Raw genomic sequence first — 72089 nt, forward strand, 5'->3', positions numbered from 1 at the left:
TAACTATATCCAGTTTATAAATCAAAGCCAATTAAAGTGACACTCTTATTCAAAATCAATACATACACATGTATAACAAACATAAATTTTGAGTGATCAACCTTAAACTACTTACTAAATAAAGCATTTATGGAAAATATTGATTAATGATAACATGATTGTAACTTTGTATTTAATAGCAGAAAGCGCAAAATTATTAAATGATTGGTGAATGCTTAAATATTTACTGTGGTCTACTATAGTTTTTTTAAGGTAGAAATACCGTATTTTATGCTAATTTCTTTCAAATTCAACTCGGTATCCCTCATGAGAACCATTGTAGATATTTATTCATCCTTTTTTGGAATATTAAAACAATATTATTTATTGTGGTTGATAGTACTTGGGAGTAAAAGGGCATCTTTAATAATTATAAGTTTAGAAGATGAACTTTAAATACTTTAAGATATGCAAGTTTTGGGAATCCAACCCACAAATAAGCTAGTTCTCGGACAGCTCTTTTTGCCACAAGGTTAATTAATGTTGACTTGTGACCCCACATAATTTTGATATAACTTGAAAGGTATTTGCTGATTTCGAAAACATAAAATACATGACCAAAAGTACATCCTACTTCAATGTTAAGTTAAAATTATAATAAATATTTGCTATCTTTAGAGACCTACCCATCTTGTTTGGATTAGTATTTTAGGAAATGTTTTTACTTTGTCTTTTTCTGCACATCCCAACCCTTTTCATATGAAACCAAAATAAAATGGGATCACCAGGCGTCCAAACTGCACATCCTTGTGGGCCGTATTCATAAAATAGAAGGGTACTACTCAATGCAACATGAGTAAAGTTTAACCAATTATTTTGGCAAATTACCAACAATGGCTTATATAAATTTGTTTGTTAAACAACTGTTCTTTTTTGCCTGTAAGTTAGTGTTAACAATTTTAGAACAATAAATTACACCACAAAAATAAATCAACAAAATAGCATATTTTTTTGAAAGTACTCACAAAAATGAAACTTTATACATCTGTTTACATAATTCTTGAATGTTATAGAGTTACATTTCGGCAAAGTGAAAACCATTGAGGTTAATTGGATGTGCCACATGAAAATTTATATGAGCTCACATTAAAAAAACACATGATTAATATAAATCTATTTATTCACAATCACAGGTTGACAGTACTAAATGCATGAGCACAATAAAATACAAATGAGGTATGCAATCAATATTAAAACTTTTTTTTCAATACAATTCCTTATTACATTGCATGCTTTGCCTCGTTTGTTGATATCAGCATGTAGTTTAACTATTCAGTTTCAATTGGATTCTATTCTTTAGTCATGATTGGGACAGTTTAGTTTCTTTTTCATCATTTGAACTAGTATGACATTAATGAAGCTTATTTACAAATGTAGAAAATCAACATGAAATGAAACGTTTCCCTAGACGCTATTCCCTTCGCTTCTTTCTGTCATAGTCTCTGCTTGATCTAGAATCTTCAGCTCCCCTTTTCTGACCAGTCTTAGCCTCTTTCAAGAATTTATCAAGACCGAAGGGATCCTCCTCCTCGTACCGCTCAAACTGAACTGGGCCTTCACGACGGCGACTAGAATCTGCCCCTGTGAACCCCTTGTCTGGAACAAATCTGAAAACAGAGAACAGAAAAAACATAAACATTGATATAATACAATGTGATGACAACAGGAGAGTATCCCCTCCAAATGTGATGACAACAGGAGAGTATCCCCTCCAAATGTGATGACAACAGGAGAGTATCCCCTCCAAATGTGATGACAACAGGAGAGTATCCCCTCCAAATGTTACAGCTTAAGGAATGAAAATGATGAATAAATGAACTAAATAAAGACAACATTGCAGCAAAAGCCATGAAAGTGGAATGAGGAAAACCTCTGACCTGTTAGTTTTAATGAGTTCATCAAGGTCATCTCCATACACATCCCTGTCCTTGTTACGTGTAGGTCTGTAAATGTGGCTGGCCGCATCCTTGTCCGCTCTCCACGCCTTGTCATAGACATTGTATGCCTCGTCATCTCCAAAACCGCTGTCCATACCCTGGAAACATTACATAAATCTTGTGTTAAAATGCTGTTCTAATGTAACATTTCATAAATCTAGTACACCAGAGCAGTGATTCTATGTGAACAACTGATTTTTTTTATCATTATCCAACCTCTGATGAATGAGAATGACATTTCATATGTGTACGTATAATTAAAAATCAGGGTAAGTCGAGATTTCCCTTCACCAATCATTTCAAAACTTCATGAGACTAGAAAGTTTTTATGACACAATAAGAATTTTTTCTGCTACATATTAATGTAATATCAACAATAATGAAAGCACTGGTAGTGCTTAAAAGCTTGAGCGACGAATCCTTCTATTGGTTACTCACTTGCCAGCAAAACTCACTCATTCACCATTCACTCACTCACTCTTTCACTCACTCAATTGCTCACCATTACGCTAATTTCACTGCTAGAGCAATTCAGAAGGGAAAAAATCGCATTGAAATAATTATGTACCGTATTGTATATCTGAGTTCCCTCCCCTGTCTGTAGTGCCTAATTTTTAGAATTATTTGCAATCTTATTTCATTGAGATCAATCCCAGACCTGCCAGGAGTTTTGCAGTTTATAGGAGTTTTCCCTTTCACATCCGTCTTTGATTAGTTTGTTATATGTAAATTTACGCAAAATATTACGCACTCTTACTTTTAACTAAACATAAATTGTTCATGTAAGTCAAATATTATTCCCGGTATATTTCACAAACTGATTTCCATTGAAATCTGGAACATTCTAGTATGATTTTCAACTCCACATGAACTCAGTTGAATTTTTGTGATCTATTACAAAAGTCTTGAGCTAGCACTCAAGCCTAATAAGCCTTAAACCACTCCTTGAAATTGCAGGACAAAAATCAGTCTTTGCTGTTAGGCTTAAGATGAACAGGCCCGATCTACTAGTACTTAGTTTTTTTTTAAATTATTGTCTTTTTTCTGTCAAAAAGGGGCTCAGCTCAACACTTATTAAAGCCACAAGAAATATTGGGCTTGCTACACAAGTGCATATTGACAATGGAAATATAAGACCACAGGTTTTTATAGAGATAAACAGATTTCGAGTAATGGACCCAGTTAAACAATTTGAATAATAACAAAGCCGACAGCACCAAGGCTTATCACATACCCATACTTTCCTTCTTTGAAAAACAGACAAGCTAATCCTCAATTGATGTCAGAGCAATATTTAGCAATGAAGGGCTTGTTGTCATGTACTTATTTAAAGCACTGTTAAAAACCATATCAATATTAAGTTTCCATGCAACCCATTACACTTATATAAACTTGTACACAATTTAATCAAAACATAGTAAGTTTCTGCAAATTCTAGGTGCCCTGTGCTCACCTTGGACTGGTTGAAGAGCCTCTGGTCAAACTGGTCCTGCTGTCCACCTCCCGTGTTGGGCAGACCCAGGGCGATCTTCTCACTCACATCTCTCTCACGATCCTTCATCAACCGAGTCCTAGAATCAAAGGAACACCAGATGCTCTATTGATTCCATAAGCTAAGAACTGATACATGTCATTTCCTAGTTTCTACCTTATTATATAACATTATAGTTTGTGATTAGCAAAATCATGTGACTCAACCAGGGCAGAAACAACCACACACATACATGTAACTGAACAATACTCTTGCTATAAATGTAATACATTGGACAATTTGCCCGAGTATTCAGATCCTTATTAAATGTTTTATGCGACCAGTGCCACAGGTCTCCTTTTAATTTAGCACCTTTCATCTTTCAGGGATGTGATTGACCTGGCAACTGGAGGGCTGAAACCATTTCGGCCATGGGTTCTTGGGGCACTTTTTGGGTCAAAAGCACACTGCCGTAGAAGAAAACCAGCTTTTTAGAAGCTCTTTTGAGGGTTCTTCTGACTTTAAATTTGAAGCAAACTGGGATATCAACTCTAACAATCAAAAGCACACTAGTATTATTTTTAATCAGATAAAAAAAAAAAATCAATTTTTTTTTTTTTGGGGGGGGGGGGGGGGGGGGGGGGGGGGGGGTCCCTGGGGCCATTAGTTCCGCGGAATTCAGCGAATCCGCGGACAAATCACATCCCTGTCTTTATAAAGTATTATTGAAGTGTAAACATTCAGATATGTCAAAGTAGCTTTAGCATGCCATAATGCGGACAGTTTTACAGATCACACAATGGACTTCTCTATAATGCATGTTGCCCACCTCTTGTCTGGAGCAGCTCGTGCCAGATTCCTGTCCCGCTGTCGCTCCTTGTGTCTCTCCCGCCGAATGTCATCACGATCTCCAACTTCCTCATCCTTGTCTGAAATACACAACCTAACATACACACATCATGGTTTACAATCATTTTATTATCCCAATGATAAGAATAGCTCAATGTTTGTTGCCAATTTTTTTTATTTGTGTTGCAGACATTTTTAACAAACCATACCTTAACTAAATTAAACTTATATCCTGTCACTTCCTATGCACTAAACATTCTGGGATAAAGTGTTTAGAACATTTCTTACCAAATTTAATATTTTTTTTCCATTTTTCAATTTAGTGTTCAAAGCTGATATCTTATTTCATAAAGTGCCATTTTTCAAAATAATAATATTTCCTGAGATGCTATTATTTTCTAGACATCTAAACACGATGTGCCTCTACCCACCATCTCCGCGGCGTATGCCAGCCCTCTCCTCACGAGCCTTGGCGGCCAGCTGGCGGAGGTGTTCCTCCTTGCGTTCCTTCTCTTTCTGCGCCATCTTTTGTTCTGTCTGGGCACGCATCTCCACCGCATCACGAGCCTACAGGATACAAGAACACACCTACACAGACACATATTATAATGGTAAGTGGCTAGTTCTTTTGTTACTTTTTTCCATTAATGGTAGAACTTATAGTAATGCAATGACGCTAAATAACACATTTCATATTATGGGACTTATTCTATTCTAAACCTCTTCATGACATGTATTTTTTTAAATATTATTATTCATAAATATCTTACATTTTATTACATTAAAAATGTGACTTATGGGGCTTTAAATGGCCAGATTGCTTTATTGTCTGTCAATCCCTTTTGCCGCAATCTTTAAACATCTTTTGAAGGAAAATAATGTATTTCAGACATTCATAAATAATAAAGAGGCCTACTTTTCTATCAGCAATGTAGAGCGACTCAGCGAGTTTTGCAAAGTTTTCATTGATGTGTACACCCTGAAGTCCACGTCCATCAGCTGCAAGACGCTTGTCGAGGGGGATTGTGTAACCCTTAGGGTTCTTCCAGTTGGAGATGCAGGGTGGAATCTTCCACTCTTGTTGCTCCTTGACTGTCACCTGGACACACATAGAGAAGTTCATGTAATAACATACGCACAGGACAATATGACCACATGATTAATAATTGGCAATATAATGTACTCATTTAAAAGTCTTATCTAACATCATGATAACAACAGTAACAACTATGAAATCTTTGATCTATGCATTTTATGAACAATGCTCAACTATGCCTATTGCCATAAAAAACAAGGAATATCGATAATTAATATGAAGCATTAGCTTAATACCACGTAAGCATTACCTTTCTGTTTGGGGAGTGCATGACAGGAGCTGGGGGTGATGGAGGGCCTCTAGGGATCTTCTTGTTCACCCTGGAATGGCACATGCAATATTATATCAGCATTGATTACTTGTGTTTCACTTCTCAAAAGTGTATTATTTTCCGATTCACAACTGGGCTACAAGGAATCTGTATCTATATTACTAGAGTATCTAGTGTTGTACTGCACTTCAGTTATTAAAATAAGTAATCAGTGTAATTTAAAAAATCTATTGTCACCTTTGTGCAAGAACTGCTTCTATTTCTATATGCAGTTATTGAGTTATAACTAGAGATGGCAACGAGTAGTAAAATTAATACTCGAATACTCGGACGATCGTTCGATCGAGTGCTCGGGTACTTGATTACTCGGAAAAATTGAATATGTGTTCGCGAAGACAAGATTGTGTATACATGTATCGTTAATGACGTATATTGTGCGTTGGTCGTATTATTGGTCATTTTCACCTTTAAAGTAAACTTTCATCACATATTTTAACAAAAAATGATATAAAAAGAAAACAAATATTGTTTCAGGCTTTTATTTTTTCTTATTCGTTTCCTTTTTATACAAGTATGCATTGCAGAAATGAACAACAATCAGAATTACAATGAACGAAAATTAATAGCATGCATAAAAATAGTGAACGAAATTCAATACGAAGTTCAGTTGTTTACTCTTCAAAATTATTTTTTTAAATGATAGTTTTTCGTATTGTGTAATTGTTGTTTACCTCATTAATATTCATAATTCTTGATTTAAAATATCAACCAATCAATTGTAATAATCACCCCAAAAATAGTTAAAATACGCCCATTAAGAATTAAATTCTCATAACGGTCGATACCCTTTCGCTCGTTAGCGTCCATTGTTTGGTGAAAGGTCTCTAATTGGTATACAATAGAAATGTGTAGGTGAAAGTACCGCTATCAAAACTTCGCTAATTGACATCAGTGCTAATTTGAAATAGGGGTCCTTCGTTGACAGATTGCAACTTTTACAACAACTGTCAACTAATTGATTGAGGTCAATTGTGTACACAGCGGGGATTAGAGAGACCGTAAATTGTCCTCTTGTCAACTAACCAGATCTGATATTTTGTCTGTAAATTGTGTATTTGGTGTTTTTTATACATTTTTTTTCCCCGAGTACTCGAGTAGTGATTTGGTACTTGAGTACTCGGACGTTCGATCAAGTACTTGAGTACTCTGTACTCGTTGCCATCCCTAGTTATAACTATTGTACTAGGGAGACTCTTTACAACCATGCAATGACAATATTAAAAGACTGCCGGTGGTACTCAGAAATCCTAATATAAGTAGATGTATTTCAATCCTACTTGAATTTTGGCGGCTCCATGGGATCCTTCTGTGCCTCCACCATGCGAATGATTCTCTGTTTAGCTCCGGAGCTGTACGCAACACCCTGCTGTGAGGGGGTGTACCTGAAATAGAAAAATAGGCCTTGCTGACACAATATACATATATTCAGAAAAAGATGTATTTATAACACATTCCTAAAACATACATACTAATTTCCAATTTGCCTCTTCATAAATTAACAAAAATGCTACGTAGCAAGTTAACTGCTTTTCCAAAGTTTAAAAAAAAATAGAATAAACAACAGATCAAAATTTCAGCAGGTATAATAGAACATAAAACCAAAACCAATTTGTTTTAAGACAGCCTGATACTTATTTGTGACAACCAGTCTAACTCGTGGCCAGTTTACCTGATGTACTGTGCAGGAGCCTGTTTTTCAGCAGCCCTGACCGGCATGGCTGCAGCAATCTTGCCTGACACCAGCTTCTCGAGGACCAAGCGAGTTTTCTCTGTGTTCTCCTGTATTAATTCATCATCTGGCCGCTCGAAACTTGGATCATCCTCATCTATCTGTTTTGGGACCAAGTCTTGGAACTTGGAGTGTACAACCTGCAAAGAAAGATCTTAATCTCATGAAACAATTTTATGTCCATAGTGTCGGCTTTTCAGTATGTTTGACAGAACATTTTATTTCTAACAGATGCAATACTAAACAAAGGAGATGTTTACTGTAACAGTAAAAACATACGTAACTATTGAAAATAAAGAGAACTTTTTGTCTTTGGTACATGACAGGCATGTATTTTAGAAACAGACATGATCATAATTCCCTTGTAAATTAACTGAGCCCAAATACCTTGTCTTTGGCATGTCCATGTCTGGCTATTGCATCATACTTGATCCTGCCTTGTGCATCTAACTGTACAGCTAAGGCATTTGAGGTGGACTTTTTCTGGCCCATTCCAAGTGGGTACTGGGCCACTGCTATTTCTGGGAATGCACCACCATCACTGAAGTCCTGTAACAAATAAACACACAATCTGAGTTCAAGATGAAGATAACTGATGTGTTCCTGTCTGATGTGTTCATGCCTGATGTGTTAATATCTGGTGAGTCCATGTCTGATGGTTTCATATATAGTGTCTATGTCTGATGTCCATATCTAAGGTGTGTACATGTCTGATGTGTTCATGTTTGATGTGTTCATATGTGTCCATGTTGTGTGTGTATGTCTGGTGTGTCCATGTCTGGTGTGTCCATGTCCTATGTGTCCGTCTGTGTGTGTCCATGTCGTGTGTGTCCTTGCCTGGTGTGTCCATGTCCTTTGTGTCCATCCGTGTGTGTCTATGTTGTATGTGTCCATGTCTGGTGTGTCCATGTACTGTGTGTCCGTCCGTGTGTGTCCATGTTGTGTGTGTCCATGTCTGGTGTGTCCTTGTCTGGTGTGTCCATGTCAGGTGTGTCCATTTCTGGTGTGTTCATGCCTGATGCGTCCATGTCGCACACACAAAGGGTATATATTGGGTACTTATTCCTTCATTACTTATAGAAGATCAAATTTGTTGGGTAGCCCTTGTTGGGTAGGGTTAGTAGGGCTTTAGTGGGTATATTTTTATAATGGGAGGAATGGTAAAGTACCTAACAAAGGTCGATATGTAGGAACGTCCATGTGTGTCCATGTTGCGTGTGTGTCCATGTCTGGTGTGTCCTTGTCTGGTGTGTCCACATCTGATGTCTGGTGTGTCCATGTCTGTTGTGTCCATGGCTGGTGTGTCCAGGTCGTGTGTGTCCATGTCATGTGTGTCCATGTTGTGTGTGTGTCCATGTCTGGTGAGTTCATGTCTGGTGTGTCCATGTCTGGTGAGTTCATGTCCTGTGTGTCCATGTCCTGTGTGTCCATGTCTGGTCTGTCCATGCCTGAATCATCCATGACGTGTGTGTCCATGTCTTGTGTGTCCATGTTATGTGTGTCCATGTCGTGTGTGTCTATGTTGTGCGTGTCCATGCTTGGTGTGTCCATGTCTGGTGTGTCCATGTCTGGTGTCCATGTCTAGTGTGTCCATGTCTGATGTGTCCATGTTTGATACTGCAATGCATGGTCTGTTTCAATTACCCCCATCTTATAGTAAACACAATACAAAATAAGGAGTTGCTAATATTCATTAGTCTGCAAAATATAGCATTGCTTTTTAACAAAGTCTAAAGAATCAAGGATACTCCACTTACTTTTTCCATTGCAGCCTCAACCCCATAATTATATGATACAGCATCTGAACAAACTGTAACACATTGGTATATATCAGAAATGAAGAATAAGAAATACCTCTTGTGAGCGTGGTATCCAGCCTTTTCTGTGGCCATATGGTGGAGCAGCTCTGTTACTAATAACTGGTGCCAGCTAAAGAAAAAACAAACACATATATAATAACCTTTATAAAAAATTAATAGTATTATACATGTGTTCACATTAATCATAACTTCTAATGTTAGTACATAATACTAAAATTATTCATCATGAAAATTGTATCCTATTATTTATAGATAGGGCCAGACTAAAAAATATTCTTTGTTTCAACTCCCACCACCAAGGTAGAAATAGAGTGGGTTGGTCGATTGATAAATAGGTTTGTTTAAACTTTATATTTTTCTGCTAAAAATATGGATAAAATGCTATTGATATAAAAACCTTTCTTCCAAGCTTTGTTGTTCAAAGTACAAAATACATTCTCACACTTTTAGCAATTTAAGTATATGGGTCATGACAATTTTTCCTCCCAGTCATGGAGGCCCACAGGGGAAATATTAATTTTAATATCTGATTTTAGGCCTTTGGCTTGTAAAGCTGTGCTTTTAAAACCTGCATACCTGCATCTGAGATCTGATCTGACGTTCCTCGTCATCTCTGTCAAATATCCTTGTGGTAGGTGCTGGCAAAATGCTGAAATATGTAAAGAGAAATGCTAACATTTGATTATCAATAGACATAATAATTACAAAAAAAAAAGTTAAATATTAAACCTAAAGGTTTCACAAAAGTGATGACTTCCCCCGCATGCTGCCTTGACACAGCATGTTATGGCTTGACTCAGGCAAATATTGAAATAAAAATCATAACATATGCAGGGTTTGCTCCGTTGCAACAGTTGATTGGCATCAGAAGGCGTGTCAGGAGTATAACAATGTTAATATCATCAAATCAGGATCGACAACAGCCAAAAGATGTTGTTTTAGTGACCTTCATCCTTATAATTGCTTATGATTGCGAAGTCAACAATAATTGTCAATTTATATAAAACATAAATTGTGTGTATTATAATTTTATTTATTGTCCTAAAGTCTGTTTGGCTTTTTGCTTACCAATTATTAAATTGTTATTTAGAAACAAGGGTGAAAAAAGATGATACCTATCATTCTACTCATTTTGAATAAAGATAAATAAATCTGAAAACACTCATTTACAAACCCTTATTATTTAGCCTACCTGCCTTTACAACGATGAGCTGTTGCAGCTTTATGTCAAAGTTACGAGACAAGTTAGCAGGATGGACGATTATGCTTGACTCCTAATAAGCCCCTTCTTCACTTTATGAAGTGGGAATGTCATAACTTAATTCATAGCTTTAAAAATTGTCCTCGAAAGGTCTTTTTCTGAATATTATAAGAGCTTTTTGACCATCAATAATTTTGCTAACCAATCAATCAGTAGTTTGTTGATTATTATTTAAATCAACTTAAATGTTTAAGTTTTTCCTCAAATAAAAGTATGTAAGTGGTGATTAAAATTTCTTTAAATGGGTCCATTCTTGAGTGAGGGAGTTATATGTTAAAATTTGTTTATACAGTATATATTTTACAACAATTGTGAAGAAGGTTATGATAACTTGAACTAAGTCACTCTCATTGGTACGATGTTGCGCGAGAGTGTGGTCTTGTGTTGTGGAAACTGGATTGCCTGGAGAAAACCCACTTGAACGGCTTGGTGACCACAAATCAAACACATGCGCCAAGGCCGGGAATCAAACCCGGGTCGACTTGGTGAAAGCGAGTGTGCTAACCACTGCGCTAATTGGACAACCAACATTAAGGAATGGAAAGTTAAATAACAGGTGGAATATCTAGCCCAAATAATTGTACGTTGACAGATTTTTTTTTAGATTTTTGATATGGCAAATCCTTCATGTACAAATTGTTCAGTATCAAAAGTGGGTAGTTGTTCCGATCAGGATTCCGGGTTAAAGCATATAGCGTCTATAAAATATCATTAAAACAAGAAATATTACCAGATAATGTTATTTTATATTAGTTCCGTACACAAAAATTAAATATCCAACTTATAATAATGAGTTTGACAGCTTTTCTTCATTTCATTCTGTCAAAACATAACGATATATACATGAAGGGCACCTGCAAGGCTTTAAGGCACAGTTTTAAATCGCTCAGAACATTTCTGCCATGGCCGAGTTGTTACAATTGTATAACGAGGTCTATCTCGAAGCTTTGTCGGAGGAGGCCGAGTTATTACGATTGTATCGAGTTGTTCCCCTTCACATAATTGTTGTCTGTGTCAGTCAACTTTCGTTTTATTGGAAAGGTAAACAACTTGTTTGAATGCATTAAATGCTTGTTTAGTGCAAAATAACATTTCACTTACATGGTAAAATATGAATATAACTCTTTATGATCAATTTCAACCATAAAATACTTCACTTAAAACAATATCAATATTTTTAAAACACCCCCGTTTTTTGCACATTCCCGTTTAGACTTTAGAGATTGGAAGAATCCCGTATAACACGTCTATTATTTTAGACTAGTGGAATATCAAGCCTCTTGCACACTTCCTTTCAACTAACTAGAGCTTAATGATAAAAGTTGGCAATAATGGTATCAATGTGCCGATAATACTTAGAAAAAAAAATGTCGCAATTATGAAATTTTTATATGTTTGGGTATGACTCAGTGGTGTCCTTCGATATATATAACACTGACAACAGACCCAGAGGCAGAGGTTAGGAGTTTGAATCCTGCTGCTTACTTAAACATTATGTGTATTCATTTCACATCTCTTTTACTTATGTTATTCTGATTGCAAAACACAGGATTGTGCAATCGGTGTTCTATATCTTCTTAGATTAGAAATAGGGTGAAAAATCGAGAGAAACCCTTGTGCTCAGATTCAATCAGAAGTGTGATTTCTGTATAGAATAATTAAAAACTGAATGATGGCAAATCAACACTATCCTGGACCGTGATTTGAGAAAATAGCAAACGCCAGTACACTTCGATAGCAGATGCCAGTTATTTACTGTTTACACGTGAAACTAAAATTATTTGTTGTTGGTACAAAGAAATAGAAAAAAAACACCCGTCAATATATCGTTTACGAATAAAATCTAATGGAAAGAAAAATAAAAAGTTGTTTGGTTTGCATTTTATACACATCTAGTTATAAGCAATATCAACTTAGAAAAGGAATACGATTTAAAACTAGTTTGTTTCATACTCTGATATTTTCAGCGCCATCTTGGATCGTACCAACTGGGTTGTAATCTCTAAATCGTAATATTTTTTTATTATTTTTGTAGCAAGGATTTTGCCAAGAATATCCCACGGAAATTCGTATTTGATATTATAATGAATACAAAATGCAACAATAATGCCTTTTTTCAATAAATATAAAATGTATTGCATTGGAGATTAATTTTCACAGAAGTCCTTCAAACGAACCCAAAGCATATATACAGCGATGTGAGGAAGGTATACTTCAGATTGCAGGTAAAAGCAAAATATCACATGAATACATTTCACTTCTCTATAACATGCTTTAAGTTATGATTCATTCCATCGCTCACAACATAGTTATAAAGTTTAAAGATTGTTTTTGTTACATTCGTAATCATTTATTTCGTACCATATAATACATTACATAAGAAAAGCACTTCTCAGCAAATTGTACAAGTTGTACTACAACTGACCTTTAACAGTTGTACTACAACTGACCTTTAACACAAACGGATAAAATTTGTATCGTTTGAACTGGTAAAATGAGTAAAATAAATCATTAATGTCATTTTTTTTAATTTTAAGTAGCTGTATATATTCAATGGCTACCAGACAAATCGGCCCCTTACCAAATCGGCCCCTAGCTCAAACGGTTACCTTTTCGGCCCCTTACCAAATCGTCCCCATCCCGTAGACGTTTCGGCCCCTGATTACCGAGACGTTTCGGCCCTTATTTTTATATTATTTTTTTATTTCTAATTAATTGTATAAGTAAAAAAACATGTAATTTCATTTTTTTTAAATTTTAATAGACAAAGCTATATACTTGCGTACAAAGGTATAGATAAAAATAGATTTAAAGAAAATATCTGTACACTTGAAAACATATTTTTATTTTATTTCTAAATTTAAGTAAAAAACATGTAATTTCATTTTTTTTATTTTAATAGACAAAGCTATATACATGCATACAAAGATATAGATAAAAATAGATTTAAAGAAAATATCTGTACACTTGAAAACATGTAAAGATTTATTCACGAGATATTTTTATAAGACGAAATAGAGTTGAAGAAGAAATGTTTTAACTTCATTTTTTTAAATAATCTTTAAATATTATTCATAACTTTGTTGCTAATATTATGTATAATGACATGTGCATTGTCTAACATCAGTCTTGACCTAACACCTATCGCCCGCCGTAGATGGCACCAACATTTTTCAGGAACTCCTCGCAGGTGACCTTATGCGAATCGTATGAGTCCCACTCATCCATGATCCTGGCGTTGATGTCTCTGTAACGCTCTCGACATAAGTTATAAATTTTATGAAATTCAGTTATTTATATTCAAATCAGGTAAGGATGAAAATAACTATTATTAATGTTATATTGAATACGTATGCAAAACCATACTGGCTTAAACGGTGTTTTTAGACAGACGGTCTTATGGCGAATTGTCACATTCCACAGAGGTATCAGGCGTTGGAATTGTGACACTTTGTGTTTACAAGCTTATAAATATGTCTACAAGGTTTGTTCCGATTTTCCCAACCGCTAATTCTCACACTTAAAGATTAATACCAATTATCTCTTCGCACCTCAAACAGAATTTTATTTCACTTTTTTATTACGGATATATTGTTTTACTCTTTTTAAAATGCATTTGAACCATCAAGTTGTATCTTGTTTGCAATTCATATCTATAAAACAAACATTATTTCCTAATTATGTATAGATGAAAACACTAATTGTCAAAATAATAATTAATGGTACCCACTTTTAGAAATGATTTAATATTTATACTTACGTTGTTTATATTACTCAAATCTTCTTTAATCAACTGTAAATAACATTAACAAATTAAAGACAATTATTCATTCACACGTTTTTGAATGTCTTTTTACACCCACAACACTAACAGTTTGCCTTGCAAAAAAGAACGCATGGTTCAAAGACAAATTTTCTTTGAAGTCTTTAATGATCAGTTAATAATTAACAGTTATAACAAATAAACTTTCTTCGATTTTCTAACATCTTATATTAAAAATCAGGGTTAATAGTTATTTAGATTTTAATTATATTTTTTATATCAGTCATATCAATGTTTTTCATGCATATTTGTCTATTTGTAAATTTAAAGATTTTATTTACAACTTATTTACAGATCTCATTTACATTTATAAGACGACCTACAATGTTTTTCTTTATACTCAAGATAAAAAATAAAATAAAATTAAGGGGCCGAAATGTCTTTGTTGAAAATCACTAAGGGGCCGAAACGTCTCGAGTCATTTTAATTAAGGGGACGAAATGGCAGGGCCGAAATGTCTTAGGGGCCGATTTGGTAGTAGGCCGATTTGGTAAGGGGCCGATTTGTCTTGCTCCCTATATATTTGAATAAATAATTTCTGTTTGCGATTGCATTAGACTTGTTCAGACACTTATACTTTATACAGATATATATATATATATATATATGCCTTTTTCAGGGATGTTTTCCAGACGTGTGAAACAGGTATTCAAGTATGGGAGTCTGGCAGCAGTGGGAGTTGGTACGGCCTACGCCATCAAAAACAATGATTGGGAGATGTCAACCATTGGGGTTGTACGCTTTGGACGTGCAGCAGGCACTGTATGAAAAACTTTTGCTGTGTAATTAATTGATTTTGGTGGTTCAATTTGAAAGTGAAAACAATTATGTTCCAGTGTCCATGGATGATAAGCCACTTTCTGATCAATCTTTATAATACAGTTGAACACCGCTATTCCAAACACCATTTATCTGAAATTATGGCTATTTCGAAATTATGTTTGGTCCCGATTTTTCTCCTTCTTTGTTTAACTAAATTTTTAATCTTTAATCCGAAATCGCTAGTCCGAAATAATCACTATTCTGAAGTAAAAATTTCGGTCTCGATTTGATATTTCACACCTATTTATCAATTCTTATTTCGAACTCGATCATGTCATAGTTTGTCACACCATACTTCGAATGCACTCAGGCATCGGCTTGAGGTCACAATAGAGCCCGCCTATGTAGCAAACATCAATGTCAGAAAATGAGCAATTTATTTGGGTCATGTAGTGTGTATATAATTGCTGGTTAACACAACCTAAATATCATTTGAAAATGTCTATCTCATCAGATTCGATTGCGGCATTGCTCACTTGACCCGTTACTGAACAAGCCGTGACTATGTTCCAAATGCATACATGTACTCTCATTTTGTTTTAAATATATTATTTTGTTTTAATAAAGAAGTATACTATTATAACGAATTATTTGTCATTTATTAAACAATAAATCAACAAATATTTTTGTATACGAAATATCACTCAAACTGAATGTATCGTATTGGTAACGTGTAACGACATTGCAATCTTCACAACTTTATATTTCACGTCATCAATAATTTGCGAATGCTGTCATTTTCTGAAAATTGTTAATCCTAAATATCGCTATTCCGAACTAATTTTTTGGGTCCCTACGATTTCAGATTAACGGTGTTAAACTGTAATTCAATTGTTGTTAAGTTAAGATTGTTCAGAGAACACTAGAAATTTATTAATATCCTTGATTTATAACTTTTTAAAATATTTTGATCCTGAATTTTTTTGAGGTTCAAAGTCTTCCGTATGTTATAAATATCTATTCCTTTGAAATAAGATTATGGTTTCTTTCAGGTTGCACGGGTAGTTGTTGATTATAAGTGGTCACTCAGGAATATAGACCCAAATAGTAAGGAATACCAGAATACAAAGTCTGAGGTGAGTGTAAAAATTTGTTATCAGTGTAATGATAATTTTGAGAAAATTAATTTGATACCGATAGTAATTTCATGACGATAATACATATTATTTATTTTGAATCAATGTAGGTACACACACGATCAGCAGTTCGCTTGCGAAACATGTGCTGTGCGAATGGAGGGGCATTCATCAAGGTTGGCCAACATCTGGCCACCCTGGACTACCTCCTGCCAGAGGAATACACACAGACCCTACAGGTCCTGCACAGCGATGCCCCTCAGTCCCCAATTGAAGACCTGCTCAGAGTTTTTGAGGAGGAAATTGGGAAAAAGGTGATAAATGAAGCGTATAGATTGATGACTGGTTACTCATCAGTCATGTAGAAGTTAAGTATTCACATGATATCAAATGAATATGTGTACAGTATATTCTATTTTTAAAGAGTAAACGTAACTGTTCTTTACTTCTCTAAACTTGGAGTATAATTTATAAAATAAGCATTGAAGAATATTGTATTGTCTTCTGGTATTTTGCTTAACATATATTCATTCAAACTTGTGAATAAAAATCCTTTTCATTGTTTTTTTCAAACTTTAAAAGCTTCATTAAATGTTAGATTTTTATCCATTTTAAGATGTGGGTCAATTACATTTTCATTCTACTTGAATATACTTACTATTCTCCCCAGGTTGAGGATATGTTTGAGTATTTTTCCCCTGAACCACTGGGCACAGCCTCCCTGGCTCAAGTACACAAGGCAGTCACCAAGGATGGTCGTGTGCTTGCAGTGAAAATACAGCATCCCAAAGTCAAGGCCCACTCCTATGTGGACATCAAAACCATGGAGGTAGGCGTCTTTTTATGTGTGACATTTCTTTATAATGTTTGCATTTTCTGGGCATGTACTACGTTATTGAAGTTATATTATCAACATAATTGCTAGTTTTGAGACTGAAAAGGTAAACTGCTGTCTGGTAGATGTGTGAACTGTTTAATCAAAACACTTATTGTTTATCAGTGTAACCATCTCATATACGTGTACGTGTGTTGTTTTTAGGTAAGGATTGAAAATGTAACAAGACACAATCTATATATAAATATGTCTTCATGTTCATGGCATGCAGTCTGCTGTTTTGACTACCACACATGTATATTCATGTCAGTTTCTGATCCACCGAGTGGCATGGGTTTTCCCGGACTTCCAATATGTGTGGCTTGCTGAGGAGACAAAGAAGAACCTCCCTAAGGAACTTGACTTCATGCGGGAAGGGGAGCATTGTGAACGTGTGGAAAAGATGTTTGCGAAATTCAGCTTTCTTAAGGTACATGGTATTTTTCTCGCTAAATCTTACAATAGTTGAAATTAGACAGGTTAATGCCTCTTGGCCACACAGCTAGGACTGGCATCAGTGGCATTCAAATTTCCTGATCAATTTCTGTTATGAATGTAAACATTGGTTCAAATTCATTCATCTTCAAATCCATTTTTGTTTTGGCATGACTATTGGTCTTTTTTGATAGATAAAATGATCTGCAAATATAAGAGTAACTGCTGCTGAAAAAAATATGATTTTTTTTATTCAGGTACCAAAAATCTACTGGGAGTTCTCCAGTGGGCGTGTTCTCACCATGGAGTATTGTGAAGGGGGCAAGGTCAACGATCTCGAGTACATGCAGAAACACAACATTGATGTCAACGAGGTATTGTACTAAATTAGTCTGGTATTTATAGAGGTAGGTTATCTATTTTGGTAAAATGTGTGTACTTACAGGTGATGATAATTTTCCAAATATGCAAAGGGCAAATTGACTTTACTAATAACTTGTAAAAAGTATTTTGTGATAATTTCTAAACTAGTTTTTGTTATCTATCAACTTGTTTTAGCTGCCTTAAAATGGTAGTGTATACCCTAAATTCTCTCCTTCTATTTATAATCATAAATATGATATAATGTGAAATCTTAAACACTTTGCACTAGGTATCTCGCGACCTGGGTAAGCTGTACAGTGAGATGATCTTTGTGAACGGTTATGTGCACTGTGACCCCCATCCTGGTAATGTCCTTGTTAACAAGACCAACCAAGGCACACAGATTGTACTTCTAGATCATGGCCTTTATCAGGTGATCAATCTCAACATTTTTGTTTACTTTGAAAGCCAATTAGCTGTGGCATTGAAGCAATCAAACATGAAACATTTTTAGAATTTTGAATTACATTTACAAGAATGAAAACTGGAAATAAGCTGAATTCTAAATATAACAAACATGAATGGCAGCAGGATTCTCCCACAGGACCTGGATTGCTAGATGAAGTCTTCACTGCTGGACCACTTATTTGTGAACTATTCATGATAATATCAGACTATGTTATCATTGCAGTGAAAGGTGTCAACATTCTGTATATGTTTACACTTTACAGGTTAAGTGAATACACTTTTGAACAAAATTATCTTTTTTGTTTACACTTTGCTGTCTGGCAAAAGGTTGTTAAGAAATGCTCAAGAGGTCCAATGCAACCAGTAATTGGTTTGCTATTTTATAGAAACAAATATAAGTAACCAAAGCTGTGAGTGTGGCTTGTCAGAAGGATAAGTTGTTGATTTCCCCAGGAAAGAATCTTTGACTAAATATCAATTTTGAAAAATGTCATACATATACATGAATATATACACATGTGTAAGTCTTCAACTAAACACATATATTGAGATGTAACCATAAATTTAAAAATTGTGTATAATTCTTTGGTTTACCAAACATCTTCAGGATTTTTTTTACAGTACAAAGTATCAGCATTCATTCATTGTAAAATTACAATGTACATGTATTACAGACACTGACGGATGATTTCCGGATCAACTATGGCAAACTGTGGATGTGTTTGATACAGGCAGACCTTCCCGGGATTGAGAAATACTCAGGTCGCCTGAACGTGGGCAAACTTTACCCCCTGTTTGCCTGCATGATCACAGCTCGATCCTGGGACTCAATTACCACAGGCATAGACAAACGGAAGGTCACAGAGGCTGAGGTTGGTTGCAGTGTGTATTAGCTCGACTAGTTGAAGAAAACTAAGATCAAAACTATTGACCCTAGTGTCTGTGTCACACTTTGGTTAAGATTTTGCATGCAAGCACCTTAAAGTCATTACCTCAGCAAATTCATCATGTTTTTAAACTTTAGATATGTGTTCCCAATTCCGGTTAAGGGTTTGCATGCAAGTACACAAGCGTTGAGACTTTATACAACTGTAATTAAACATCCAATAGACTTACAAACCCAAGTTAGACAACTCCTTTACATTTAATGCAAATTATGGCACTTTATTATTTGACTCTGATTTTCTGGTTAAGGTTTTGCATGTAACCTGGTTTTAGTCTATATCTCAGCAAATACATATTATGCATTGAAACTTTAAACATATGTTTCCAACTATCCAACCAACTGAACTCTATCTTGCACGGTCTTAAGCACACATGGGTTAATATCTCAGAAAATACATGATAAATTGCATTGAGACTATAAACAGCACTAATCAACCATCAAATATTTTAAAAAATAAGGTTAGATAACTATGTTTTGCATATAATGCAATTATTGCCATTATAGATTTTTAAAGGTTTTGCATGTAAGTGTGCACAATGTTTTTTTGTTTATTTTTTTTTAAAAGCTGATTTATTTTACCTGGTATCACATTTCAGCAGAGGAATGGGGCCAAAAAACACTCTGGCATGTAACCACATTTATGTCAATATCTCAGGAAACACTTAATGTATTGCAATGGAACTTAAGACAGATGTTTCCAACTATCAAACCTACTTAATTAATCAAATAAGATTTTTTCATATAATTTAAATTATGGATATATATATTTCTAAATTGTATTTCATTTTCTGGTTAAGGTTTTGCATGTAATCAAATTTAAGTATATGTTTACTAAACCAACTGCTACTGTACTTTATACAATAAAGTAAGCTGTCTCTTATCAGGCATAATTTTTCCCATTTATTAATTGACTTAAAATTCTGGTTAAGGTTTTGCATGTAAACACAGTCAACACAGTCAAAATCTAATCCTAATTCATTAATTCATAAATAAGTAAGATAAATGTTTTTATGCATATAATGCAGATTATGGCCATTATTATTTGACTTAAAAATTCCTGTCAAAATTTGCGTGTAATCTTATATGACAGTTATCCATACATATTTCACCAAAACTTTGCAATCCTTCATCTAAAAATCTGCTGAATAGTCGAGCATGCTATCTCTGTAACAGCTGTTCTTGATGATTGCAAATATTAACACATTTACTAAAGAATAAAAATGTACAAAATGTTTAACTAACATTATTTACAAGGTTTTCTTTCATGAATGCAACTTTGTAATAAATCACATAAGAAAGCCTATTTATAGAAATAAATCAGTGATACATAACTTCATTTCCGAAATTATGGTACATTTGCATAAGATTTGGCATGCTTGCCTGATAAAATACAATGCACTATCTTTAGGAATAATTTATTGGCATGTTATGAAAAGAAAAAATTGTTTCAGTCTAAATGTAACGTCACAAAAACATCACCTGGTCTTGCAAAATTATAATTAGAACATACATTTAAATACAAAGAATCATATCTAGAACAAATTGTTACATGAAATATTTCCAACAAACAAATATATCTGGTAAGAATAAAAAATAAATAATAATACAAAAGTATCCCTATTCCTACATGATCTTAAAGTGCTAATGTGCCACTTGTGAAATATAACTTTTGGCGCTCACTTTTATATCGGTGAAATATATTGTTACATTACTCAACAATGACAATTACATTTCTAGAACCAGGAGCTGTCGGACAATGCAGGGACCTACATGATACAGATCTCCGAGGTTCTCAACAGTATACCACGCCAGATGCTGCTTATTATGAAGACAAACGACGTGTTACGAGGCATTGAGACAGTGCTTCACACCAGGGCTAGTGCCTCCTACTTTATAACCATGTCCCGGTGTTGTATTCGCGCTATGGGAGAACACAAGCTCAGACATTGTGGTGGCCTACTGGCTGCGTGTAGGACCAGGCTGTATACACAATGGCAGCTGATCAAGATCGACCTGTATGAACTCTTTCTGTGGATCAATAGCTCTATGCTAGCGAGATGGCTTTTAAAGAAAGAAATTGAATGTGAGACTTGATGAAAGCTTGTCATAGATACCAATTATCTAGACATTTTTAAATTACGAGTGATTAAGCATCTAGTCCTGGCAAGGTTTTGCTCCTCAGATGACTGTAGAAGATTTCTCAGTGAACCATTAGTATTTTTTTAAGTTAGTTCAATGCCATAACCAGATTATTTAAGTTTTTCATATCATGGGATGGTCGGCCTATTTTATTTATTTCTTTAATTTTCTGGTACGGGTATTCCGAAGAACACAGTGCATTTTTTTCCAAATGAAGACTTCTGACTTGTGGCCAAAACCCCATGATGCGACACTTTTATGTTTAATTTTTTATGATTGTAAATTTTTATACCATATATGTTATTAGACTTTTAAAATCTTATATCAGAGTTTTAATGAAATTTTATGCAATGTACAACTTCAACCAACCAACTCACTTTGATGCTTCTTGTTCCTGCTGTTTATTTCTTTAAAGTACTGGATGTGTAGTTTTAAATTCATTTACCATTATTTACAAAACTGTGATAATAATTTTTTAATACCAGTATGTATTATGTTAGTATCATTGTAGCTGTGACAATTGAATGCAAAAAGAATAAAAAAAGACAAATAACATTGGGCTTTGTAAATTGATATTAAAATAATTTAGGTATTTTTTTTGTTTTATTTTATACTCGGGGAAGATTATTTATTCACCAATTTCCTCGGGCTACCATAAATTTTGTAATAAGAGCCAATAATTTGCAACCTTGCATTAAACTGGACATGTGTTCTACTATCTCCTTCATGAGAAAAACAGGAGTGAAACTTCATTAAAATTCCTCCAATGAGTTCAAAAGATATGGGCTGACACAATGCAGAGCTAAAACCCTTTATCTTGCATTATGACTGACCTTGAACCATGCAAGAGTACTGCACTACCACATCACCATAGGAAATATGAGGGAATTATGATTTTTGTCAGATAAAAATTGTGGTTGCTATGACAATGGAAATAATGAAAATATCACTGGATCCTGCTATAAGTCAGGAAGTATTCAGGCTTGAATAAAGAAACTGTGTATGAAGATACAGGGCCATTCAGAGATTATGCACATTGTTCTATTTCTTTAAAAGCAAAGAATTGTGGTTGCTATGGCTTTTAGACAGGATCTTGGTATCACACAAACACCATAAAAGTACAAGCTTGGTGTACATCATGAAACGTGGTATGTAAGAGGAAGTTTTTATTTTTGTCAGATAAACATGTTGGTCGCTATGACAATACCACTTTTTTGAAAGGATCCTACAATAACTCGAAAATAATGCACGCTTGGGCAATGAAACTTTGTATGTGGATAAAAATCCATAAGAACATTATGCATGCCATTGTTCCTTGGTTGTTATGGCAACGGGACCAGAGTGAATTTCTTACCGTCCATCTGGAATAAATGAATCGTGCGGCAACTCAAGAAGTAGGTAAGCCAGGAATATGAAACGTTGCGTATCAGTGCCAGGGGGCAATCAGGAAATTGTGCACATCACTTTAAAATATTGTTACTATGGCAAAAAACTGGTAGGAGACTATTGTACTGTTACCAATACGCGGCGTTGTTCTTGCTCATTTTGGTTTAACCTGTATTCATTTTGATAATATAATAAATTTAATACATATGTTATAGCAAGTAGAAAGCGTAATAAAAAATAGTATGATAGTCGAAATAAGTTAATATAAACTAGAAAGAAAAGGGGCTCGTAACAATTAAAGCAAACATTGACAGAATTGAGATGTAAGCATAAATTTATTAATGCTTTTCTAAAGTCTCTTCTTTCTTATTTTGTATGAGTATATAGTGGGTGATTTATAGGTGCCGAATAAGTCGACACACATGTTTAATAAAGTTGTTCAGTCTGTAATGTTGAACAGGACTGGGCGATATGTTATTTTCGTGAGGTCTGAAGATGTTACTATAGGTTACCGGGTTAGTAGGTGATCCGATATGGGATATACGGCGAAGCTCGAATCAGAATATGGTTTCCTGCGCCCCGTATATCCAATATCAGGTCACCTACTAACCGCGTAACGTATATATCACGCCAACAACCTGTTTACATGTTTAAATGTTTCATTTATTCATCGAAATTGGGAATAAGACGCCATTTTGGTACGATATAAATTTGTTGACCCAACATGGAAACATGTGGTCACCGCCTGACCAGTCCTGGACCAATGGCGTTGCGTCATTTATGTTTGCGGCGTGATATCTGTCAATGATCTGTGTCGTTATCACTTTTGCAATACCCAAGATACTGTTCCATATCGAACCTTTCGCTTCACTTTTGGAGCATCTTATGATGATTTATTTTAATTATTGGTTACAGCATGGACCAATAAACCATGGTTTATAGCGGACCTATAGATCTGTACAGTACAGTATATATAGTTAGCGGCTACACTATAATATGAGCCGCATCGCGCGATTTTGGGCCTTCGGACATAATTATTACAAATGAAATAATCATTAATAAAAAATGCCAAAGATAATGATTTTTTCTATGTAAATCAATTTCTTCCTGACTTCTTTCTTTTTAAGGTTTGTCATTGGTGCATCATTTTCTCGATAATTTATGACCATTGGTTTACTCATGTTTCCATAGCAACCATGGATTTCGTCCCGACATATTTTGACTGGATTGATAGTCTGTGTTTAAAACGGCCAAATGTATTAAAAATACAAAAATGATTCATTATTTTTATTTTTATTTATGTTCCTTAAAGATTCTGTGATAAGAAAATAATTTAAATAAGCTAGTTGTAATATTGATACAATAATTTTGCACGTCATTTGAATAATGCACTTTTATTACGACGTCATTTGAATGACGTCAAATTTAGTATTCAAAATGCGCAAAACATGATCTCACTTGTAAACACGTAACTTACGCAATTTAAGTGATATCAACATGAAAATTTCAGAATATCTTTCTGAAATTACATGACATTCAAATACCTTAAAACATTGTAAAAGCAAAAATATGTCCGAAGGCCCAAAATCGCGCGACGCGGCTCATATGTGATTTTTTATATTAAAGCTACACTATAATAATGTTCTGTAAAAACTACGCATGCACTTTTTATTGATGTATAATATATGGCATGATTTTAATACCTCTGTCCTGAATATACAACGACAGAAAATAAAAAAAACTGTTTATTTTTATGGTGGGCCTTTTTTTGACACGCATTATATAAAAATAAAAGTTGTGTGTATCCTATCGACTTATTTCCTATATTTACAAAGTAAATAAATTTTAAAATGTCAACAAGTTTGGAATGAACAACTAATAAAATATGTAGTTTATCCCATGAAATCCTTACAAAATGTCCTGTTGCGTTAAAACATAAACTAAGTAACAATTATTTAACAAAGGTTGGTAAGTTGTTGTTCAATGAAAGTTGTGCAATTTGTCTGTAGTAGTAGATAATAATTCGGATGAAAACACAATTCGGTTTATTCATTAAACAGTTCTACAGTTGAACACCGCTATTCCGAACCCCTTTTACACGAAAATTTCGCTATTTTGAAATTATTTTCTGTCACGATTTTATTCCTCCTTTGTTTTATCTAATAGCCGAGCTTTCTGGCATAATGAAACAAACTCCAGCAGATCCCTTCAGGGAAAAGAATGCTCGACCCTGAAGGGGTCCACTGGTCTTTATATACACTAACTTCTCTATTCTCACATAGCCCTGGCTTTGCTAATTTGCATATTACCAATCAAGTTTACATCCGGTATGAATGTACTTTCGTTTTATACGGAATATTATTATGAACGCACCTCCGCCGCTGTAGACCTCTGCCGCCTACAGGGGACCGTTACACTTCAACCATCAGGAAAGCAGAGCTTTAAAGGTTGTTGAAGTTCCAACTTACTATGCCTCACAGGACATCTGAGCTTTCTAGCAAGTGCATAGAAATGGAGACTATGAACGCACATCCACCGAATACAGCGGACTGTTACATTACTTTCCCCTCCGAGAAGACTTGTCCCGAGTCTTGGACTGGGAATCTTATGGGTAAGGCAACTCTGTTCTGGCAGTTGTCATCATCCCACCACTGCCACCATTTTGTAACGTGCAACGTCAAACAAACACCAGCAGATCCCTTCAGGGAAAAAGATGCTCGACCCTGAAGGGGTCCACTGGTCTTTATATACACTAACTTCTCTATTCTCACATAGCCCTGGCTTTGCTAATTTGCATATTACCAACCAAGTTTACATCCGGTATGAACGTACTTTCGTTTTATACGGAATATTATTATGAACGCACCTCCGCCGCTGTAGACCTCTGCCACCTACAGGGGACCGTTACACTTCAACCATCAGGAAAGCAGAGCTTTAAAGATTGTTGAAGTTCCAACTTACTACCGGTATGCCTCACAGGACAGCTGAGCTTTCTAGCAAGTGCATAGAAGTGGAGACTATGAACGCTCATCCGCCGCATACAGCGGACGATTACATTCTCAATTCCGAAAATACAGTATCGTTATTTTGAATTAAAGAATCAGTCCCGCTTTGGTGGTGGTGTTAGTAGTTCATACTCCGGGTCCCGGCGTGAGCACATTAAAGGGTCCCAGAGTGACAGTTCAAACACTGCACACCTATCCTGGGCAGACTATAAGGCGGTTAACTGGTACTAGGTGCCTTCACCTCTACAAGGAACTGACAACTTCTGTACATGCCAGGGGCAGTGGTACAGTGCGAATGGTCGTAGAAAGGATTTCATAAACAATCACAACAGAAGTGACCTGGTCCACCCGGGAATCGAACCCGGGTTGTCTGATTCACAGTCCAACGCTCTACCGATTGAGCTAACCGGGCGGACCCGCTTTGGTATTTCACACCTATTTATCAACCCTTATTTCTGACCTGACCATCTCGTAGTTTTTCAGACCATATTGCAAATGCACTCGGGCACCTGCTTGAGTAGTCCAAAAGATTGTATGTTGACAGATTATTTTATGATTTTTGATATGGCAAAACTTGAGGGATTAGAAGAATTCCGTTTAACACATCTATTATTTTAGACTACGGCTTGAGATGAAAATGGAGCGCAATTAGCGCTTGACATTTAGCAGGTGTATGTTACAAACATCAATGTCAGAAAATGAGCCATTCATCGGGGTGATGTAATGTGAATATAATTGCTGGTTAACACAACCTGAATATTCATTCAGATTCGATCGCAGTATTACTCAATCGACCTGCTACCGAACAATCCAGAGAAGGGCCCGGTAACCAACCCGAGAGGAAATCTGGATTGGTTATTAAAGGAAAGGGTGTTAAACGGTGCCACAATTCGAAAAGCTACCAGGAGAAGTATGATGCAATAAAAGAAGTGGCATACCAATGAGCACACTTTTGATCTGTTCCGAATGCATACATGTGCTGTCATTTTGTTTTAAATGTTTAATGTTGTTTTAATAGAAGTATAGTTATGAATCATTTGTCATTGATTAAACAATAATTCAACAAACATGTATACGAAAGATCACTCAAACCAAATGTATCCTATTGGTAACATGTAACCGACACATTGCAATCTTCTCAACTTAATATTTCAAGTCATCTGTAATTCGCAAATGCTGTCATTTTCTTGAAATTAATCCGAAATATCGCCATTTAGAAATAATGTTTTGGGTTAATTTCGGATTAACGGTGTTCTACTGTAGTTTAATATACATTACTAATTGATTTCCCTATGCATTTAAATGTAAACAGGTGACCCTTCAGATAGGAAAAATACAATTTTCACCTTTATGACAACCATATATTTCCTTTAATTTCAGTACAATGCTAATTGATCTGTTGATTTAAAGTTTCAACAATACAAAAGGTGTGTCATGTTTCTCCTAAGAAAACTCACTTTGAACTTATATTTAAAGGAATCCACATTGTATCAGGCAGCAAGTAAGCAAAGTTCTATTCCAGCAAAACATATTTTATAATTTTATCTCTGGATTTTCCATGAATCTTTTCTCTCTGATGGCAGGTATTGGACTGATTTCAAAGTAAATCCAATTTAGATGATGTGCATTACTAAATTAAACATAATATCAGTCTGAAGTAGCTTTCTCAAGTTTGAATATAAAGAGTGCACCCTGGCTCAAATCCTGGCACTTACCATTAAGTAAAACTGTACCTATTTGGATTTCCTTAAGAAAATAATATGTTAGGCCTAAATATTGTTGTTTCTTTGTTACTGTTTGGGTGAAGTAGTTCCCTTTTAGTATAGTGTTTGCTAAAAAGTTGTTGTTCATTCAATATTTTCTGATTTTCAACTAAATCTGTTTGTCATAACTTTTTAGATGCTTCGCTGGACTGTTCACCTGGAAGGTGGTCCACGGCGTGTCAACCATGCAGCAGTTGTTATCGGCGAGAAGATCTACAGCTTTGGAGGCTACTGTACTGGGGAGGATTATGAAAGCAGGCTGCCAATCGATATTCATGTATTAGACACAAGTATGTTAATACAAAGTAAATACCTTAGTAGTCCATGACCTTATGCTTTTTGAAGTACTTATTTAATGTGAATAGACAAATTAGATATATATTTTCCTCTCACCCAAGATGTCGAGGGTTCAGTCATGAGCATCAGAGCTTTTGAAAGTCCTCTTTTCTACATAGTGAAAGACTCCACAAAACAGAACGTAGCAGTGATCATTTTTATTTTTATTTTTGAATTGTTTAACAACAAAGCTTTTAGTTTATCCAAATTGTCATTTCTAGTCTCACTGAGATGGCATTTACTACCAACTCCAGACAAGTTTGAGATGAATGTCAGTGTTCCGTACCAGAGGTACGGCCATACAGCTGTTTCTCATCAGGACAGTGCCTACATCTGGGGTGGCCGCAATGACAGCGATGGGGCCTGCAATATACTCTTCATGTTCAACACATGTAAACAGATAAATATTGATAGAGTACATAATAAATAAGTGTTTAATAATGTTAAATAGTAAAATGAGATTTTGGTTTTAAAATAAATCATTGACTTACTTACAGTGTAAATACATGTATAATTACTAAATACTGCTGTCATACTTTTTTCTCCTGACAATGATTGATTTTGTTATAAAGCCTGGAATAAGACAAAGGGCCCTAATGTGACAACATCTTAAGGGACTTGCACAAAATCCATTGCAAAAAAATAATTTTTAAGGTATTTTTTTCTATAAAGTACTAATGCATTGAGTCCATGAAGGAATTACTACAATTGTACATGTTCTATGCACATGTAGTATCAAGTAGCTGGAGTCGTGTGGAAGTAAATGGGGACATACCAGGAGCCAGGGACGGACACTCAGCTTGCATTATTAATGATAAAATGTATATCTTCGGGGGCTATGAAGAACAGGTATATTTAGCCAAGATTATCTCTACTGAGCATTGTGAATAATTTCTAAAGAATTTATTGACAGTCAAATATTACCAAAATGGCAAATACAATTTCATGAAATTTGCTATGTATAGGCTTAAATGTGTACATAAATGCTGAGATTATATCCTTTACCAGCTCTTCTGTTTTTCAAAGAAAACAAGTCAAGTTATTGGAATAGCATTGATGTTGTTTGTGTCATGGGCAGTGTTGTATTGCAAATATTTTAACATTTTGCCACAACTCAAAAACAATTTAAGCTATTCAAATGGAACCAAAAATGTTGCCAGAGACACTAAGCAAATCTATAACAAGGCACATAACTCTGACTGAAATAATTGTTGAGGTATGCCTTCTTTTGACTGATAAAATACAGTGAAGTGTTTGGGTTCGTACCATTATGCGTTTGTAATGAGTATCATAATCATCCTAATCATTAGTGACCACACTAATAAGTGTTTTACAAAATCATCTCTTGAAATTTGTCATGAGCATTCCTTTTGTTGCAGATTGACAGATTTTCAGATGATATCTATTCTTTTGAATTTGCCACCAGCACATGGACACACATCAGAACAAAGGTAATTTAAACATTCTAATTTTGGAATTTCATAAGCAAAAAAGATTAATTAATGCTATGTTGTAGTTTATAGATCAAGGCATTGGCCCAGAAGTCATAGTAAGGTTTAAGCCCTCATATAAGGCAATTAACCTCATTCAAATTTGATAATGCACTTTATTCCTGTCACATATTATTTCACCTGTTGATTTTTTCTCTTCTGTGATGAAAAATAAACAAACATATTATTTATTAGTAGATAAGATTTACTATGCTATCACAATACAATACACTTATAACAAAGTGATGAATATGCAGTGTTGTCCAAGGCATATGTATGTCTGATGACAATGTAATGAACATGCAGGGTCGTCCAGCGCGATGGCGGGATTTTCACACAGCAGTGGGGGTGGGCGATGTTATGTACGTGTTTGGTGGGCGCAGTGACCAGGGTGGTGACATGTTTACCAACATGGAGCTGTACTGTAACACCATGCATACCTTCGACACAGTGGCCTACAAGTGGCACCAGCCCTTCACACATGGCATTATCCCCATGGGCCGACGCAGTCATTCTGTCTGTAAGGATTATCTTTTAGTTGATATTTTAATGATTAGCTTTAGTGGACATGTGCTTTATTCTGGACAGTGACTAAAAATCTAACATAAATAAATACTCAACACAATTTTAAGTAGAATTTTCATTTTAACCAAATTCATAATTTTAAACCAACCAATATATCTTAAGACACATTGATCTAGATGTTTTTTTACAAGAGAAAGGCATTTGTATGGATGCAGTCACATGGGAGGAGAGCATTTATTTTGGTTCAATTTTAAGCATTTGTATGTTAATTGTTGAAGTGACACAAAGTCTTCAGATAAAATGTTGTATTTGTTTGTCATGATTGTAAACTGTGAATTTTTATTGCTATTAAAAACCCTACAAAAAGTGTCCGAATGTAGGCACCTGCCCAGTATTGTTTATGTTAGGGGTGTCGGGTAGCTAGACCTAAGTGGAAGTGTAGCTCTATCCTTATGTGCATGAGCAGGCTTTCCCATTTCACATATACACTTGTATATAAGAACACATACGGTAAATCAAAATGTTCTGAAAATGTTCTAAACTGCAGGCCTAGTCTTAAAATATTTCTATGTGGAGTGACACAAGTACAACATATATATATGTAACTACATGTATAGATTTCTGACCAAGTCTTAAAAATGTGTTTATAAATTTATGCATATTCTCTATAATAGCCATTGCTCTGATCTTCTTTAATAAACATCATTACTTATAACCAAATTTCTATTGTTTTCTGATTTTGTTTTATTTTGTTTTATTTCAGTTTCTCATGAGAACTGCGTATACATATTTGGTGGATATAATGGAAACCATGATCTGCATTTTAAAGACCTCTTCAAATATGACACAAGTAGGTACAATTCTACATTTAAGTTCATCATAATGTCTAGTGAGACTCTTCTCAACATGTTTTTACTTTCCTTTCATTGTACTTTCAATCATCTTCTGTGGGAAAAAGAAAACGGCAGTATATATAAGTTTGTTACAAAGAAATGGCTTTGCAAGAAGGACAATGTTACCAATAAGTTCATAGACTTATTTGAATTAATACATTAGAATCCTCAAAACTGTAACTAAGACACTCAGTGATAATATACATGTAAGATCTGAACTTCAGTGAATACATTCCAAGACTTAACTATTGTCATTTTGAATCTTTGTCAAAAATGTGTATGGTTATATTGCAAGTTTCAAAGCGGTGGTCACTAGTTGAGGTTAGGGGGGAGGGGCCGTGTGCCAGGAGACGCCAGTGCTGCTGTAAAGTGGGAACCAGGGTGTACATGTTTGGGGGAACTAGGTTAGTGCTTCCTTTTTTATTACATGTACATAAGGGTTTGGTTTATTTAAAGCATGATTTCATGGTTGTTACTCGTGTTGAAATGAAATGATTCAACAGTTCCTGAAAATGCATGTATAAAATATTTTATGTGACTTTTTGCTAATGATTGTAAAGTTAGTGTAAATGATTGTTATACTGAGTTTTGCTACATGAATAATACTTTCTTAATAGATTTGAAGCAAGTATAAGCATTGTACTATATGAAATACATCTACACATATAATGTCATACTGTCAGCCCGAACACAACAATATCTGCGAGTGGTGAGGAGGATGTGATGCTGACAGACCTGTCAGACCTGCACGTCCTGGACCTGAGCCCGTCCCTTAAAACACTCACCCAGCTGGCTGTCATCCAGTTCAGACTCGATACATCATGCCTTCCTCGAGACATCAGGTCCGTGTTAGAACAGTTGAACATTAATGTCATTTAGTGTGTGAGCAGAAAATAATTCTTGTATGTATATTCTGGCATTGTATTAGATTAATGTATTTCACAGAGTATTTGATTTATCTAAGCTTTGTTGTGAACATAGCTGTAATCAGATGTGAATCACAGTCTGCTGCCTTGGTAGAAACAAGTACTGGTGTTCTTTATGAGAGGTAACTGGTGGGACTCAAACCCACAATCTCTGAGGTGAGAGATGGACACCTTAACCACTAGACCAGTCTCACCTTACAAGATGTTTTATTAAATTTGACCAAAACATACTAAATACAAAAGTATTGCTGGAAGTGATGGATGCTCCCAAATTTCACATTCAATGAAAAGGTAGAAATTGTATTACAATGTGCTTGTAGAAGTTGAATGGTTGAGGGAAAGACAGAAGGACGGATGGACAGACAGACAAAGTGGCAACACTGCACTTTTTCTTATTGCAGTATATATACATTTCAAGTTTCATTTTAATCCCTTTAGGTTTTTCCAAGATATGGCCGAGACAAGAACCCATTTCTGTAAAATATTAAGTTAAGAGGAGATAAGTTAAGAAATATGTTCGGCAGTCTTACCTGGTGTGAATTCTCTTGGCCTCTAAATGAAGACACCAGTGCTGGTTTTACCCAGAAACGACTCAAGCCGGATCTTCATAAGTGTATAGCTGTCTTCACAAAGGAGCAAGAAAAAACTTGCAATTGGGTCTAAATCTGACTCTGTATTTCAGATGAAACATATAAAGTTAATAAGGGTAACTGTTTTTTCTGTAGGTGGGAGCTGTCAGCCATGACTACACCAAACGTGATAACTCGTTCCCTCAACTCCAATGGTTGAACCGCCATGTACATGAGACAGAACAGTCTTCCCTAGGATATATCTACACCAATTAACATTGGTGCCATGCTTCACCAGCTTACTCATCTAAATTTGTGTTACATCATGAGATTTTTGGCCCAAAGTCAGCAGGCTTGAAACATTAATAGAGGTGCTATCTATATTAATGTCAGATACACCTCTTTGACTGAAAATATCAATTTTGGGCCAAATATCCTGTGAAGGGACACCTTTCGAATATGCTGATATGATCTGATAAGCTGTGATTGATTTTTGTCAGTGTTGTTTCAATTGTAGCTATTGCTTTACATACGTGTGTCCTGTAAAAGAAAGGGTATTATAAACAACCAATATAGTTATTTAAATAATGTCCAATATCAAGCACTATATACTAATGAGTGGTTTTGGATGTCCTTACTTAATTTTCAAAAGTACATGCACACACTTAGGGAAAGGCTTGCGAATCTTACCAGCCAGAAAACTCATGTTTCACACTTTATGTTCTTTGTCTATAGTAAATTCAAATGGCATTTTTATAACTAGTCCCATTCAAAGTGTAACAGCCTTTTCTGGAGAGTTAGTAAAGTCTTGCGAATTCTATGTAATGCACCTTAACAAGTAATGCAGTTCCTTGAAAGAATGGTCGAATGAAAGAATATACATTCGACAAACTTCGCTCAAGTAAATGCAGAAAGCATATTTCAAGCATAATCACAGAAAAATAGACGTTTTTTTTTAAATATCTCAATTTGAGGCCAGTTGTAAATCAATTTTATTTTCTGAGGAAGTGTTTGTGTTCAAACCTCCATATTAATTACTGTCATTTTCATTAGCAATTACTAGTATACAAATGATGAAACCTTGTAGAAAAATACCAGTTACTTATTACTATTGTTGCAATATTTTTTGATAATAAATTTCAAATGTGTTTTTGTGTTTGTTCGCTATGAGCTTGTAATTCATTGGAAAAGTGTGGCGATCATTAAAGCTCATGTTCCATGTTACTGGTTAGTAAATTGATGTGACAACAGTCTTCAATAGAAATTTTATTAAAAATAAAAATCAATACATGTGTTTTAGTAAACAAGTTACTACATATTATTCATTAACAACCACAATTTGATATTAAATTAATCTCAACATTCACTGATATTAACAACATGGTCACTTGTGTAAACAGCATGCAGTAAAATCATCAGGTAAATGATAATCATTTTGTAAAAGCTAAACATGAAGTAAATGATATTCCAACTCCTCAACATATATTATATTAAATGTAAATGTGTATGTACATGTATGTAATTCAACAATAAGTCACCTGCAACACTCGGTCCCACACACACTGTTAACATTGTTTTGAAACAAAAGTCATACTCTTGTAAAATGGCTTAATTGAGGTAATACTCTGAGAAAGATCAATTTGTAAGATATTGAATTTAAATCAAATTAAGTTATTTTACTGATGTATATTTTCTGGAATTGATTTTTATATTTACATCTATGCAAAACATCAGACTTATTGAAAGACAGGGTTCATAGTCATTTCTTAACTGGGAGGGGCAGGTTAAGAGCAGTGCCCCACCTCTGTGGATGTATGGGAGAGGGGCAGGTTAAGAGCAGTGCCCTACCTCTGTGTCGATGTGTGGGAGTGGGGCAGGTTTATTGGCACTGCCCTACCTCTGTGGATGTGTGGGAGAGGGCCAGGTTAAGAGCAGTGCCCTACCTCTCAGGATGTGTGGGAGAGTGCCAGGTTAAGAGCAGTGCCCTACCTCTCAGGATGTGTGGGAGAGGGGCAGGTTAAGAGCAGTGCCCTACCTCTCAGGATGTGTGGGAGAGGGGCAGGTTAAGAGCAGTGCCCTAACTCTCAGGATGTGTGGAAGAGGGGCAGGTTAAGCGCAGTGCCCTACCTCTGTGGATGTGTGGGAGAGGGCCAGGTTAAGAGCACTGCCCAATCTCTGTGGATGTGTGGGAGATGGCCAGGTTAAGAGCAGTGCCCCACCTCTGTGGATGAGTGGGAGAGGGCCAGGTTAAGAGCAGTGCCCCACCTTTGTGTGGATGTGTGGGAGAGGGGCATGTTTAAGAGCAGTGCCCCACCTCTGTGTGGATGTGTTGGATAGGGGCAGGTTTAAGAGCAGTGCCATATTCTGTGTGGATGTGTGGGAGAGGGGCAGGTTTAAGAGCAGTGTCCTACCTCTGTGTTGGAGAGGGGCAGATTCAAGAGCAGTGCCCCACCTCTGTGTGTGAGAGGGACAGGTCTTATTGCAGTGCCCTACCTTTGTGTTGGAGAGGGGCAGGTTTATTAGCACTGCCTTACCTTTGTGTGGATGTGTGGTGGGGGGGGGGGCAGGTTTATTAGCACTGCCCTACCTCTGTTTATTTAGTTTAAACATTTATTTTACAACGATTGTGAAACAATTTATTACAACATTATACTAATCACTCTCGTTGGCCCGATTTTACGTGAGAGTGTGGTCTTGTGTTGTGGGGGAAACCGGAGAACCCGGAGAAAACCCACTTGTCCGGCTTGGTGACCACGGATCAAACTCGCATGCACCCGAGCCGGGAACCTCTGTTTAATTGTGTTGGGGACGGGTAGGTTTAAGAGCAGTGCCCAATCTCTGTGTGAGGTAGGGGCAGGTCTAACCACTTGTTTGACCTGATGTCTTCAGAAGCTTTAACCTCTTTCTTCCAAATTAATCCAGAGCCTTTAGCAATATCCTAATGTAACCAAAGACTTGTAAATGATAGATACATTGATATGGTATCCAGGAAAGCACTTGTTATAAGTTGTAAGATTGGAATGAACTCGGACACATATACATATGTAATACATTCATTACTTTCCAAAAACCCTGTACGTTTGATATGTTAACACCTTTGAAAGCTATTTATGCCGTATGTATATCATTCCCAATGTAGCTTTAGCCAAGAAAACACCTAAACAATGTCATCATCAGGTAAGTGTGCACTTGGCCTGCTCAAGGAAAATTTATCTTGGTGAACTTTTGACACAACCTAGATTTTTCTTATAAGAAATATAGAAAACGTTGCATGCAAATAGCACCAAAGCACACGTTTTTCAAAACTGAAAAAGGCAATCTTCTTTTGCAATATATGAAGTGAAGTATTATTCGTGTGCGATATGTGTTGTAATAATACATGTGCTAATACTCGTAGTAGACTGAATGTAATGCAAAGTACATATATCAACAGTAAATGCATCACATCACACCTTGTAGTTGGGTATACATGATCTAACAAAAACAAATCAACAAAACACGTGCTATACAACATATATGTTGCGTTCACCGTTGATCATCTAAAAAGCAGTTGAAATCGGAACAGATCTTATCTAATTTCCTTTCAACAATGGCTTCATAAGAACTCCGATATGGGGTCCGATGCTTTTCTACAGATCTACATATTCATACTAAGTATATTCCCTTCTTCAACATCGATCACAAGTATTTGTTTGTGGTTTAAATAGCAACCATAAACCACTTGCAACCAATCAAAAATACACATAACATCCCTAAACATCACAGTTAGATGCGCCTCCGTTCTGTACATCACCGTTTGCTACGTCACCATTGGTGACGTCAACAGGTTCCCGAAAGTCTTCACCCGGGTTGACGCCGCTGTGAATAGTGCCTTCCTTGGCCCAAGCCCACGACATGCGCTCTGTGGTGAAGGAGAGCGCAACGTCGCCTTCACGGCCCAGCACGATAACGCCCCCGTACCCGTCCACCCGCGACGCCATGTTGGCAAGCGCCTTGTCTGCCGCCTCCTGTGCGTCTGTTCCTGAAGTTGCAAGGAGAACACATATTTGTTCATTGTCAGATATCATATATACATTGAATATGTCTGGTCATCGGAAACTCCGAATGTGGAACAGCCTGTTCTACTCCGTTGATCAGGAGACATAATCCAACAATTAGTGTAGTCGGGGTGATGGAACTTGGAACATCTACTAGTATATGCGCACGTCACTGCTATTGATGTTTCCATTCCCAACTAAAAGCTTTGTCTTTGAAGACATGTGTTATGCTGAGACCTATTTTAGTCTTGGTAACCACTCCAGTATTATCACCTTTAATATCACTTCTCTATTTTCATTACCTGTCTTCATGGCGGTGATGACCTGGTGTGCCAGCACGACCTTGGAGATGGACTCCCCATGCCCCGTGCAGGAGATGCCGCCCACATCGTTGTCCGCGTACCCACCCGCACCTGTACAAAACGGAGACACGATGTCATGAATTCAATATAATTTCTAGGTACTAATCAACTAAATCTATAAAGAATAATAGGAAGTGACTGTTTCTTACAATTGTATTTGCCAAGTTTAAGGGTCTTAAATTAATAATTGACACACTGCTCTTAGACTTGATGATTGCGGAATTACATTTCAATTTAGTATTTCTTAATTTCAAGTTTTACGGTTATGGATGCGGCCATGCTTCATTGGTGTAACCCTGATGTATTTCTTTGGAGGGTGGGCGTACCTATAATAGGGCTATCACCCACGCGGCCCGGCTTCTTGCAGGAAATGCCACCCGTTGACGTTCCGTACGCCACGTTACCGTTGACGTCCAGAGCCACTGCACCCACAGTATCGTGACTCGAACCCCTGAAATAAGAAGTTCTCGAGTAGTTAACTGCTTGGTTTCTTATTATTTGTATTTGTAGTTTTTAGTCAATAACTCTTCCGTGTTATAATCAAGTTTCATAGTTAGGTAGACTAGATTCGTCAAAGTACCCCCCCCCCCCCATTCGTTTAGGTACACATTTACTTTTAGAATATAATTTGAATGTTTAAGAATTTTCTAATTATTCCATGTATAGATATTTTAGAATGAAACAAGATTCTTACAGAATTTGAGAAAATTGTCTTGAGGTTATTTGTAGTATGTTCTGGAACAATTTAATTGGTCTACTAGGGAAAACTTCTCTAGTCATTGAGCTTTTGTGAAATTGAAGGCTTTGAAAATCTAAGCATTTATAACGATTCGCCATTGCTAAAACAGTCTTATGCAACTGAAAAATCAAGGAAATTATTCTGTGATATCATCAACCTCTTGTGGGAATTATTCTAAGAGAGTTGTTGGTTGTAAAATAGTGCTCCTATAGTGATTTAATATCTGAGAAGACACATCGTTAACTTTTAGACTTTTTATTCTTTATTCTTGGATATTTTTCGCATTACAATTTTGAAGTTTCTTTTATAGAACTGTTCGTAAATAACTGTTGTTGTTTAAAATTAAAAGTGTTGCTTGGCTCGGTTATCTGTGTTGTATGCTGGTCGTAACACATGGACACCATGTTGTTGCTGCTCATGCGTCCAGAATGTTCATTAATTTATCGGTCAGATTTTGAAAACAAACCTTGTCGAAATCTTCGAATTAAATAATCTTACGTTTACAGTATAATATAATCCACATGCATTGTCCGTTAGACTTAAGAGTATATAAAGTATAACTACATTTAATACGGCCAACACCTGACAGCAAGTTATGTCTGTCGTGTAATCCCGCCAAGCAGTGAACAACAACGACGATTACAGGAACATGGAGCAAGCAGAAACTGTCACCAACAAAAGTTGGTCTAGTTTGATCGACATGTTCAAGGACAGCGCAAGACTTTAACACACTAACCGCTTTACCCCACATTGCCTTATCGCCCTTAAACGTTGCCTAATATGTCTAGTTTCAGGTTAATGAATTGTATCTTGATCTAGTCGTTTGTACTGATATATACGAGCTAATGAACACAAGTGTTATGCGCACACACGGAAGAAAGACAAACATCAAAACAGACCTTGTAAATTAGTACAAATGTTTTGGTTAAACACATTTAAGCAGCATCATTTCATTCTATAAAGATCTCTGTATAGGAAAAAGCACTTACTCTTACTCAGTAATCATGAAGTTGAAGTAATTTACACCAGAACCGGAAGTACTTTTCTATCGGAAGCAGAAGCATCCGGTACTCACCTCTGCCGAAAAAGGTCGTGGACGGTGCAGTCGTAGTTGGCGTGGTAGAACTCTAGCTCGCGGACGGCCTCCGCGGACACCAGGGACTCTGTCGGCACGCGCTTGATACCCACTTCCTCCGCAAACAGGTCGGCGCCTGGCCCCACCAACAGGCAGTGGTCGGTCTGTTGACGACATATAATTTACAGTAATCAGTACAAGAATAAGAACATGTTTTACTTCAAATAATCTTCGTTGGGCCTTTTTTTAATACAATACAAGATACGAACTATCCTATTTACAGAGTCTTAAAAAGAAACACCTACAAACAACTGTTGCGTAATACCGTTATTTCCAGCTCGAAATTGATACATTATAGGAAGGGCAAGAACAAAATTCGCTGGCATCGATCCTTTTTCACAATTAAATTCCAAGCTGTAAGACAGTTTTTTTATCAATCAATTCTGACAAAACAGCATGTATATTACTAGCATTTTCCTTTAATACGTGTCTTTAAGAATACACCCACAATAACAAGGTTTATTGGAATTTTCATCGACAAATACGAATAACTTTGACTTATTTCGGAATAGGAATAACGAAGTGAATTAAATAAATATAGCTCGGAGATCATAATAGATTATACACAAAACAAACTCAATGTTTGAACCCGTCCCACCTTTTCCATGACCTTCCTGGCAAGTTCGATAGGGTTCTTGATGTTGTGGACGCAGGCGACAGCCCCCGATTTGAGCGTCCGTCCGTCCATAATCACAGCATCCATCTCCACATCTCCTTTAGCCGTCAGCACGGAACCCGTCCCTGGAATGAAACATTGGACATTGAAAGTCTGTGTATTAGTTCAAATTAGTGGACAATGCCATGGCTGTGTATTAAACGTGGAAAAAGTCGAATATTCTCACATTTTACCAATTGATTATTACATTGTATTAACAATTGCTTAATTTTCACACATATCGGAATGAACCTTCATGTTTGTCAACTGATGAAAAGCTTGCGTTTTCTACACCGTCGCTAGCGGAGTAGTATCTGTATGTTTGTCAACTGATGAAAAGCTTGCGTTTTCTACACCGTCGCTAGCGTAGTAGTATCTGTATGTTTGTCAACTGATGAAAAGCTTGCGTTTTCTACACCGTCGCTAGCGGAGTAGTATCTGTGAGTTTCGCTTCATCAAGTTTAGTAAGCCTTTGATGCTTTTTCAGAAATAGAACATATTTTTGTCTGAAAACAAGTTCAGATTAGGCTATTAAACCATTGGCTTTATTTCGAATTTTTTTGATGGGCTTATTTCACCAGATCAATATTGAAATATGCTACTAAGGAATCGACCGGAATTTTCCTACTCAGTCAGCTTTATGTATGAACTCGGATCTTGAGTACAGAGTGATGCAATGGTTTCTCATTCGGTCTGCGGTCATACACGTACAAACATTTGTAGCATGATATAAATGAGTTTTTTTATTTAGATATTTGCCTTCAAAAGCGAATTATCAAATGTCTAAGTGCCAGAAGGTGATTTGGCATTCATCTGAGAAAATAAAAATAATAACACGTTTGTTTAACAAAAAACAGTGAATCTTATAATGTCCTTAAATCATACCATTATACATGCAAAACAGTCCAATAAAATGTAAGGTGCTCTGTTTATTGAAAACTAATCTGGGCCAAGTTATGCGATACAATACAATGAATGGAGAAGGCTACATGGAGCTCGCCAAAATAAGATTATTATTACAAGAGCTCATTAGATTGCGAACAGTGCCTGACCGAGATCTCTCTAAGGTCACCGGAATGTTGACACTGGCCACCGGTCAACATTAGGTGTATGTTATATGTTATTATGAACTTACGACTAGCGCAATATAAAATCAAATCATCAAAAAATGTGGAGGATCTAACCAACTTAGGGCCGAAATGCGGCCCGATTCCAAATGCTTAAACAAAAGCCTTTTTCTCAAATATTAACATAAAAAGCCCAGTTTTATGTTTTGAAAAAAATAGTGGTTTCACAAACTGTTTCTGAACGGAAGAGTTGGTGTAAGCTTTAAGAAAACAAAAAAACAACAACTTTATATCATTCTATTTTCTTGTCTGTCTATTTTTTAAAGCCGTCTTGTTCAATAATAAAAGGCAAAATTTTAATTCCCTAAATCAGAAATACCCCTGGCCCCCTTCCCACAAGTTGTGGTTAAACCACTGAAATACTTAATTAATTTATATATTTACATTGACTAATCTGAAACCGTTATTACATTAAGCTACGTGCCGGATTGCACTGTATAACCTTACCAAGACCGAGTATCATCGGATTACCCTTCTTGGTTTTCTATTTACTATTACACGAAGGTGTACCCCCTCCCCCTTCCTTTATTTTAAACCCACATAAAGAGACTTCGGGGAAAATAATGCCCACTTGAGTCCCGAGTACTGCTTAAAAGGCCCTTGAATAGCGAGTATACATATTTCTACATTAACACTGAAATATAAAAGTTAGATTCTACGAAACTAAATTAAATCAGACAATTCTTAACGAATACACGTACCGGCGTCAAAGCAGGGATCATCCTCGAGTACTCGTATTGCCGCCTGTATCGCGTCAATGGCGGTACCACCGCTGGACAGCACAGCATAGCCGGCCCTTGCCGCCGCCTTCGTTCCAGCCCGCGACCCTTCCACGATATCATCCGGAATGGTCCAGGCGCCGCCGTGCACAATAATTACTGGCGTCGACATCTTATTTGGTATACCCTTGAATATTGTTTCTGAATGTCACGAAGTTGAAGGTTCCAAGAATCTCGTCTGAAGCACTTGCCGCTTTTCCGATATTGAACACTAAACGGGGAAACCAGCTCTGACCGCCGCTTTTATATATATGCTAAAAACTGATGACTGCTGAATCTGACGTCAGCTGAAATTCACAGGCTGTATAGAATTATGCAACTTTCGAAAGTATTGATCCATAGCTGAGGAGTGGCTCTTCACCACACCCAATACTTGCTATGTCGAGTACGCCTTTTACAAAATGTATTACATCATAATTCTTGTATATCATTAGAACGAAAGTTTCAGGAAAAGGCTACTCAATATGAAGTATGAAATATTTGCTTACTTCAAAAACTAGTATATTAGCTAAAACAAGGCTAAGAGCTTGTGTATCTGTGCATTTTTATGTTAAAATAAGGATTTGTTTAAACATAAAGTATTGCTGATAAAGTATAGCTTCAATTACATTTTACAATGTTTACCTAATTAGAAAAGTCGGAAATTATATTACCTTCCGTGATCTGTATGTATTCCCAGCGCACATGTGAACGCAATAATCACACACCTCCGAGATATATGCGTTTGATTGGTGGGTCGATACACACCTCCGTATTTCATTGGTTTAAACTAGCACACCTCCACCTATCTGGGTCATCGACGTGAGAATAAGTTAAAGAAATTTAAGACTCGCTGTGCGTTACCTTTATATTTTAGTATTAAAACTTAATTGTTCTCTTAGGATTGGAAAGATAAACAAATCAATATACGCCTTTCTGAGCAAAAGGAATTGAATGCATACTAATGAAATGAATGCACCTACTGCCGCTTTTTTATTGTTTGGCTTCAGTCGGGTTGATAGCCGAATGCCTTTTCAATCCATGAAGCCAAACAATACAATGAAACAAAGATAAGTAAATATAAACGAAAAACAAAATAAGACTTTTTAAGAAAATCCTTTTTAGTATAAGTTTTGGAACAATTTAGGCGTAAACTTCTAACTAAAAGTAATCTGAACCAATAGAACCGCATGTTTTTACATTATCATGTAGGCATATACATGATTTGTGATCCAAGCATGATTAATAATCAATATTTATATTGTTCATTTATTTACTTCGAATACACGCACCTTCACTTCGACCAAGTTGGTATAATCATTTATGTGCATCGCGCTGGCCTCAGTTAGAAATTACCGTCTCACGTTTCAAGTATACCGGAAATGACGTCAGATACAATCAGGTACACCGGCGCCAAAAACTGCCAATTATCTGACAGTACTGGTGAATTTTTATTTAACTGAATATTATATTTAATCAAGCATTAAGTTGATGCAGGATTGATACGTTTTCATTCGAAAAGTCATTTGACGTCTCATTTTGAAGGCGCCGTATTTGATATTGTCAAAGATATAGCTTAAATTAGGGACCAGTTCATAAATTGCAGAAGAATGCTGTTGATGTTTCCCACGTTGCACGATAACATGCGATGGGCGGTGTTGTTTTGTAATTTAATTGATCACGATGTTTAAAATTATAACGGCTCTGTATAGTTTAAGAATCGATAGCATTGATTTATTGCGTTTATGTTGTATGAAACCAGTAGGTCACGTGAGTAAATCAAACGCGATATTTGAAACAAACGCGATATTTGAAACGCTGTTTAACATTGGTTAAAGGGACTCGGTCATGTTTTGTAAAATGCACTTACCATAAAAAGAAGGCTTATTTTAAGATGCCGATGATTATCTTGAAAAAAAGGTCCAAAATATGAGCGAGTCCATTTAAGTGACGTCGCGCTAATCCAATCGAAGCGCCATGTTGAAATAAACAATTACGTCATTATCCCTTTCGGGTTATACAATATAGGCGTCAAGTTAAATATATACAAAATCTCTGTCATAGGACCAGGCGAATGTAAATATCAGGGGCAGATCCACGATTTAACGTTCTATGGGACGTAACTCAGGGCAAAACCTTTTCGTGACTTGCGCCTGTTTTAATGTTTGGTGTTTATCGAATAACAATACAGCTAAATTTTTTATTCCATTTATTCATATACAGATGTACACCAACAACCGTCAGCAGGACAACCGTTTGCCTAGCAGTATAACAGTGTTATTAAAATCTAGAGGCGGGAGTATTATATTACTTAAGCTAAACATTTAATATCAGAACAGCGCCCTTCCCTCAGAACCGATTTTTTTTAAAGTATTGGCAAGGAGTTTGGGGGGTACATCCATGAAAATTTTAACAATTTATAGTCCAAAATGGTGCATTTTGTTTTTTTAATTAATCTATTTCTCCTATATTGAAAGCTGAAGGGTACACGGTAGCATTACACTTTCGTTTATATTTCTCAATTCCCTAATCATTAATCTCCCTTCTTGGCGAGTAGCGACAACGGATGTGTTGAAATACTAACGTAATCAGAATTCATATATTGTGCTTGCTTATTTGTTCCTTTTGCATTGTCATTCAGAAGCATTAATTACATGTTGCTTCCTTATAATGTATAATTCTCGGTTTTTTCTTCCTCATTTACTCATTAAAATAAGTGTTAACAGAATTGTTATAGTATCATTTACAATAACGTCTTTCGAGTACTTGTATGCTAAATATTTTATCGTTGTATTACACATACACTTCATTGTTGATCTGCATGCGTATTAATTCATCTTCTAATTTTATATTGCCGATTTAATGCTATATATCAACGTTTTTCTTGTTCTCCAAATGTGGTGCAGCAACCGACAAGGGGTATGCCCCGGGTCTGTCTGAAGTTATGGCGGAGGGGGTATACCCCACCTCTACCTGGAAAAACGAGGGAGTGGGTATGCCCCACCTTTGTCTGGAGGTATGGGCAAGGGGGTATGTCCCATCTCGTTCTGGAGGTATGGGGGAGGGGGTATGCCCCCCCCCCCTCGATCTGGATGTATGGGGGAGGGGGTATGCCCCCCTCGATCTGGAGGTATGGGGGAGGGAGTATACCCCACTTCTACCTGGAGGAACGAGGGAGTGGGTATGCCCCACCTTTGTCTGGAGGTATGGGCAAGGGGGTATGTCCCATCTCGGTCTGGAGGTATGGGGGATGGGGTATGCCCCCCTCGATCTGGAGGTATGGGGGAGGGAGTATACCCCAACTCTACCTGGAGGAACGAGGGAGGTGGTATGCCCCACCTCGGTCTGGAGGAGGGGGTATGCCCCACCTTTGTCTGTAGGTATGGGGACGGGGTATGTCCCACTTCGGTCTGAAGGTATGGGGGAGGGGGTATGCCCCACCTTTGTCTGTAGGTATGGGGATGGGGGTATGTCCCACCTCGGTCTGGAGGTATGGGGGAGGGGGTATGCCCCACCTTTGTCTGTAGGTATGGGGAGGGAGTATGTCCCACCTCGGTCTGGAGGTATGGGGGAGGGGGTATGCCCCACTGTGTCTGTAGGAATGGGGAGGGGGTATAACCCACCTCGGTGTGGGGCTATGCCCAACCTCTTCCTGGTGAATGGGGGAAGGGGGTTTGCCCCAACTCCGTCTTGATGTATAAGGGAGGGGGTATGCCCCACCTTTGTCTGTAGGAATGGGGAGGGGGCATGACCCACCTCGGTCTGGGGGTATGCCCCACCTCTTCCTGGTGAATAGGGGAAGGGGGTTTGCCCCAACTCTGTCTTGAGGTATAAGGGAGGGGATATGCCCCACCTTTATCTGTAGGAATGGGGAGGGGGTATGACCCACCTCGGTCTGGGGGTATGGCCCACCTCTTCCTGGTGAATGGGGGAAGGGGGTTTGCCCCAACTCTGTCTTGAGGTATAAGGGAGGGGGTATGCCCCACGTCTGTCTGGAGGTATGGACAGAGGGGGCATGCCCTACCTCTTCTTGGTGTATTGGGAAGGGGGTTTGCCCCACCTCTGTCTTGAGGTATTAGGTAGGGGTTATGCCCCACGTCTGTCTGGAGGTATGGACAGAGGGGGTATGCCCCACCTCCGTCTGAAGGTTTGGGGGAGGGGTTATGTCAAACTACTGTCTGGACGAGGTGGTGGAATATCTCAAACCACTATTTTGACCTGTCGGAAGCCTTTTGCCCTCCATTCAAATTAATCCAGAGCGTATTGAACACGATCCTAATGTAATAATTGCAATGAAAGACTTGTAATTTATTGTGTTATTTGGTGAATTTGGGGAACAATATTGTTATATGTTATGAGGTTGGATTGAACTCTGGCACATACATGTAATACAATAGTTACTTTACAAAAGCTTAAACGTAAGTTTTGTAATTGGCAACACAAACATACACCACTTTGAAAGCATAATTATGCACAACCGTAACATGATACAACACTTTTACAATGTCATCACCATCCGTATAGTCCGCTAGAAGGAAACTTATCTTGTTGAATTTTCGACATGTTAAACTTGCTTATAACTCGTACAGATAACGGTGCATGCAAATAGCACAAAGGCACACTTGTGGCCAGGATTCCGTTTTTAACGGCAAATTTATTTTTTTGACAATTGCATGTTGTACAATATATAGCAAATATGAGTGTGCGATATGTGTCATAATAATACCTGAGTTGATGGTTCCGGTAGATAATTATAACTTGACGTATCAAATCACACATTTTAAACAGGTATAATAGCATAGATAATAAAACAAAACACCTGCTAAAAATCACATTTGCTCTTGGAATAAACGTATCTTTCTTTCAATTTTGATTATCTTCGGTAGCAGTTGGAAATCGGAACAGATATTGTCCAATTTCGTACTATACTGGCTTTATAAGAAGTCCAATTTTGAGTCAGATGCTTTTCAACATGATCATATTAAATATATCACCTTCTTCAACAGCGATCGCACGTATATTTAAACCAGCAACACAAAAACACGTCTAACCAATCAAAAATGCTATAACACCCCTAAACATCACTGTTAGATGCGCCTCCGTTCTGTACATCACCGTTAGCAACGTCACCATTGGTGACGTCAACAGGTTCCCGAAAGTCTTCACCCGGGTTGACGCCGCTGTGAATAGTGCCTTCCTTGGCCCAAGCCCACGACATGCGCTCTGTGGTGAAGGAGAGCGCAACGTCGCCTTCACGGCCCAGCACGATAACGCCCCCGTACCCGTCCACCCGCGACGCCATGTTGGCAAGCGCCTTGTCTGCCGCCTCCTGTGCGTCCGTTCCTGAAGTTGAATGGAGAACACATATTTGATCAATGTTGGATATGATATACATCGAATATGTCTGGACATCGAGAACACCGAATGCGAAATCCTCGGTTGTTCTATCTTTATCAAAATACAAAACCCAATAAATATTCGATTCGGAGTGATGGACCCTGGAAGTTGTTCCCATACTAGAATATTGTATATGTGCTTGTCACTTTAAAGAAGTGTTACAGCCTAATTTCAATTGACATTTCCAACGATGATACTGACTTCACTTTTGAAATAAGTCTATGTACGCTGGAAAGAAATCCAGTCTTGGTAAGCGTTCCAATATTAGCATCTAAACTTCCACTTCTCGATATTCCTCACCTGTCCTCATAGCGGCGATGACCTGGTGTGCCAGCACGACCTTGGAGATGGACTCCCCGTGTCCCGTGCATGAGATGCCGCCTACATCGTTGTCCGCGTATCCGCCCGCACCTGTACACAACGGAGCCGACATGATTTCATGAATTAGTAGACAGTATTGATTTCTAGGTACATATAACAAAATCTATATTACAATGCATATGAAGTATATTGCATTAGCTGTTGTTTTTTTTTAAATTGCATTCACCAATTTTAAGCGTCCACGTTAAATAATTGAGAAACACTTCTTAGACTATTTGGCTACGAAATCACACCAATTTCACGTAATTACTTATTTCACGAACGTTTTACTAATATGCTATTTCGAGGGCGGGCGTACCTATGATAGGGCTATCACCAACGCGACCCGGCTTTTTACAGGAAATGCCACCCGTTGACGTTCCGTACGCCACGTTACCGTTGACGTCCAGAGCCACTGCACCCACAGTGTCGTGACCGGAACCCCTGAAATTATAAGTACTCGTACAGTTAACTTCAAGTGTTACATGTATACATATATTTTAGATTCAGTTCTTCATTGTTCAATAATATAGTTTCATTGACAGGTGACTTAGATACATCAAAGATGCACGCTTACTCCGAAATAAGATCTACCACAATAAATACAATTGTTTTGATGTACTAAAAAGGATGCATAAATGCCGAAAACAATAGTTCTTATGAAAGATACTGAGTTTAATTTGAAAGAAATATGCAGAAAACACGGCGTCTTATAAGACGAAAGTAGATCACAGTAAATCTTAGCACTTGCCAATTTCTATTTGTTATTTATGTGTATGTATGGATTTTGAATAAGAGTGTCAATTTAAAGAAAACGAAAGTGTTCCCCTTATAATAGTTTTATTATGTATTTTTCAGGATCTTTGAACGAAGCTGAAATATTTCTGAAATCTTGGATTCAATCAAATTATTCTGTGATAATTACATTTCAACCTTTCGTGGGAAATTAGGTGTTCTTAATATTTCGTGTGTATTAAGTCATGCTATTGTTTAATGTTTGTTGTTGGGTTTTCATTCTCTGTTTCGTTTGGAGGTCGTAACACATGAACAAAATGGTGCCGCTGCTTATGGGTTAATTATGTTGAAACTTGAATATGTCAGTCTGGTTTTGAAATGTTGTTCGTTAGATTGAGACTATGGAAAGTATAACTATATTTAATACGGCCAACTCCTCACTGCAAGAAATGTCTGTCGACTTGGCCGTGAAAAGAAGAAACATGGAGCAAGCAGAAACTGTCACCAACAAAAGTTGGTCAAGTTTGATCGACATGTTCCAGGACAGCGCAAGACTTGAACACACTAACCGCCTGACCTCACACTGCCTTATCGCCATTAAAGGTTTCCTTAATATGTCTGGTTTCAGGCTAATTAATTGTATCTTGATCTAGTCGTTTGTACTGATATATACCAGCTAGCGATACACATGTGTTATGCGGGCACACAAAAGATAAGCATCAAAACAGAACATTGTAGTTTGCACACCTTTTTTGGTAAAACACATTTTTGTGGTATCTATTAATTCTTTAAAGACATCTGACTAGCAAGCACTAACTCCAACACAGCAATCATGAAAGGGAATCAATTTAGACCAGCACCGGAAGTACTGTACTATCGGACGCAGAAGTATCCGGTACTCACCTCTGTCGAAAAAGGTCATGAACGGTGCAGTCGTAGTTGGCGTGGTAGAACTGTAGTTCGCGGACGGCCTTCGCGGACACCAGGGTCTCTGTCGGCACGCGCTTGATACCCACTTCCTCTGCGAACAGGTTGGCGCCTGGTCCCACCAACAGGCAGTGGTCGGTCTGCAAAAGACATATAGTTTACAGGAATTTAGGGGTGTTTTACTTAATATAAAATACGCACTATTCTTTTAACAGAGTCTACGAAAAAACAACAACATTCAAACAACTGTTGCGTGATACCGTTGATTCCCATCTAAATAGATACATTTGTAGGAAGGGCAATAGCTAAATTCGTTTGTCTGGTATCGATCCCTTTTCCAATTTCTCTAAAGCACCATTTAATTCCAAGCTGCTAAAAAGTTCTTTATCGGTTAATTCTGATTATATATATATATACATGGAAACACCCACAGTATCAATGTAAATTGGATTTTTCATCCACGAATACGATTTCCTTTTGACAGGATGATAAGATCGATTTAATAAATATAGGTCAGAGATCATAATAAGGTTTTACAAAAAAACCACTCAGGTAATAACCCCAAAACCCGTCTCACTTGACCCATGGCCTTCCTGGCAATTGCGATGGGTTCTGTATAACGTTGACATACCCGTATTTCAAAATAGGAATGATAAAGTCAAGGCCATCAAATTAGATCATACACAAAACCAACTCAATATTATATCCAATAACCCCGTCTCACCTTTTCCATGACATTCCTTGCAAGTTCGATTGGGTTCTTGATGTTGTGGACGCAGGCGACAGCCCCCGATTCGAGCGTTCGCCCGTCCATGATCACAGCGTCCATCTCCACGTCTCCGTTAGCCGTCAGCACGGAACCCGTCCCTTGAATAAAACATGAGACATCGATCGTGTATTTGGTCAATGCAAACCAGTAAAAAAGTGACAGGCGTGGACATTTTCGAATTTTCCATACCAACCAATTGATTACAACATGTATTTAACAAATGTTTGCTACAGATATATACACACATGGCATGGTGCAGGAATGAGCCTGCATGTTTGTCAAATGAAAAACATGTGTTTTTCTACACAGTATGGTATTAACTTGTCTAGCATTCGCTTGTTTCAAGATAGTCCTGAATGCTCTTCCAGAGTTTAAACATATTTTTTTCTGAAAAAGATTAAAAATTAGGATACTTAGAAACATGGATTTTAAATCAAATTAAATTTAAATGCTACAAAGAAATCGACCGGCTTTAACTACTCAAGCAGAGTACTCCTTAAAATATCCTTCAATATCTCGTACCAAGGGGGTGGGGAATGTTGTTAGCCTCTTGTATAATAGTGACATATATCTAAATATACAAATATGTACGTGTAAATTTTGAAGTATAGTTATACTAACAGATGAATTTTAACAATTCCATTCAATCAGACACATTCTTAACGAATACACGTACCGGCGTCAAAGCAGGGATCATCCTCGAGTACTCGAACAGCCGCTTGTATAGCGTCAATGGCGGTACCGCCGCTGGACAGCACAGCATAGCCGGCCCTTGCCGCCGCCTTCGTGCCAGCCCGCGACTCACCCACAATATCATCCGGAATGGACCAGGCGCCTCCGTGCACAATGATCACTGGCGTCGTCATTTATATGGTATACCTTTATGAATGTCACTCAAAACTGCCTATGATGTTGAGTGTTCCAAGAAACTTGTCAGAAGCACTTGCTGCTATTTCGATATTGAACACTGATCGGGTAACCCGGATCCGCCTCTCCTACATATATGCTGAAAACTGACGACTGCTGAAGCTGACGTCAGCCGAATTAGAATCATGCAATTTTCGAAACTCTAAAGCTGAGGAAAGTCTTTTCAAGAAATTGCTGTATCCAGTATGATTTATTTCCTTATTTCAAACACAAGGATATTTAATAGCTAAAACGAAGCCAGTAGCTATAGTTTAACCGTGCAATTTTGTTAGTATAAATGTTTTTAATTATAAAGTATAACTTCAACGTCAGTTTACAATATTTATCTTATAGAAAAGTAAAAATGTTACCTTCTGTAACTTGTATGTATTCCCTGCGCACACGTGAACACAATACTCACACACCTCCACGCTGTATGCGTTTGATTGGTGAGTCGGTACACACCTCCGTAAGCTTAAAACGAACGCATCTTCGTTAATTGGGTCATCACTGAGGGAAATGGGTTAAGAGTTATAAGTCTGGTTTATAATAAACCATTTTTGAGGAAAGGGAATTTGATGAAATATAATTATATGATTGCATCTGTTGGCGCACTTTTATTTTTTGCCTTCATCCTGCTGCGGATGTCTTCTCAATTCATGAAACCTGACAGTATATTTTGAATATCAACTGAACATGAACATCAAAATTAAAACAATTAAATGGTTACAGCTATACTTTTAAGTATATTGTATGAAACATTGTTTTGTACCAATGGAACGGCATTTTATTAACATTATCGTTGATCAGATCCAAGCATGATAACACATTGAACAAAACACTAATATTTATATTGTTCATTCATTAAAATCGAATACACGAACATAGGTTTCGACCAATCAGTTATAATTATGAACGTCTGTTAATTGCCCTTTCTCAGTACCGCTCACTTTATTGAATAGATGCCAAAATTTTAATTTACCTATTGATAAGGGTCGTTTCTACGGAATTGAAAGAGGAAAAAGGCGTTGTACACTGTGTGATAGACAAGAATTAGGAGACGAGTTTCATTATATTTTCAATTGTAATCACTTTCTTTATGAAAGACATAAATATGTTAATCATAACTTCTATATTTATTTGAATTTTCCTTAATTTTATTCTAAAAAATATTTTCATGATATGCTGATATGTTTGTTTGTTTGTTTTTTGCTGTTCATCTTCATATTTCTATTTTTCTTGCTGTTTTATGTTTTTGATACATGTTTTGTTACCTTTCATGCCCATGTGGGCCAAGAGTATGAATAAAACTTGAAAAACTTGACAGAACGTACAGGAGAAATTCCTGCCCGTTTCAAGCAGACCGGATATGAAGTCAGATACAACCAGGACTACGAAAACAACGCCGTCAATTTCTGCTTATTAACAAGGCTTGTGAAGTTCTTTTTAACCATGTAATTTTATTTAATCAAGCAATAAGTTGATGCAGAGACTTGACGGACCCTTTGAGATAAACATAGATTTAAGGATTAATTGTTTTCGAACAAAAAAGCCAAACTGTGGTCTTTCTATTATTAAGGCTCCCAAGCATTGTTGAATTTATATAAATAATATCGATAACTGCATAAAAAATACAAAGGAAGTATTTAAACTCAGTTTTCTCCCATTTATGATAGATATAGCATAAAGATATATGTATACATGAAAAACGGCGTGCCTTCCTCTATTATTGTCATGCAGCAAAATACATACTGGTCCAGTCCAGAGTTTTTGCCCTCCAAACTTATCATTTTGATAAAGGTAACCCAGGGTCAGTGTTTATTAACATCTCTGTGATAATGATCTTAAGCAAGCCACAGAGGTATAAATACTGACTGCCCAGCTGGTTTTAAATTTCTAACACATGTTTCTGAGAAGCGAGCTGTACATTGTATTTTCACTTGTTTTTGTCGTTCAGAACATTTCAGAACAGATTTAGTATACTTTAAATATTTAAATAGAAGAATTAGTTTTATTGCATTTCTTAAAAATAATAAGACAGTTAAAATTTACATACAACATTGAACACTTCAAGGTACATGGAATGATCATTTCAAGGCCAGAGTAGCGGTATTTTTCAATATTCATTTTTTTTAAGTTCATTTATCTATTTGTACTTTATTTGAGACTCATATGCTATAAATATGGATTACTGAAATTACAAATACATTAAATTATCATGAAAAGCTCTAACACTCTTATTTCAGCTGATACTTTGGAAGTTAACACATTCTTGATTCTTATTATTTTAAGAATGAAAACAAATCATGAATATGTGCAGTCTAAATGTTTTCTGACAGGATAACATTTTTATTTCTCTTAAATTACTGCAACATAATAGTGAATACACAGTCCTACAGTTTATGCCGCTACTGAGCATCAAGCTGATGCTCGGGCTTATCAGTGGAACTAATCGACCATAGCTGTAAACTGACCACTTGACCCTTTCCCTGCTGGGAGCTGTTTGCCTGACTAATTTGAGAGTAATAGCTGTTCTTGTCTTGAGATTTGGGCCATTTTATGTTAGGAAGTTTTTCTTGGTATTTCAACTTTCGCTAGCTTGATTATTAAAATAATATTATTATCAAATGCTTTTGTATAAATTTTGTATATCATAGTTATTATTATTATTATTATTATTATTATTATATACGGTAGTCCAAAATCCACTATACTGACGTCCATCAAGTATCATTGTGCAATGATAGCCGACAGATAGGAATGACGTCATAAAACAAGTCTGTCATGAAGATAACATTTATTACGAAATCATGTGTCTTTTAAGTGATTTAAACCATTGATATATAATATATTAATAACGTGTTGATCCGGAATGTCTTATTCAACTGTTGTTGATGTTTTAATATTTTGATTTCAGTCAGTAAGCGCCTCGTGCGACTTGCGTCGAATTCCATCTCCCTGATCAAAACGCACTACTAATAAGTTATTACCCTATTATAAGATTCTTTAATAAGTATATTTCCTTTTCGCAAAGAGAAAATAATATGGAGAAAATATATATTTCTAGAAAAATGCTCTACTTACATTGTATTACAGAAACATGTAATAAAAGTTCAGTGACTGCTGTGATTATACATTTACATTAACTGTGCATGTAGGAGTGCAAATGATCAGAAGAAGTTTGATAATTTTAAATATTATATTAAAATAAAATGAGTCATATAACATTCAAATATACTGGTATGATATCAAAAGTCCAGACATAGAGGTTTAAGATACATTATTGCTTTGTTGTGATCATTTCTCATATGATAATAATGACTTAAACTGCTTTGAAACAAGTATTATATATATATATATATATATATATATATATATATATATATATATATTGAAATAAGGTAGCAATGTTTTATGATAATTCCAAAAGCAAAGACAAACTTTTATTACATGTTTCTAACATGCAGTGTGTATAATGTTTAATCACTCTTCTAATGAAGAATGTTCTCACACAACAATGCAAAGGTTGATTTAACTGTGTCAGTAAAGAAGATTTTAATCGCTGTTTCAAAAGCTATATTTTAGGAAATGAACTTTCAAGAAAATTACATAAACGAAGATACACAAACACAAAGAGGGCTTATATAATTCACATAAAAAGTGGGCAATGATGTTTTTTGAAATGCATTTTAGCAAAGACCACAATGTCAATGTATCAATAGAAACCTATGAAAGTTCAGTGTCAACATCAAGGTAATATAGTGCTCAGATTTAAAAAAAATTAAGTTGTAAGCTGTATTATAAGTAATAAGAATATCTAAGTACATCAATATATGACCTTATTTCTTGGCAAATGGTTAAAATATTACATTTCTTTTAATATAACATCTTATGCCCCCATAAAATGTCTGTGATTTCGTCTGTAGGTGATATGCCAACTTGTGTCACTTAAAACTCGATTATATCACCTAAAGTCTAGAAACCTCGGGCGCTATTTAGGTAAGGAAGTTTTGCATCTGGGGTTTCGTTTCCCACTGCACTTAGTAAAACCAGAGTTATTATAATTTAATCAAAAAAGTATTTCACAGGAAAACATACGAACCTCAATCCAAGTGATGACTTCAGAGTTTACAAACTTTAGACTTTATAATTATGAGACTGTTTGCAATTGGATAAAGTTGCTATGATTAAATGTTGAATTACGTGTAATCATCGTAAAGTGAAAAATAGCAATGTATCAAGTTAGTAGTATTCTTTTCTTGTTCCAAACTGCAGCGAAAGAAAGTTGTTGTGAAAAAGGCGAAAAAACTATTTTTTACATATAACCATATATAACAAACTTTATTATAACTGCATGATTGACACTGTTAGATAAACATGTAATACATAAATTATACATTTTATAAAACCTAAATATCCATTTCATTCAATTGTCATTGAGTATAATTGGGTTGGTATTGATACTTTTGTAGTGAGTAGACAGCTTACGTTATCTTAATGAATACTTAGAAACATGGATTTTAAATCAAATTAAATTTAAATGCTACAAATAAATCGACCGGCTTTAACTACTCAAGCAGAGTACTCCTTAAAATATCCTTCAATATCTCGTACCAAGGGGGTGGGGAATGTTGTTAGCCTCTTGTATAATAGTGACATATATCTAAATATACAAATATGTACGTGTAAATTTTGAAGTATAGTTATACTAACAGATGAATTTTAACAATTCCATTCAATCAGACACATTCTTAACGAATACACGTACCGGCGTCAAAGCAGGGATCATCCTCGAGTACTCGAACAGCCGCTTGTATAGCGTCAATGGCGGTACCGCCGCTGGACAGCACAGCATAGCCGGCCCTTGCCGCCGCCTTCGTGCCAGCCCGCGACTCACCCACAATATCATCCGGAATGGACCAGGCGCCTCCGTGCACAATGATCACTGGCGTCGTCATTTATATGGTATACCTTTATGAATGTCACTCAAAACTGCCTATGATGTTGAGTGTTCCAAGAAACTTGTCAGAAGCACTTGCTGCTATTTCGATATTGAACACTGATCGGGTAACCCGGATCCGCCTCTCCTACATATATGCTGAAAACTGACGACTGCTGAAGCTGACGTCAGCCGAATTAGAATCATGCAATTTTCGAAACTCTAAAGCTGAGGAAAGTCTTTTCAAGAAATTGCTGTATCCAGTATGATTTATTTCCTTATTTCAAACACAAGGATATTTAATAGCTAAAACGAAGCCAGTAGCTATAGTTTAACCGTGCAATTTTGTTAGTATAAATGTTTTTAATTATAAAGTATAACTTCAACGTCAGTTTACAATATTTATCTTATAGAAAAGTAAAAATGTTACCTTCTGTAACTTGTATGTATTCCCTGCGCACACGTGAACACAATACTCACACACCTCCACGCTGTATGCGTTTGATTGGTGAGTCGGTACACACCTCCGTAAGCTTAAAACGAACGCATCTTCGTTAATTGGGTCATCACTGAGGGAAATGGGTTAAGAGTTATAAGTCTGGTTTATAATAAACCATTTTTGAGGAAAGGGAATTTGATGAAATATAATTATATGATTGCATCTGTTGGCGCACTTTTATTTTTTGCCTTCATCCTGCTGCGGATGTCTTCTCAATTCATGAAACCTGACAGTATATTTTGAATATCAACTGAACATGAACATCAAAATTAAAACAATTAAATGGTTACAGCTATACTTTTAAGTATATTGTATGAAACATTGTTTTGTACCAATGGAACGGCATTTTATTAACATTATCGTTGATCAGATCCAAGCATGATAACACATTGAACAAAACACTAATATTTATATTGTTCATTCATTAAAATCGAATACACGAACATAGGTTTCGACCAATCAGTTATAATTATGAACGTCTGTTAATTGCCCTTTCTCAGTACCGCTCACTTTATTGAATAGATGCCAACATTTTAATTTACCTATTGATAAGGGTCGTTTCTACGGAATTGAAAGAGGAAAAAGGCGTTGTACACTGTGTGATAGACAAGAATTAGGAGACGAGTTTCATTATATTTTCAATTGTAATCACTTTCTTTATGAAAGACATAAATATGTTAATCATAACTTCTATATTTATTTGAATTTTCCTTAATTTTATTCTAAAAAATATTTTCATGATATGCTGATATGTTTGTTTGTTTGTTTTTTGCTGTTCATCTTCATATTTCTATTTTTCTTGCTGTTTTATGTTTTTGATACATGTTTTGTTACCTTTCATGCCCATGTGGGCCAAGAGTATGAATAAAACTTGAAAAACTTGACAGAACGTACAGGAGAAATTCCTGCCCGTTTCAAGCAGACCGGATATGAAGTCAGATACAACCAGGACTACGAAAACAACGCCGTCAATTTCTGCTTATTAACAAGGCTTGTGAAGTTCTTTTTAACCATGTAATTTTATTTAATCAAGCAATAAGTTGATGCAGAGACTTGACGGACCCTTTGAGATAAACATAGATTTAAGGATTAATTGTTTTCGAACAAAAAAGCCAAACTGTGGTCTTTCTATTATTAAGGCTCCCAAGCATTGTTGAATTTATATAAATAATATCGATAACTGCATAAAAAATACAAAGGAAGTATTTAAACTCAGTTTTCTCCCATTTATGATAGATATAGCATAAAGATATATGTATACATGAAAAACGGCGTGCCTTCCTCTATTATTGTCATGCAGCAAAATACATACTGGTCCAGTCCAGAGTTTTTGCCCTCCAAACTTATCATTTTGATAAAGGTAACCCAGGGTCAGTGTTTATTAACATCTCTGTGATAATGATCTTAAGCAAGCCACAGAGGTATAAATACTGACTGCCCAGCTGGTTTTAAATTTCTAACACATGTTTCTGAGAAGCGAGCTGTACATTGTATTTTCACTTGTTTTTGTCGTTCAGAACATTTCAGAACAGATTTAGTATACTTTAAATATTTAAATAGAAGAATTAGTTTTATTGCATTTCTTAAAAATAATAAGACAGTTAAAATTTACATACAACATTGAACACTTCAAGGTACATGGAATGATCATTTCAAGGCCAGAGTAGCGGTATTTTTCAATATTCATTTTTTTTAAGTTCATTTATCTATTTGTACTTTATTTGAAACTCATATGCTATAAATATGGATTACTGAAATTACAAATACATTAAATTATCATGAAAAGCTCTAACACTCTTATTTCAGCTGATACTTTGGAAGTTAACACATTCTTGATTCTTATTATTTTAAGAATGAAAACAAATCATGAATATGTGCAGTCTAAATGTTTTCTGACAGGATAACATTTTTATTTCTCTTAAATTACTGCAACATAATAGTGAATACACAGTCCTACAGTTTATGCCGCTACTGAGCATCAAGCTGATGCTCGGGCTTATCAGTGGAACTAATCGACCATAGCTGTAAACTGACCACTTGACCCTTTCCCTGCTGGGAGCTGTTTGCCTGACTAATTTGAGAGTAATAGCTGTTCTTGTCTTGAGATTTGGGCCATTTTATGTTAGGAAGTTTTTCTTGGTATTTCAACTTTCGCTAGCTTGATTATTAAAATAATATTATTATCAAATGCTTTTGTATAAATTTTGTATATCATAGTTATTATTATTATTATTATTATTATTATTATTATTATTATTATATACGGTAGTCCAAAATCCACTATACTGACGTCCATCAAGTATCATTGTGCAATGATAGCCGACAGATAGGAATGACGTCATAAAACAAGTCTGTCATGAAGATAACATTTATTACGAAATCATGTGTCTTTTAAGTGATTTAAACCATTGATATATAATATATTAATAACGTGTTGATCCGGAATGTCTTATTCAACTGTTGTTGATGTTTTAATATTTTGATTTCAGTCAGTAAGCGCCTCGTGCGACTTGCGTCGAATTCCATCTCCCTGATCAAAACGCACTACTAATAAGTTATTACCCTATTATAAGATTCTTTAATAAGTATATTTCCTTTTCGCAAAGAGAAAATAATATGGAGAAAATATATATTTCTAGAAAAATGCTCTACTTACATTGTATTACAGAAACATGTAATAAAAGTTCAGTGACTGCTGTGATTATACATTTACATTAACTGTGCATGTAGGAGTGCAAATGATCAGAAGAAGTTTGATAATTTTAAATATTATATTAAAATAAAATGAGTCATATAACATTCAAATATACTGGTATGATATCAAAAGTCCAGACATAGAGGTTTAAGATACATTATTGCTTTGTTGTGATCATTTCTCATATGATAATAATGACTTAAACTGCTTTGAAACAAGTATTATATATATATATATTGAATAAGGTAGCAATGTTTTATGATAATTCCAAAAGCAAAGACAAACTTTTATTACATGTTTCTAACATGCAGTGTGTATAATGTTTAATCACTCTTCTAATGAAGAATGTTCTCACACAACAATGCAAAGGTTGATTTAACTGTGTCAGTAAAGAAGATTTTAATCGCTGTTTCAAAAGCTATATTTTAGGAAATGAACTTTCAAGAAAATTACATAAACGAAGATACACAAACACAAAGAGGGCTTATATAATTCACATAAAAAGTGGGCAATGATGTTTTTTGAAATGCATTTTAGCAAAGACCACAATGTCAATGTATCAATAGAAACCTATGAAAGTTCAGTGTCAACATCAAGGTAATATAGTGCTCAGATTTAAAAAAAATTAAGTTGTAAGCTGTATTATAAGTAATAAGAATATCTAAGTACATCAATATATGACCTTATTTCTTGGCAAATGGTTAAAATATTACATTTCTTTTAATATAACATCTTATGCCCCCATAAAATGTCTGTGATTTCGTCTGTAGGTGATATGCCAACTTGTGTCACTTAAAACTCGATTATATCACCTAAAGTCTAGAAACCTCGGGCGCTATTTAGGTAAGGAAGTTTTGCATCTGGGGTTTCGTTTCCCACTGCACTTAGTAAAACCAGAGTTATTATAATTTAATCAAAAAAGTATTTCACAGGAAAACATACGAACCTCAATCCAAGTGATGACTTCAGAGTTTACAAACTTTAGACTTTATAATTATGAGACTGTTTGCAATTGGATAAAGTTGCTATGATTAAATGTTGAATTACGTGTAATCATCGTAAAGTGAAAAATAGCAATGTATCAAGTTAGTAGTATTCTTTTCTTGTTCCAAACTGCAGCGAAAGAAAGTTGTTGTGAAAAAGGCGAAAAAACTATTTTTTACATATAACCATATATAACAAACTTTATTATAACTGCATGATTGACACTGTTAGATAAACATGTAATACATAAATTATACATTTTATAAAACCTAAATATCCATTTCATTCAATTGTCATTGAGTATAATTGGGTTGGTATTGATACTTTTGTAGTGAGTAGACAGCTTACGTTATCTTAATGAAAAGTATAAATAAAAACCCCATGTATAAAGTTATTCCGTTCAAAATTAAATCAAACGATAAGACTGAATATTTTTCGTTTATGTACTTCAATGTTTCATTTCTTTGCAATGAAATCAATGATTATGGTAAATGATAAAAATTGCTTTTCCATAGTCATCATGAATTTTTGTGCAGAAATCATACTGAAGTTGTAGTTCTGACCCCCAAACTGACCAGGGAAGAGTGGTTAATGGGCCCCTGCTGACAGAAATTGGTTGTCTCAATTACATGCATAATAAACACCTAGCTGTGAAGTGAGGCTTCGAAAATGGACCAAAATCCAGAAATCTGGCATAAACTGTAGGACTGTAAAAGTTGTAATAACTATTAATGTTGATATCTTACGTGAATAAAATTAGCTTCATCATTGTGTCTAATGTTCTTTTCAACACAAACTAATGGCATTTTATTAAAAAAAGTCAATGTTATCAATTACCATATAAATGCGTCCAAAAATACCACAGGTGCAAATTTGCATACTTGGCATAAAAAACGCAACATATCGTAATGATTAGATGACATAACTGTTTCATAATGTACTGCATACGGACATACAATACTACGCATTTCAAAATAAAGGTCAAAATCATTTGAATATGAAAATGCAAATATGATATCAATATCGACAGCGCTGTTTTGATGAAATATTAGTTTTGTTTGAAGTCATACTATAAATACAATCACAAAATAGCTAATAAATATATTTCATCTCTTTTCCCATATTAAAAGTCAAGTCAGCCATAGTGTGCCCCTAATTAAGCACATCCAGTGCTTAACAACCTACATATGAAATGTTTTTATGAGTCTCATGTAAGCCCATTCAGCCGGAAGTATGACCTTTTAAGTCCATTTTGTGTTTTTCCAACCTAATGTGTTAATAATCTAGTACCAAACAACCCAATAAGCATCTTTCCCCAGGTAAAAGCAGTATTTAGAAAGCAAAAACGTGTTTCTATAAGTCCACTCAATTCCTCAAACCCCATTAGGACACAGTTTCAAATTGTGTATTGTATACAAAAAAGGTCTCCAGCGGCCCTCGGCATCCTTATTTTGGTCACAGACAAGCCGACTCATGATCAAACAAGCCCCAGACGGGCTCTAAAAAAAGTCAAGCCAGAGCTCATTCAACCTCATTATGGCTACCATCAACCCCTATCTACCATACAGTCACCACAGACAGGCTGTTCTTAAGTCCACTGTGTGTCCAATAAACGATTTGTGCCAAACAAATAATAAAGGGGCTCTATAAAGCTCTATATATGAAGTGCACAATTGACAATAGTTTTGTAATACTAGTAATTGAGACCATTTATTGTAAAGAAATCAAGTCAAGAGTGCCCTGTAAATCTAAATTCTGCTGCAATGAAGTTTATCTAGTGTCAAACATACCACAGTAAGGCTCTTTTACATCCAACTCAGTTCAAAATAATCACAAATGCAGCTACATTTAAGTCCATCATATGTCAAGCAAACAACAATGCAGCATAACAACCGGTATTCTTAACTACAGAAGGCTTCTACACGAATCCGTCCAGGGTCTGACGATTCCTTTTGTGGATACAGTCAAGAATATTCATAGATAAACAAATTTCAGAGGGTCTAAACGTAAGCTAGTCAAGTTTTCTATCATTTTCATCATGCCTACAATAAAGCACATTCAGAGCCAAACAAACGCATGTGTAGCTCTGCTCTTGTTAAGCCTACTCAGTGCAACATTGACCACATTTTGGCAACCACAATGCCCATTTAAACCCAAACAAGCTCATGTGCAGCTGTCATTAAGCATTTTCAGTGCCTAATACACCATATCAGTTAGGCTTTTATAGCAAAGCATACTAACTCGGTTCAGACGGTTGCTGTGACCTTGGAATAGATAGGTAGGGTTTTAATGGCGACACTTCCTCATACTATGCTGGTCACTTTTGCCAAACATTTTGTTTTTCAAATCCGACCATCAAAATATGGACTTGAAAAAAACGAGACAGACTGACGGACACATACTTAGTTTAGAAGGTTGCTGTGACCTTGATCTTGAAGTTAGGGGCACGGATCTTGAGCGCGACACATCCTCATGCTATGGCGGTCTTTTCTACCAAAACATCAGGACATGAATGAGAAAGATAAAGAATCGACAAAAACGGGACGGAGGGACCGACTGCATGTACCTCCTTTTTAATGACGTTTTAGGCTAAAGACTTTTGTAATAGACCACAAAAATTTAACTGAGTTCATGTGGAGTTGAAAACCATACTCGAATGTACCAAATTTCAATGAAAATCAGTCTCTGAAACATACCTGCAATAATGTTTGATTTACCAAATAAGTTTATGTACGAGTATGTGATATTTTGCGTATATTAACAGTAAAACACTTAAATACACTCGGATAAGAATGGGAGAACTCTCATAAACTGAAAAAATACTTGAAGGTCTGGTGTTGAGCTAATTGTTACTGTATTGCATAATAATTCTATAAATAAGATACTACAGGAAAGGACATTCAGGTGTACAATCCATAATTCATTCAGTGCGGGTTTCTGCCTTCTGCCTGCACTGTTGTTGAAGTGAATCAAGATAAATATACCAAGTAGTACTGTATGTAATATGGAAGAACATTTATACTTTATCATATTCATTAATATATAACTCTAATAATTTTGCAGACATATATTGGTGTTCAGACTACAACTTCTTGGTATGCTGTGTCATTTTCCTCTGTACATGTATGTTTTTGTGTGTAAGTTCAAACACTATCTAGCCTTGCGCTTGTAAATCATATATTTCTGAACATTCTAATTTCACTCTTATTTCCATATAGTGCTGTTATGGATAATTGGTTTAAATATGTACATTTGTAAATAACTTGTTACACTCTCTTTTTAAAGCTGTGATCTGAATGGAAATAGTATTTTCTATAATACAATTGTGTTCACATTCACTTAAAATTGTAGTTGATATGCATAATAGAATAAAACACTAGTATAAAAGTTTAGTTGAATCTGAAAATAACCTTTTGCTATTATGCCCGTTTTAAGAATAAGTATTGGGGGTGGGTTTGGTTGTGAGTCGGTTTTGAGTGGTGAGTGAGTGAGTGGATGGGTGTGTGTGTCGGCGAGTTGGATAGATTGACGGGCAGGCGTGAGAGTGAGTGAGCGAGTGCCATGATATCATTCATATGTTTTTTTCTTATTATCACATAAAAGGCATCATCACTCAAACCGTTCAGCACCATTAGTGCTTTGATTATACATGCACTTCATTCATGAAAACTCAATGCTAACATACTGAAATTGGTCAGTACAAGAAACATCTGGGAATGCACACAGTAAATAGCCCAGCAGGAAGACATGCTAAGTGGTTATTTATTGACTAGTTCAATGTCATGGACTGATAAGCCCTTTTCTCAAAATGAGGAGTTTGGGAGGCAATTTCCCTGGACTGGGTTATAAATGTTTGTATATATAGCTCTACTGACCAATATCATGCGATGGTGCGGTGTCCGTCGTCCGTGCGTTTGTAAACAATTGTTGTGAACGCGATACAATATTCAGTTTTGATTGTATAATAAGCAAGCTTATACAGTAGTGGATTATGGCTCTTGAAATCCAATATAATTTCCTAAGAGGAGACAGCTCTGAACAGAGAGTTGTGTTAGTGATGGATAATCGGCTGGATTTTTTATCGATTATTCGATTAATATCAGAATATTTAAAAGAATACATTGTGTGTCATTTAGCATCTAGAGCATCTGCTTGGGCCGGATCCGAATGGCTCTCTGTTGTGCCGTCACCACCAACAAAATGCTGCAATATAGATTAAAACCTTAAAACAAAGCTGTATATATGAACTTCATCAATCAGAGTTTATTTTATATCAAAGCTAAGAAATTCTGAAAACAGGATTCACTTATTTAAGTGTCATAATTGGATATAAAAGTTATTCGAGGGGTACAGCTCAAATACTATTCAAGATGCTGACCGATACTGGTACCCAGCTAGTAGATTAGTCCAAGGGCGATAACCGGGAACCAGGACCTGGGAAGAAGGGAGTCGAATCCGAGTTTATTTATTGTGAGTAAAGGCTTTTTCTGAATCCGAATGTTTACGGTAATAGCATTTTACTAATTATTATGATTATTTAGGATTTTATATACAGACCGCTATAAATGTTTAACTGATGTTGTTATATCAATCCATTGTTAACTGTCTTTAAGTTATTGTTCCATTAAAGTTGTAAGTTTTAACAAAGTTCTCGTATTGTTTCATAGTGACTGCCATCTTTATCTCGTGCTATTTGCTGTTGCGTCACCACTTCATGTGTTGACGTTTTGTTTGCTTACTTCAGACGATACATGTATAGATGATGTTATTGTAGCTGTCAACTTACTATTTGATGAGTTTTTATATATTATCATCTTGTGAAAATATGCCTTTAAACAGGTAATTAATGTATTACTGTATTGTTAATTGATTGCAAGCCAAAAATCCATATGTTTAACTTAATTTAGTAAATTCTGCCAGATAGTTCTGCCGTGACTTGCGGAATTCTGCTACTTAATTCCTCAACTTATCGCAGCCTCACGTTCTTTCATTCCAAAATCTTGCAGTTTCACGCTATATTCTGCCAAGTTACGCTTCTAGCGGAACTCGATTTCATGTATATACTGTGACATTGTGTTTTTCCCATCCGTGCAAGGCCCATTCGGCGGGTGCTCCGAATTATAAGGTTGTTAGTCATCATAGGTTATTAGAGCATAGTGCACATAAAGAATGTAGCACTTTCAAGCCGTGACTTACCCTGGTTCTTTAACGTGCACCAGTGTATCGCACTGTCACACGGAACCCCCATTAACGTCCCTCTCGGAAGACGTTTAGGAAATTTTTTAATGGCACGGCGGGTAATCAAACCTGCGACCCCTGAACTGACAGTCATTCGTGACCACTAGACCACGGACCCGCACTAATCCGAACAGCTAAAGTATCTTTACTAAAATTCCTGCGATTTGATTGGCTGACGGGTTATCGTGTGATCGATAAGTCGGTCATATGTAAATGTTTCGTAATGTACAGTTACTACATTATATCATTGATACTATCATATAACAAATTCTTTTTGCAATTTCCAGTTCACCCATTTTAAAAATTCGATTATTTGGTACTTATGTTCGTAAACTAAGCTAAAAAACCGAAGCCTATGAGTTTCAGGAAAAGTAATTAAATACCCATTAAAGCTGCACTCTCACAGATTGAGCGTTTTGACAACTTTTTTTAATTTTTGTCTTGGAAAGAGCAAATTTTTGCGTAAATATCTGCAAACCAATGATATAAGACTGCTGACAAAATATCAGATCGCAGGTTAATGTTTTATGTTACTAACGGTTTAAGAAAAATGCATAAAACATAATTTCTTAAACTTAAATATTAAAATCTGCGATCTAATCTCTTGTCAGCAGTCTTATATAAATGCTTTCGCAAAAGTTGACTCGTTCCAAGACAAAAAAAGTTGTCAAAACGTCCAATCTGTGAGAGTGCAGCTTTAAATGGGCACAAAGGTATGTAATAGGACATATTATATTTTTTTGTATCTTGATGTTAGGTTTTCTCTAATCACTTTATACAATTGCTAATTCATAAAGGATGTTTATTATCAAAATATTATAGTTTTATTTTACAATTAAAATGTTGCTTGGTCAATTTTGATCACCTGACCCTCCATGGTTCAAATTTGAAACGCATCCAATACTGTAGCAGCGTTTCCACACGGCGTCAACCTGTTATTAACAATATATTTATCATATGTTATACACGGACTATGAATGCAGTTGAAATAAGTCTGGACGAAAGCCGTGTATGCTATAGAAACATGAGTAAACCAATGGTCATTAATCGTCAATTAAATTATGCACCAATGACAAACCAAAATGATTTAAATAAATTGCATAACGAATCCGCTGCCCAATTATTTCTAAAACGTCTCCTAGTCCATGCGTCCCTGCATGACTTATAAAAATGATTAAACAATGAACCTTTTAATAAGAGTAGTTTTTAACCGCAAACACCATGATGCAATATGCAATTTAAAAAAATGTCAATATACATCAATAATTTCCTCTCTTAAGATGTTTCGTAAATGTGAATGCCACAAATTTACAGTTATTTCAACAATAAAAAAATACAAACATTGTCACAACTTAACACTCTCATTAAAACAAATTGCCTTAAGTGATAGTAAACTGAATAGGATTTAATATAACAAATGTAATTCATATTCAGTTTTTACTTGTGTCCCCAAGTGAGATGAACATAGGAAAATTGACTGTCCTTCTGAGCTTGCCCACAGATGTTGCATCTCAAAATCGCATTCATTGTATGACAAACAGCAAAAACGAGTCGCTATACTGGATCACACAATATTCACAAACAAATTGTTTAAGCTGATTCATGGGCTTCTCTGACTTGTCATTTTCCGTCTGCATCTCCTGATCTCTTGATTTTCTCTTTACCATTATCAGATCTGTCTGAACTTCAGTCACAGTTGTTCTCGGTTGAAAACGGAACTCCTTTGACATATAACGTTGGCAGGTTGCTCTTCCTATTGGTAGCAAATACTGGCACCGGGAACGTTGGTTTTCGGAAGATTCTGACCGTGAAGATACGGTTTACCTTCTCTATCTCCTGAATCTTCGACTTTCCTTTCTTCGCAACCAGCTTCACCTTTTCAATGTCCTTACTACTTCCTGCTGTAGGTACACTTGCCTTCTGTTTCCCACAACTGTCATTTGACATGTCCTGTGTGCTCATGTGCTCTTTTTCTTCCTCAATGAAAATGTCGGGTTGAGTTTCACTGTCCTTCTTGCAATGCACTTTCCGCACGTGTTTTTGCATGTAGGCCCTCCTCTTATACACCTTTGAGCAAATCTCACAAGTGCGACTGTCAACACTTTCTGTAAAACCCTCGTCCTTATTTTTTCTCTCAGTGGCCGTAGTATTTGCCATTGTCCACCAGAAAATATAAAGAATATAATCTTTTGTCCATTGTATTTCTTTTACGTTTTGTACATACAATCTCGTCATCCCTACCGTTCTCAAGACATCAATACCATAATCAGTTATTGTACTATCAGCTGTCTCCCGTAACAAAATCTGCCATTTACACTTTCTTAAACGATCACAGTGTATGACTTGTTCGTCTTTCATGCGACCGCAATCTACTTTGTATAAAACATCCGAAAGTGTACCTAAAATCGCGAAAGGACCACGCCAAACGGATGTAAATTTTGAGCTTGTACCCGGTTTCCTAACGGGAAAAAACACGATAACATTATCCCCTATATCAAAATGTTCATAGTCATTCCTCTTATCATGGATTTGTTTCTGTCGTTTCATAGCCCGTCCAGTTGCTTGGCGTACAGTGTTATGAGCAGTTTCTAAACGTTCTAGTAATATCAAAACCCAAACACTATCCGGGATTTGTTTCATACTCGTTGGTAATTCATAAACCAGATCAAGTGGAGTTGTCACTTCTCTTCCAAGCATAAGCATGTTTGGATTCATGCCTGTCGTTTTATGCACTTCTGTATGCCATCATTACATACGGTATTTGCATATCTTAGTCCCAATGATGATCATTTACATAATGGCTTAACATAGTGACAAGAGTCCTGTTAAACCGTTCTATCATTCCCTCAGACTGCGGGTGATATGGTGTAGTTTGAGTGTTTTGATGCCAAGAAGTGAGCATATGACATGAAACTTTCCCCTCGAACTGTGTCACTTGGTCGGAATGAATTTTGTTTGGAACACCAAATCGTGCTGCAACTTTCTCCACTACTATTTTGCTACGGTTTTAGCTTCCATGTTGCTCATGGCGAAACTTTCTGTCCACTTTGTGAAATAATCCCCAATGGCAAATATATACCGATATCCTTGTTCTGTTTCCGATAGAGGCCCCAAAATATCCAAAGCTAGTCTCTCCATCGGATACCCAGATATCACAATTTGCATAGGAGCTTGTTTTGTTTTATTGGTCCCTTTCTTTTCAAACAAGTCTCACAACCACCCACATAACTTTTTTCATCATTATGCAACCCAGGCCAATATTGTTTTTGTCTTACCCTGGCTATAGTTTTCCTTATACCTGGTGTGCAGATCTGTTTGCATCATGTGCCAGAGACAAAATATGTCTGCGACATTTGAGAGGTACAATCGCCTGGTGTAAAATCTGAATTGTACTTTTGTCATCCCACTTACGATTGTCGTGTATTTCAAGCATTTCAAACTGGTTTCATGGTGACTTAACCTTGTAACTAACAGGACATATGTTTTTTAAACCAAGGCTTATTTCCATCCTGGTCCCAGTTTTGCACTTCTGTCAAAAAACTATCTTTGCACTGCTCTGCATACAAGTCATCAGCGGTCGTCTTTCTTTCCAAAGTTGACAGTAACTGTACCGGTACAGCGTTTTTATCGTGGTCCAAAATACCAAACTGACGACACGGTATACGACTAAATCCATCAGTATAACCATGTTGTCTGCCTGGTCTATGTTCGATGTCCATCTGAAATGGTCCCAAGATTTCTAACCAGCGAGCTACCTGTCCTTCAGAATTTTTAAAGTTCATAAGCCATCTGAGAGACACATGATCTGTCCGTATTAAGAACGTTCGTCCATACAAGTAGTGTCGGTAGAATTTCGCAAATAGTTCTTTTCTCGTGACACAACACTGTCTTTCTGACTTAGGAAGAGGTTTGCTTCCATAAGAAATTACATGTTCAACTCCGTTCACTTTCTGAGACAAAACGCCACCAATTGCACAGTCGCATCTGTATCGAAAATAAACGGTACTTTAAAATCAGGATGGACAAGGATTGGAGCCGACACTAACATCCGTTTCGGTGCTGTGAATGCGTTTTCACAAGTAGGCGTCCAAATGTATTTGATATTCTTTTCCGTGAGCCTAAACAGTGGTTTGGCGATCTGAGAGAAGTTCTTTATGAAGCGACGGTAGTAGCTACATAAACCAAGAAAAGACAGAACCTTTGTTTGATTTCTCGGTGTTGGCCAATTCTTGACACTGTCTAATTTCTACGGATCTGTTTGAACACCGTGCTCTGATATAACTCAATCTTCTTTCTGAAAAGCTGACACTTTTTAAATTTAAGCTTTAGCCCATTTTCTTCAAATCTCCGAAAATCTTGTCCAGATTATCAATCGTATCATCCACAGTCCATCCTACAACGATGATATCATCTAGACAGATAAGGCATATTTGCCACTGCAGCCCTGTCAATACGGACTCAATCAGGCGTTCAAAAATGGCTGGCGCTTTACAAAACCAGAAGCACGGAACAACAACACAAAACGCCACAAAAATACACTATATATATATATTTATATATATATATATATATATAATATATATAAAACTAGGGGTGTTTATCAAGGATTGTTAGGTACCGCCTTTGAACGGTCAGTAAAATGTAAATTTTCTTGGGGTTAAAACTATTTTGTGTGCACAACCTCACTCTTATCCCAACAATCCCGAATAAAGTAAAAACGTTAATGGTAAATCTTATCAAAGTATGCATTAATGTAAGGAAACTAAAGAATAAAACAAATAATTATAAACTATTTGGTAAACCCCAAGTACTTCTATGATGAGGGATCCCATCAAAGTCATTTAGATACAAAGAAACAATAAACGGGATTAAACATTGCCCTTGACGAACTTTCAAACAATTCACCAGTATCCCTACATGTTTAACTTTTGTTTTGACACTTCTATATATACCGTTTATAACATCAAGCAGTTCTCCTTGAATACCTTACTTACATAATTTATACCAAATGTTAAGTTGAACAAGATAATCAAATACTTTAGAATAATAAACTAATAAACAAAACAATAGTTCTTTAGCACTGAGGTCATGATTTATCAAACTATGCAAAACAAAAATATTGTAAGTAGTTCCCATTTTTGAACAAAGCCCGGTTTATGTTTCAACGTATCTTTTCTTTTTTCAGCCCATGATGCCAATCCTTCGTTTATAAATCGTAAATAAATTCGGTTATACACTCAATAATTTATTTCCTCTAAAATTCTTAACACCTGAAAGACACCACTTCTTGTGAATAAGCACTAATTAAATAGCCATTTCTCCATATTTTAGGAATATGACCTAATTCTGAAAGTTTATTGAACAACAAATATAATACTGGTGAAAATGTGTCAATTCTGTAATATAAATAGTTATTTAAGAATTATTCGGTCCCAGCACTTTGACCTAGATTTAACTCTTTTTTATTTCTACATATATATCATCAACAATAAATTCAATTAAATTCAATTCCAATTCAATTATTTCATCAGTAGAAAAGGCCATCAGACAATAATACAAGTTCATAAATTTACGAAAACATAAACAACGACAAAAAGGTGCGTCTAACTGACGAAAGCTTCATAAGAAGGAAATGAAGAGATGGTGGAGTTCGATGTAAGTAACATTTCATTCTCAAAATATTGAGAAACTGAAATCCTAGAGGTAATCTGAATCATTCCTGCTGATTTCAAAAGAGTTCTAATTATTAAAAGAAATGTGGTCATCATGAGTGTAATCTCTAAACTTCAAACACAAATAGCTTCAATGATTATGTAATAGTTGAAACATCATTAAGATATCTTATATTTGATTTTCCTTGTAAGTAAGACATATTTAATACAGAGGATTTTTCTTTGAATATAAATGGTGCGTATATCATATAATAGGGATAAAATGACTATATATTACAGTTAATTTTGATTATGATGAAGCTGACGATCTGGCGCTAACGGAATGTAATGATGACGATTCTCATACATGACCATTACGACGACCTACCCAATATACAAGGTTTGCAGTAAATTGTCATCTGGGTGCGATTGCGATTCTATGTGCTTGCACGATCGTGATGATGAACCAATCTTATCCCATATAGATAATATACGACAGTAATCAAAAGTTGAAAAGGAACTGTATATAATGGGAGCGTTAAACAGGATAAATCATTGAAGGATTGAAGGCGGTATGGTTAGCGTCAGCGTACATGGTAGGACTGTAAGTTCAAGGAAATGTCATCTGCAAACAAGCATACGTATCTATGATATTGGATGAACCCATTTAAAAAATACTACTGAAACATATCAACGAGAATTGCCATGTTCCACGTGTTCATGGAAATTAAAGCAGGCGACCCTCACATGCTAATAGAAAATGAAGTCTCATTCTTCGGAAATGTTCCAATTGATGACGTACTGCCGACTAGCTGCGCTCTGATGGAGAAGTCACGGTGTTCCATTTTACATCAACAGCTCAAACAAAAAGAATTTGCTAACAACGTATGCGAAGTAGTGCAAGGAAGCGGCCTTTATATGCGTTAATAGGACCATCTGCAGACTGCGGCAAGAGCCATGTCCAAATACCAAGGTAAGTAAGTGTAATATGCGCTATTTATAACTTAACCTAAGGTCATGTTTTGTATTTAGATTCATTTCCATCACAAACAGTTTTCGTTTGATATCGGTGCCTATACCAGAGGCTATTTAACACTTAACCAAGGCAAACAAATGGATATATAACAAATCGTATTTGTAATGAAACAAATATTTCGTATCCTATAATTTCGCACCTGGCTTTTTTATTTCGTCATGGTAATTAGACTGAATGTTTTTTATATCCTTCGTTTTATTTAATAAAATTGCGTGTTTCCAAAATGATGTCTGCACCACACGCAAGATGGCAAAGAAGAAGGTGGCTGATGCAGGGTCAGACGATAAGAAGATTGTTGCGGCAACAAACATAGAATTTCGCATCGTTGCGACCAGAGGTGAGCACAAGGTATGCATTTAACACAATTGTTACAATAATGAAATACTTCTTACACAAGACACAGTTTACTTGGCTGTTTATAATCTGGGCAATTCATTTGCAACAATAAATGCATTAATGTCACAATTACGTTTGTGTTACATATATTTGTTTAGCTTATATTTTATATTGTCTTGTACTATTCGTTTAAGGCCTGAAAGCAGCCATGAGCGCGTGGGTGGTCTTACGGAGCCAGAACCATCATGCCTAACGGAATGTCAGCATGACCATTACACGTTTGACTTTGCGCAGAACTTATGCCTGCACCACCATAGTCGTGAGATAGGCCCAATGTTTATTGTAAATCCAAGGTAAAAAGTCATACTTAAATGTGTGCTTTATTCATATTCATTTAAAACAAAATTGAAAGCAATACTTTTCATCATGATA

General features: G+C 36.0%; 5 protein-coding genes and 1 non-coding gene across 14 annotated transcripts; 2 read left to right on the forward strand and 4 right to left on the reverse strand.

The window, feature by feature from the left end:
• Window positions 1–1141: 1141 nt before the first annotated feature.
• On the reverse strand, window positions 1142–12526 carry LOC128208863 (SNW domain-containing protein 1-like). The gene is made up of 13 exons (XM_052912526.1): window positions 12487–12526; window positions 9849–9921; window positions 9307–9381; window positions 7840–8001; window positions 7393–7592; window positions 7001–7105; window positions 5643–5712; window positions 5213–5395; window positions 4728–4863; window positions 4277–4376; window positions 3430–3547; window positions 1917–2074; window positions 1142–1646 (listed from the first exon to the last, which is right to left on the reverse strand). The coding sequence occupies exons 1-13, from the start codon at window positions 12504–12506 to the stop codon at window positions 1451–1453; spliced, it is 1596 nt and encodes a 531-aa protein (XP_052768486.1). The 5' UTR covers window positions 12507–12526; the 3' UTR covers window positions 1142–1450.
• A 155-nt stretch (window positions 12527–12681) lies between these two features.
• LOC128208864 (aarF domain-containing protein kinase 1-like) lies at window positions 12682–22178 on the forward strand. Its single transcript, XM_052912527.1, has 10 exons — window positions 12682–12758; window positions 14976–15118; window positions 16171–16254; window positions 16365–16568; window positions 16925–17083; window positions 17400–17558; window positions 17821–17937; window positions 18216–18359; window positions 19069–19266; window positions 21078–22178. The coding sequence occupies exons 2-10, from the start codon at window positions 14978–14980 to the stop codon at window positions 21432–21434; spliced, it is 1563 nt and encodes a 520-aa protein (XP_052768487.1). The 5' UTR covers window positions 12682–12758; window positions 14976–14977; the 3' UTR covers window positions 21435–22178.
• A 2511-nt stretch (window positions 22179–24689) lies between these two features.
• Window positions 24690–33520, forward strand: LOC128208083 (kelch domain-containing protein 3-like). Of its 4 annotated transcripts, none has more exons than XM_052911422.1 (11): window positions 24712–24829; window positions 27251–27297; window positions 27770–27923; window positions 28191–28361; window positions 28703–28818; window positions 29349–29420; window positions 29766–29979; window positions 30748–30834; window positions 31173–31281; window positions 31561–31719; window positions 32529–33520. In XM_052911422.1, the coding sequence occupies exons 3-11, from the start codon at window positions 27770–27772 to the stop codon at window positions 32590–32592; spliced, it is 1146 nt and encodes a 381-aa protein (XP_052767382.1). In that variant the 5' UTR covers window positions 24712–24829; window positions 27251–27297; the 3' UTR covers window positions 32593–33520. The 4 variants fall into 4 exon arrangements, with proteins under 4 accessions (XP_052767383.1, XP_052767384.1, XP_052767382.1 ...); XM_052911425.1 differs by having other exon boundaries at window positions 24716–24833; XM_052911423.1 differs by lacking the exon at window positions 27251–27297 and having other exon boundaries at window positions 24690–24829.
• Window positions 26211–26287, reverse strand: Trnah-gug (transfer RNA histidin (anticodon GUG)). Its single transcript has one exon. It is a non-coding gene; the product is annotated as a tRNA-His (tRNA).
• Window positions 33521–33599: 79 nt separating the features above from the next.
• Window positions 33600–41900, reverse strand: LOC128208086 (isoaspartyl peptidase/L-asparaginase-like). 3 transcript variants are annotated; one of them, XM_052911433.1, is made up of 7 exons: window positions 41860–41900; window positions 41129–41493; window positions 39244–39386; window positions 38586–38749; window positions 37098–37222; window positions 36712–36822; window positions 33600–36393 (listed from the first exon to the last, which is right to left on the reverse strand). In XM_052911433.1, exons 2-7 carry the CDS (start codon window positions 41316–41318, stop codon window positions 36125–36127), a joined length of 1002 nt encoding a protein of 333 aa, XP_052767393.1. In that variant the 5' UTR covers window positions 41319–41493; window positions 41860–41900; the 3' UTR covers window positions 33600–36124. The 3 variants fall into 3 exon arrangements, with proteins under 3 accessions (XP_052767393.1, XP_052767392.1, XP_052767390.1); XM_052911432.1 differs by having other exon boundaries at window positions 41129–41507; window positions 41860–41897; XM_052911430.1 differs by lacking the exon at window positions 41860–41900 and having other exon boundaries at window positions 41129–41574.
• A 4016-nt stretch (window positions 41901–45916) lies between these two features.
• On the reverse strand, window positions 45917–50720 carry LOC128208084 (isoaspartyl peptidase/L-asparaginase-like). 4 transcript variants are annotated; one of them, XM_052911428.1, is made up of 7 exons: window positions 50651–50720; window positions 50050–50379; window positions 49329–49471; window positions 48581–48744; window positions 47262–47386; window positions 46883–46993; window positions 45917–46528 (listed from the first exon to the last, which is right to left on the reverse strand). In XM_052911428.1, exons 2-7 carry the CDS (start codon window positions 50237–50239, stop codon window positions 46260–46262), a joined length of 1002 nt encoding a protein of 333 aa, XP_052767388.1. In that variant the 5' UTR covers window positions 50240–50379; window positions 50651–50720; the 3' UTR covers window positions 45917–46259. The 4 variants fall into 4 exon arrangements, with proteins under 4 accessions (XP_052767388.1, XP_052767389.1, XP_052767387.1 ...); XM_052911429.1 differs by having other exon boundaries at window positions 50050–50368; window positions 50651–50711; XM_052911427.1 differs by having other exon boundaries at window positions 50050–50402; window positions 50651–50700.
• Between the last annotated feature and the right edge of the window lie 21369 nt (window positions 50721–72089).

The sequence above is a fragment of the Mya arenaria genome, chromosome 11 (assembly GCF_026914265.1).
Source record: "Mya arenaria isolate MELC-2E11 chromosome 11, ASM2691426v1".
Taxonomy (NCBI): Eukaryota; Metazoa; Mollusca; class Bivalvia; order Myida; family Myidae; genus Mya; species Mya arenaria.

What these genes read in the sequence shown, in the direction of transcription:
- LOC128208863 (XM_052912526.1), bottom strand. Translation starts at nt 12,506, where the DNA reads ATGGCGCTGAAAATATCAGA. An exon ending in TCTACATTGCTGATAGAAAA is followed by an intron (nt 4,864 to 5,212) that starts GTAGGCCTCTTT and finishes TGTATCCTGTAG; the next exon opens with GCTCGTGATGCGGTGGAGAT. An exon ending in GAACTCATTAAAACTAACAG is followed by an intron (nt 1,647 to 1,916) that starts GTCAGAGGTTTT and finishes CTCTGTTTTCAG; the next exon opens with ATTTGTTCCAGACAAGGGGT.
- LOC128208864 (XM_052912527.1), top strand. Translation starts at nt 14,978, where the DNA reads ATGTTTTCCAGACGTGTGAAACAGGTATTCAAGTATGGGAGTCTGGCA. An exon ending in AGGAGGAAATTGGGAAAAAG is followed by an intron (nt 16,569 to 16,924) that starts GTGATAAATGAA and finishes TATTCTCCCCAG; the next exon opens with GTTGAGGATATGTTTGAGTA. An exon ending in TAGATCATGGCCTTTATCAG is followed by an intron (nt 18,360 to 19,068) that starts GTGATCAATCTC and finishes CATGTATTACAG; the next exon opens with ACACTGACGGATGATTTCCG.
- LOC128208083 (XM_052911423.1), top strand. Translation starts at nt 27,770, where the DNA reads ATGCTTCGCTGGACTGTTCACCTGGAAGGTGGTCCACGGCGTGTCAAC. An exon ending in ACTCTTCATGTTCAACACAT is followed by an intron (nt 28,362 to 28,702) that starts GTAAACAGATAA and finishes ATGCACATGTAG; the next exon opens with TATCAAGTAGCTGGAGTCGT. An exon ending in CCTCTTCAAATATGACACAA is followed by an intron (nt 30,835 to 31,172) that starts GTAGGTACAATT and finishes TTATATTGCAAG; the next exon opens with TTTCAAAGCGGTGGTCACTA.
- LOC128208086 (XM_052911433.1), bottom strand. Translation starts at nt 41,318, where the DNA reads ATGTCGACGCCAGTAATTATTGTGCACGGCGGCGCCTGGACCATTCCG. An exon ending in CCAGGAAGGTCATGGAAAAG is followed by an intron (nt 38,750 to 39,243) that starts GTGGGACGGGTT and finishes TGTCGTCAACAG; the next exon opens with ACCGACCACTGCCTGTTGGT. An exon ending in CATCACCGCCATGAAGACAG is followed by an intron (nt 36,394 to 36,711) that starts GTAATGAAAATA and finishes TTGCAACTTCAG; the next exon opens with GAACAGACGCACAGGAGGCG.
- LOC128208084 (XM_052911428.1), bottom strand. Translation starts at nt 50,239, where the DNA reads ATGACGACGCCAGTGATCATTGTGCACGGAGGCGCCTGGTCCATTCCG. An exon ending in CATGACCTTTTTCGACAGAG is followed by an intron (nt 47,387 to 48,580) that starts GTGAGTACCGGA and finishes TTATAATTTCAG; the next exon opens with GGGTTCCGGTCACGACACTG. An exon ending in TGGTGATAGCCCTATCATAG is followed by an intron (nt 46,994 to 47,261) that starts GTACGCCCGCCC and finishes CGTTGTGTACAG; the next exon opens with GTGCGGGCGGATACGCGGAC.